The sequence below is a fragment of the Notamacropus eugenii genome, chromosome 1 (assembly GCF_028372415.1).
Source record: "Notamacropus eugenii isolate mMacEug1 chromosome 1, mMacEug1.pri_v2, whole genome shotgun sequence".
Classification (NCBI taxonomy): Eukaryota; Metazoa; Chordata; class Mammalia; order Diprotodontia; family Macropodidae; genus Notamacropus; species Notamacropus eugenii.
The window spans coordinates 684622735-684694823 of record NC_092872.1 but is presented as its reverse complement, the minus strand read 5'-3'; the positions used below and the strand labels follow the sequence as shown (position 1 = coordinate 684694823).

At 35.6% G+C, this 72089-nt stretch overlaps 1 pseudogene; it reads left to right on the top strand.

The window, feature by feature from the left end:
- The first annotated feature begins 20201 nt into the window (after positions 1-20201).
- On the top strand, positions 20202-63491 carry LOC140519816 (thiopurine S-methyltransferase pseudogene; annotated as a pseudogene).
- Positions 63492-72089: the final 8598 nt, after the last annotated feature.

Genomic DNA, 72089 nt, shown 5'->3' with positions numbered 1-72089 from the left:
GAGAGAGAAACATGTATTGTATATATTTTGTCTATATTTTTGTTTTCATAGGATCATTGATTTCCTAGAAGAGGCCTCATAAGCCATCTGGTTCAACCCTTTGTTTATAGAGTTGAGGAAAAAACAAAAACAAAAAACTATACCCAGGGATGTTAAAGGACTTGTTTATCATGGCACGTAGAATTCAAACCCTGACTCCAAGTCCACTAAACCTTTCATAAAGATCAGAGACAAAGGGTTCGTTGGGGCCCTGGACTGTAAACTGAGAGAAGAAATCAGGGAAAGTTTCACAGAAGAGCTTGGTTTTAATTTAGATCTCAAAGACTGGGTAGAAATACAGTTGACAAAGAGAGGAAGGAAAGATGATACGTGTAAAATTAAGCATTATGTAAGTTGTCATCATCATCCTAACAAATTCTTTTCAGAGAAGTAAAACTGATGAATGACATTATACGAATATCTAACATTTGCACGATGCTTTAAGTTTTGAAAGCACATATGAATAACATTTTGTCCTTACATCATCCCTGGGGGAGGGGGTGGTATTATTATCTCCATTTTACAGATGTGGATTGCTCAGGGTCACATAATTATCCATTGCATCACCTACATACCCTTAAAATGTTTTCTAGGAACATTTCTAAGAAAACAAACAAATAAAAAAAAAAAACACCTCACACCATTCTGTACTGAATTACATTGATTTTACATAATGTTTGAACAATAATTGCTCTGCCAAGACCAATTTCATTTTTATCAGGGCATATTTTCACCCTGTAGAGATGATGCAACCAAAGGGAAAAATATCATAGATACCAAGGTCTTTCCTCAAGGCTTCCTTGTTTCCTCAGAGGATACAGAAATATAAATTATAATGTGTTCATGCAACCAATTCAAAGATAATGCCTCTAAAAACAATCGAAATCAAACTGTAAAAAATTTAGTTCATCCTTGTGCTCTTTACTCATGAATAAGTAATGGTGTTACTCACATCTCTTCATTATGATAAATGGGATTGATTATTAAAATGCTCATGTTACCAGATAAATAGAATATGCATTAATTTTTTTAAAAAGCCATTATGAGATACAGTATTAGACTTAACATGTTACTACATTAAGGCCAGGAAACTGAGAATTAAAATTCCCACAAAAGCCCTATCTCTTTTTATTGGTGTGTATCTGCAACTCAGTTTACATGATGATCATACCCCTCTCTCACACCAAATGATAAGATATTATTTTTAGTTAACAATAATATGCTTATCAAACAGAAAGGATACAATTGTACCCTTCCCTACTTTCTGCTTTCCTTACAAAAGGATACTCAGAGTTAAACTTCAAGGAAAAATGTGTCAGTGGTAAAAAAAAAAAAAAGTCTCACCTTCGTGATAGGTTAAACCATAGTACCTGGTGATCATTTTCTAATGTTTTTAATGTATCCTCCAGAAAAGAGAAATGTTTGACTGTGTGTATACATATAAATACTATCTACATACACATGTATTTTCATATACACCTAGATATATAGAAATACACATATATAGTATTCATGTATGTACATGTATATGAATATAATATATAGATGTACACATGGTTATATAATTATGTTTAATATATGTACAGATAGAATATATCTATTATACATTTACATGTAGATATATTTAATCTCTAAACATAGGTATGAAGTAGAGAAAGAATAATGATTGATTTATCATCTAGTGGAAATGGAATGATTTTTGTAGAAGTTATCATTAGGAATGAGATGAATATAGTCATGTCATTTCCCTTTCCTAAGCCTCAATCTCTTCACCAATAAATGGGAGTAATAATATTTGTACCAATATACCTTATAGTTGTAGTAAGCACCCTGAACTCCTCTCCAGAGCTAGGAGGATTATAGTATATTTCTCAGGGCTCTAGGGGTGGCCCTGAGGGGTTAGGAATATTGTTTTCTCTAATGTCATTATCTCAAGTCCTTATTTTGATGTTTTCCACCTATCACTAAAAACCAGTGCCTAGCATTCCTATTTCATGTACCTAATTAGCATCAATCAGCTTTTATAAAGGGATGCTCATTTTGAAGATTTCACAAAAACAGAAGCACAAACATTTTCCATGACTCCCCTTTAACATCTGCAGAGGCAGAGACTTCACTTTTTCACTTCTGTCACTAGCGAAAATGGGCATAAGCTTGTCAGTTTCTCCTTAAGCATGGGTCCAAACAAGTTCATATCCAAATGTGACCTAGTCTTTGGATGAGTTTGTATCCCAGTTATTGATCAGCTAGATCCTGAAGACTATTCCCCATGGCCTTAATGCTGTCCTGGTTGATCTGCATCCCAACATATATGCTATTTCTGTATGTCCTGGTGGTTCATTCTTCTAGTACAACAGGAGGGACAACAGTATGCAAGGAGGGCCTGCTACACAGGTTCTTAGATCTGCTTTTCTAAAAGGAAAGCAACTTTTAAAAACATCAACAATCTTACTTTAATCAAAAACATATGTCATTCACTTAGAAAAAGTCAGCACCCTGAACTTCAGGGAAAATCCAAACAGAAATTTCAAGCAGAAATTACACACAGAAAGATCAACAGACAGGGAGTCCATCTGTCTGACAATAGACAATACATATATCGTTACCAGAGACAGAAGCACCAACACCTGGGTTTTCAAAACTGGGGGACTCCTTAACAGATAGTAGAGTCTCAGATGGCCTAATAACACAAACACTATTCCAGTGATTTGAGCCCCAAAGAAAACCTCACCTCAGAGTACATATACATCTCTCAGAGCTGGAGGGCATGACTCTTTGTGGCCCAGCATCTGCCTTCATACAAAACAAACCTCCCCTAATCAAGCCTCGCTTAATAGCCCCACCTGAGGCCTATTAATGGTCAGGGGAGGTTTTTAACTGAGCTTTTAAAGCTCATGCAGTCACAGCCAACAGCAATCTCCTTAACCTGAAATAGAAAAGAATAAGCACCAAGAAGCAACATAAAGAGGATTGTATACACAGACCTTTTGATGGCATGAGATGGGGAAGGCCTGGAACCTTTCTTACATCATTGTCTCTAATCCATACAGTACCTTGACAGAAAAGACCAATTAAGGACCAGGTCCTGCCTTTTGAATGAACAGGGGTTTCAGTTCCATGGACAATAAAAAAGCTCAACTTTGCTAAGAACTTAGTGGAATGGAAAGCTTTACAGAATGTTTAACTATACTCCCAAGTTCATATGAGAAATGTATCAGCCAAACACTGCATATTCTCATAAAGAATTGGCTCTTTCCTTGGTATGTATGTGTGCTGTGAAAGTCAAAGGAGGTCATATATATATAAAGTATGTGGCAAATTCTAAAGCCTTTTGAAAATTCTAGCTATGATAATTATAAAGAGGATATTATTAATCTTTCTGGTAACACCAATCTCTGTAATCTGGAATAAGCAGAAGAAATTTTGAGAAATAATTAAATTTTTAAGTTATTTACCTGATTGGATTACCTCAATATTTTCCAAAACTCTATAGGAAATTTAATATACTTAGATAGATAATAAAAATCTGCTATTGGTCCCACGGGAACTGAGATTCAGCAACAGCTCCATCTCCATTAAATGACCCATTTGTTCTGCACTCATATACTCAGTATGTCATGGGATCAGTCCTGAGGAAGCCTGACCTCTAATAAGAGAGTTAGGCTCCTCTAACAGACTTTCAGTTTTTATACCTTCCATATTAGTTCTTTAGGGGAAGGTTTTGGTTTATGTTTAGGCAGTCTCTAAAAATGAAGTAAAAATGTTCTCAATATAGTATTTGAAGCAGGTAAGGGAAAGTTATTCATTTCTTATATAAAAAATAAATACTGAACACAACAGTCTCAAGAGTGCATTGAAAAATGGCTCACCTAAAACAGGACTTAACAAATTATATTATAATTATGGCTATACTGTCCTCAGAAGTTAATTACATCCTCATAGAATATAAAGCAGAACATGGACTACCTTAATGGGCACTGTGATATTTCACTTTAGGGCCTCAGTGTTCATGACATCTACCTTCCCAGGCCGATGCTTGGTTTCCTCCTATTGAAAGTTGTTATCTCTTATGGAAGAACTTACCTTACTGATAATAATTTTCTATGGACAGAGCACTCCCAGACCTCTCAAACTGACAAAATAATCTCTAAGCCTAGATATGTCCATCTGTAAATAGGTATTCAAACAGATGGTATTATATAAAGAAATAGAAAGAACAGGTAGCTACAGAATCAGGTTCAAGCTCACCTGGTCAGTCATATTCCCTCCCTTTCCTTCAGGTGAAAATGACCCAATCCTTACACATTCCACAGGATAAATAACAATTACATAATGTCATTTAGAGAGTGCTAGATTGAGGGGATGTAATCACTGCCTTTTGAAAGGTTCATCAAGTTTCTGGTTATTCTGAATCAGTGAGCAAGTCTTTCATGTTCTTCAGCACTGAGATACCATGGCTAGCGCAAGGCAGCCCAGGAATATGTCATCCCCCCCCAAATTGAATTAGAACACAGGGACAATGAGCAACAAGCAGGGAAGCTACATGTTTGCTGAAAATAAACCCATTACAATGATAAGGGATGAAGCATTAAATATTGACTACATGAATTTGTTCATTAAAAACAAAACTGACTAAACACCTAATATAGTCTTGTTATAGAAGTTAATACAATGTTGATAAAATTCATGGTCTTTAATATTTATGGCATTAAGAGTCTAATAGATAAGACACAATTTGATTAAATCTGATATACAATAAATCACAATTAGTGTATTTTAAAGATATCTAAAAAGGGAGATGCAGGAAGATAGATCATTATTTACTAAGAGGGACATCTTCGATAAAGGAATCAGACTTGAATGAGGAAAGTGGGAGAAAATTGGGAAAAAAGTCAAGAAAGTAGGTTTCTTATAGCTACAAAGATGGGGCAAGGATAGTGTAGTCATATTTCACAGACTTCAGAAAAAGTTAGGTTAGTAAGGGAAGGAAGGTGAAAAAACAGTGTCCTGAGCAATGGGTTCAACTCAGGATCTGCTTTTTTGTCATGAGGTTTTCTCACACTTTTAATTTTAATTTTTCCTTGATGGAATCTATCGTAGGTTGCCAGTATTTCCTCATTCATATTGAAAAAAGGTATTGGATAACTTGGACTGTAGAGAGCATCAAACCAAATTCCTTTTCTATAAATCAACCAAGCAAGTAAGCAATAAACATTATGAAGTCTCTAATACAGGTCTATATGAAATGAAAGCACAGCTCCAATCCTTTGACTATTCTACTATTTGCTTAGTGGTAGTGACACAAAGGCAAAAGTGAAACAGAGCTTTTATCCAGGAGCTGACATTCTAATGGGGGGATTAAACATCTACTTGTATAAATCATTGAATAACATAAACCAAATGAATGCAAGGTAGTTTTGGGATGAAGTACATTACAAACTTGAGTTATTTGTATGACAAGGAAGGGGTAGATGTCAATAAAGTTTCTATAAAGAAGATGGTGATTGAGCTGAATCTTGACATGAGAAAAGGAAGAAAAAGAAGGAAGGAAGAAAAAAAGAAAGAAGGAAGGATGGAAGAAGGGAGGGAAAGAAGAAAGGAAGGAAGGAAGGAAGAAAATAAACATTTTTAAGTATCCACTATGTGCCAAGCACTATACCAAGTCCTTCACAAACATAGTACTATGTAATCATGAAAATAACCTTGAGAGGTAAATGATATTATTACCTACATTTTGCAGAAGAAGAAATCAAGGCAGATAGAAGTTATGTAGTTTTCAATCATGTACCAAGTGTCTGAAGCAGATTTGAACTCATTTTCTGACTTTAGGCACAGTGCTCAATCCATTGATCACCTACGTGCCTCCAGAAAGACCCATAGAGGGAGATATAATTAGTTATAGATCACATCGTGAATTTAAATAACCATGAGAGAATATCATGAAAAGGGAAATGATTTTTCTTTTCCTGAGAGGTCTTGGGTTCATAGGATCAGAGACCTACCATTGGAAAGGACTTCAGAGGCCATCTGTCTAATCCCCTTATTTAATAAATGAGAAAATGAGAGGCCTAGGGAGGTAAATTGAATTGTCAGAGCTTCCAAAAGTACTGAGTATAAAAGGTTGAATTTAAATTGAAGGCTTCTTACTTTAGAACTCTTGCTCTTTCCATGGCATCAAATCCTGATTTTGCTACTTACTAACTGCATGACACTGGGGAATTTGATGTAATTCTCCCAATCACGTTTACTTCATTTTTAAAATAGAGATACAGCTAAGAAGATTTTCAAAGTCATCTTCCCCCACCCCCATGTTCCAAAAACTCTGTTAACTGTGTCTTAAAACAATTTGTGGAACCAGTATAAGGCCTCATATCACTCCATTTCTAGGACGGCACTTTCTCAATCTTTTAGCATTGCATTTGAACACAGCTGTCATTTGTTTCAGAACTCACCTTGAAAACCTGTATTTTCAACCAGCTATGGCTTTAGAATTAAATTTGTTTACCTAAAAGGTAGTAATCTGCCTTTTTCTATCTCTGTCTCTCTGTATCTCTCCCTCTCCATCTTTCTCTGTCCCTCCCTCCCTCCCTTTTCCCCTTCCTCCTTGTCTCTGTGTCTTCTGTCTCTATCTCTGTCTCTATCTTTCTCTCTGTGTCTCTCTGACTCTCTGTCTTTGTCTCTGTCTCTGTCTCTCTTTCTCTCTCTAACACACATACACACACACACACACAGACACATTCATCCTATGTCTTATACCTATAAAAATAAATTAGTTTTTCACTAATCCTGACTCTCAATCTTCTACTCTGCTCGGTTGACTTCATTGTCTCTTGAACATGAATATTTCACACATCTTTTAAGGCCCAATTCTAGACTCATTTTCCCCATGTAGCATCCGAATTATACTCAGATCTCATAGATTTAACCCTTCTCTTAACTCCTGCACCCTTTGTCATTTGAAGGACTACATTACACAATAGGCAGATAGTTTAATGTGAGGAAATTCAGAACCCTTAAGGTGTAAATGGATGGGTTAAGATGAACTAAAAAAGGAACAGAAAAAAAAAATCTGCTGAGGCAGGAAAAATCCCCAATAAATTTAGAAAATTGATCTGATTTAGCAGTGATCAAGGCTTTCATTTATCAAGACCTCTAACAGAGCCTTTTTTGGTAAAAAAAAAAACATAATCAGATACTACAATCTGGACTAAATAATATTATCCTTCAGAATTTGGGGGAAGGGACAGAGAAGGTGGGCTACGATTGTTGGCCTGATTGTGACTTAAGGGGAGGATCCTGTTGTTGAACAAGGAATGATGAGAATCTTGAGGCAATGCAGCCCCTGGCCATTATAATGTGTGATGATAGCAGAATAAACAAAAGCTGGGTGTACTCTGACAGGTGCTTTTATTTTAGAACACATTCCAAAGGGTTCAGAGAAAGGACAAGTATCATTCCATGCACTAACCCTCTGCAAGGGAGTCAACCTAGAAGTAATGGAAGCCTTTCAAGAGTGAAATTCTAATGACATGAAGAGAAATTATTCTTATGAGGAGGAAATGGGGGAGTTACATAGAAAGACTGAAGGAAAAAAACAAGAAACTTATTGAAACACTTGCATTCTTAAAAGGCATATCAAAACAATCTAAGGAAGGACAGGAAAAACTCAGGATGGATATTATAGAATAGCACAGTACTGGAAGACTAGCTTTTTAAAGAGCTGATGTTATAAAAGAATGTGAAGGACAGCATCAAAAGAATTTAAATTGTGAGGAAAAATAAATTTCTCATGATGTGAGATGGATGAGGCCATGATTATTGATGTTGAGAAAGTTTAACCAAATGATTCACACATATGTATATGTATATATGTATGCATAACATATGTATACATACACATGCATTTTATATAATGCATGTATGATATATGCTATATATACTGTATATAATAGATGCGTACATATACATATGACATGTATATATTTTGTATAATACATGTATATATGTGTGTATCTAGACACACACGTGTGTATGCACTGTGTTCATTTTATCTTATTTTGCTAAGGAAGATAGTCTTTGGACTGACTTATTTAAAGTTTGTGTAGCAAGAGAGAATGCAACCTACAAGCAATAGAATAGTGAGCTCTGACTATGATTTACGGATGAATTATGTAACATATTATTAAAGGGATGGTTAATGAGCATCTAGAAAAGGAAGCAGTGATTACCAAGAGCTAGGACATGTTCATGGAAGTGATATTATGCCAAACTAAGCATATTTTCTTTTATGATAGGTTAATGACTAATAGACTATGGGGAATCTGTAGATACAGTTTACCTAGATTTTATTAAAACACTAAAAAAGTCTAATATATTGTCCTTTTGAAAAAAAAAAAGATTGATATGAGGGAGACATTAGCATAATTATGCATATTGAGAACAAGCTGTATGGCCATAACTAAAGAGTAATCATTACTGTTTCTAAGTCAACTTCTAAGTTGCTTTCCAGTGAATTGCTTCAGATATATATGACTTAGGTAGAGTAACACATGACATGCAAAATGAATTTGTGAATGACATAAAACTGGGAGGGACAGGTAAAATTTTAGATAGCAATCATGATACCAAAAGATGACAAGCTCAATATTAGTCACAGCATGATATATCAGTCAAACAAGCTAAGTTTATATTAGATTGCTTTCAGAGATATAGTCTATATGATTAGAGAGGAGATTGCCCTATTGTATTCTCCCCGTGTCAAGCCCTATCTGAGATATTTTGTTAGGTTTTGGATGCCATCTTTTAGGAAATATGTTGAAAGGCTGGAGATTATTCTGAGAAATGTGACCAGAATGGCTGTAGGTATAAATATCAAACCATATGATAAAGGGATAAGGAAAATGCATATATGTAGTTTGAGGAAGGGGAATTTTTTGGAGGAAAGGAAAAAAATGATAACTTTATTCAAATATTTGACAGGATATTACATGGAAGAGGGATTAGACTCTCTCTTTTTCAAAAACAATTTCTGATCCTCAGTTGTGGAATTAGAAATAATAATGGTAAGCCTCTGAAAGACAAGTGTTAGCTTGTTAGAGTGAGAGTGGCGGGAGGAAGAGGAGTGTTCCTAACGATTAGAAAAAGACAAAAAGTCTAGAAATTATTCATACATGGTTTATGCATTTGAATGATTGATTCATTGATCTGAAACTCAGAGGCATTTTCAACTAAAAAGAAAATTAGGGCATAGAGCATCTTCTTAGTGAAATTAATTGAATGTGAGGTTATGGGGACTTAAAATATCACTGGGAAATTAAGCTATTACATTGTTCTCTCATTCAACTATTTAATTATTGATTTGGTCTGAGATTATTTTTCCAGACATTTTCTGATATCACTGTTATATTCTGATATTTCTGATAGTCAAAATGAAGTAAGCCCTTAATTCCCTCATAAATGAGATGGAACTAGGGTAGATATTCTTTATATAGACTTGGTTTAATCCTACCATTCTTTACTCACTTTAATGTTTCCTATATACTGTCTGCATGCCATTTCCAGATAGAAGACACTGGAAACCAGCCCTAATTTCTCTTTACGATGCCAATATCCCATCTACAACACCTACCTGACATTTTGAAATGAATGTCAAACAAGCATCTCAAACGTGGATGAAAGAACCTCAAACTCCCAAAATCCTCCCCTCTTTTTGACTTCCCTACTAGTATACTTAAACAGCTAATCTATAAACAGTAAATGCCTACTATGTGCCAGACACTATACTATGCACTATGGATACAAAAAAAAAAGGCAAAATATAGTCTCTGTCCTTAAAGAGTTCACAATCTAGTGGGGGGAGTGAATAACTAAACAAATATGTACCAACAAGTTATATACAGAGTAAACTTGAAATAATTAAGAGAGAGAGGGCACTAAAATTAAGAAGTGTCTGAAAAGACTTCCTATAGATCACGGTATTTTAACTGGAACATAAAAAATGCTAAGGAAACCTGTAGAAATATGTGAGAAGAGAGAGACTTTCAATAATGGGAGACACACAGAGAAAAAGCCTAGAACCAAGAGATAAAGTGTCTTGTTTATGGAACAATGGGGATGCTAGTATCACTGATTGCAAGAGTACTTATCAAGGAACAAAATGTAGGAAGACTAGAAGGTAGGAGGGGACTTAGTTATGAAGGACTTTGATTGCTAAACAGATGATTTTGCATTTGATTCTGGAGGCTGTTGGTAGGCTTTTGAGTTTATTGAATGGGCTGTATATGAGAAAGATCAGACATACGCATAAGAAAATAACTTTGGTGGCTGAATTGGAGGATGGATTGGAGGAATGAGAGAACTGATGCACCAGCAGGTTGTTTCAATAAGTCCAGGTGTGAGGTAGAGGGCCTATACCAATTTTTGAGGAGAGAAGGTATCAAATTTAAGAGATGCTTCAAAGAAGAAACTGACAGGTCTTGACAACAGATTGAATAGAAGGGGTGAGAAATAGTGAGGAATCTACTATGATGGCTAGATTGTAAGACCGAGAGACTGGGAGATGGTGTTGCCTTCAAAAGCAGCGAGGATGAAATTAGAAGGTAGGGAATATGTAAGGGGACAGGTAATTTAATAGACCTACTGGACATCTACTATTCCCTTAGACTCCCAGATTTACAATTTGGGATCATTCCTGATTCATGTCATTCACCATATACATGCAATCCATTGCTATATATTCTCATTTCTGCTTTCACAGCATCTAACTCCCTTCTTCATTTACACAGCCACAACTCTTCTTCTCACCTGGAGTCTTGCAATAGCCTTCTAAGTTATTTCCCTGTCTTAAATCCACCTTGGGCCCTACACACACATTTTTTTTTTTTTTGTCGTTTTTGGGGGGTGATGTCTTTTGATTCCTGCGTAAATTGGATTTCAGTGAGGCAGAGTTGCATGAAGTTGTCAGCCTCATTCTCTCCTCCAGAGTCATCATAGTCCAGTGGCAGGACAGAGTCAAGATGACTGGCAATGGCTCAGGGTGCAGTGCATGACCTTGGCATCTTTGGTGTCTAACAAAGCTCTAAGAGCTCCACAATCTCCTGCTTTGTCTGCCTTCATGGCTGTGGGAACAAATTTTTCTCTTTCACTCATTCCACCAGATGAAGTCTTCACATGTTTGAGGTAGACACCCCCCTAACTCCCCAATGGATCTGACAACCTTTGTTTACCCTCAACTTGGTTTGGCCCATCTGCCAACATGGTTTACCAGGCTTCTTGGAGCCACAGGTGAGAGTTAGATGGAACAGGGGAACATCAGAGGTGGAAAGAGCCTCACAACCATCACATCAAAGTAATCCCCCTCCACACAGATTCCAAAGTGATTCTCCTAAAATATAAGTTTGATCATGTAGCTTGCCTATTAAATATGCTCAGGTGGCCCTTTATCTCCTCCTGGTTGGATAATATAATATCATTTGCTTGGCATTTAACAGTCTTTGCAGCCTGCCCTCTTTTAGCTTTGCAATTCTTATACTTTAAACTTTCTTCCCCCAGTAGCATCTGGTTTTGTGATACTGACTTGTTACTGTTCCTTGAACACAGCACTCCATTGCTGATTTCCCATTCCTACAATGCTCTCTTACCCAACTGTCACCTCTTGGTTTTTCTGGATTCTTTCAATGCTCTGCTCAAATACTACTTCTTTAAGTTATCTGTTCTTAATGCCTCTAGCTACTGCTTCCATCCTCTGTGACTTCTCTCTGCTTCATTAAACAATTTTACTTATAAACTTCTATCTTCCTTCTCCTTAAGAAGGTATTACAAATGAATTTATATTCTGGATCTCTGTTTTATAATATACTCCTGTCTCTTCTTTCTGTCTCTTCTCTGTATGTGTGTCTCACTTCTCTAAATATTTGATGACTAAGGTATCTTTTAAGCACTTATATGTCCTTGCTTTGATGATTTAAAGTGGTTACTCTTACCAATGAAACTGATGCATTCTGCATCTGTCCTTTCTTCTATTCATTACCCATTGTTTTCATTACTGATAATTTGTTTTAGGATTGTGTCATTAAAATTAATCTTTTCCCCTCATTATAGTTCTTACTTCTAAATCTGTGTCAGTTGTCATTTTTGCACTAACAAGGTGGTAGTCTGGTTGCACACAGCTGATACCTGAAAGATTCTTATATTAGTAACAAATAATTTCCCTGTTAAAATATAATAAACTTCATTCTCATAATAATAATAATAGATACCATTTGTATAGTAATCTAAAATTTGCAAAATGCTCAAAATAAATTATTTCATTAGATCTTCCCAACAACACTGCAGTTGATGTTATTATTACTCCCATTTTACAGATGATGAACCATGGTTTATAAGAAATTAGGTAAAATTTGCCAGGGTCACACTGTGAGTATGTATTGGAGGCAGGATTCAAACTTAGAACTTCCTGAATCCAATACTAACACTCAAATCAATGGAGCAACTAACTGTCTAAGTGATGTTATTTCGTCCTTCTTATATCCAATAACTTTCAATTCTTTCCTTGAAGAAAGTATTCGTTACACATTACCATAGAATTTATGAATAATCTAAAAGTATTTTGCTTCTATTTTTCCTTATTCCTGATATGTATTTTCTAATATATTTCTGACTATCATCACATATCCTTGCCTTTCCTTTGAAGTCATTCTGTATCACTATATATATATATATATATATATATATATATATATATATATATATATATATATATATATATATATATAGAGAGAGAGAGAGAGAGAGAGAGAGAGAGAGAGAGAGAGAGAGAGAGAGAGAGATATGTTTATTTGATTAGGAGCATCTCGACTTCATAGAATGTTTCTGCCTCTTCAACCTCTATAGAGAGTGATATTGAATAAACTATAATTAGTTTCATTTTGGCCTTTGTAGCAAATATTCTGAGTACTGTAATATGAAACAATAAAACCTGTGAAATGTTTTCTTGGTTCCTTTGGGCATGGAAAAAGATTCACTCTTATAATTACTTTATTTAGCTCACTATGGTACCTATCAGCCATTATTTCATTTAGTTGCACAATAGTTTTTTCTCCTCTATAGTACAGTTTGAATATTAAGACTGTTATGATTCTGGTCTTCTAATCTTATATCCACTCAGTTATCACTGGACAAGGATCTCCCATTTAGAAGACAATAACCACAAAAATATTTATAGATGTTGTCAACAATCTGTGATTCTTAGCACTCTCTGCCCCCTTTTCCTGATCTTCTACCTCCACATCTGCAGAAGTAGAATGGAGTCCTACATAATGGGTAATAGTTTTGCATTTTCTTCTGTTTGTGAGTGCCAAGGACAGAAATACATATAGTAATAATAATAACCATAAAGAGTATATCACAATAGTAATAAGGCCCTCCATACTTAGGTAGGTGGCCCATTTGGTATTCATCAAATACAATGTTCTATTTTCCATTGCTTGGTCTTTTCACCAGCTGTGTCCTAACCCAGGGATTTTGTCCTTTCTTACCTCCAGCTCTTGAAATCCCTAGGTCCCTTCAAGGCTCAGCTCAATTACCACCTCTAAAAGCATACTTTTTTTATTTCCCTTTGGTGAAGATGAAAGTTAATAATGTGTTCAAATCATTTTTCAGACCTTACAGTGCTATACAAAATGAGAATTATTCATATATATAAAGTGAGGATAATTTTGTGGTAACCTTTATTGGGACCAATGTCATTTATATCATGGTATTCAAAGGATAAAGGGCTTTATAAATATATTTTCTGAGGCTACAAGTACACTTAATTTTACTCACTGGCCATGTGATTGAGATGTCCTTTATAGGTAGCTAGAGTGCAAGGTGTTTTCAAATACAATATTTCTTTGTTTACTACGTCACTTGAATTGGGAATACCTGGGCTCAGGCTTACTTCCTTTCAACATGTAATTCAAATAAGAATACCCCAACCATCATATACTGCTTATAATAAAGTCAGGCAACTTCCCAAGATGATTGATATCATGTTTTCTGGAGTGTCTATCTTCTCTGACTACAACAACTCATTTACATTTCATTCAGCTGTTAGGAATCTAATTTAGACACAAGTCAAAATACAAACACTTTCTGAAACTTTCACAAAAACATATGCCTACCTAGATATTTTCATCCCTCCAATGAGTTTTCCAAAATAGTAACATATGGTAGATTATCACAAAGTCCATAGAATGGAAGGAAGGCTCCTATTAGAAGTGTTTCATTGGCTTCTTGTTATAACAAACAAGGCAATCTGAGAACAAAATGACAAACACTAAAAGCCTGACCAATAATCACTTAATATTAAGAGGTGCTATTTATCTATGAAAGTGAAAGGGGTCTCTAGAAGTTCAAATGAACATATGTAAATTGTCAACCTCAAAAAGTTGTTCTAAGAATCAGAAGAAATGATTGATATCTTTATACTTTTTTCTATACTTTTATAGAAATTGTAAAGTCTAAAAACTGACATAAATATGTTTCTCCTCCTCCTCTTCTCCCTGTTCTCCCTCTCCTAGCTTTTCTTCTTCCTCCTCTTCTATTTTGTCAGTAATAGAACCCCCTCTCTATGCTAGGATGGAAACCCATTGATACAGACAAGCAGTTAGTCCATAGGTTGCAACCCTAGAAAGGCCTCTGATGAGCTAAAAGGTCCACTGACTTGCTAATAAACTTACTGGTAGTGTATATCAAAAACAAATCTCGAATTTATGTCTTCCTGATTACAAGGCCTATTTTACATCCACTATAGCATGCTGCTTTGCACCATCATCCTTATTGACATCTGTATCATCATCACCATCATTACTAATAGTATTAGTACTAACAATAATGGTACTACCTGTGGCAACAATAATTATATCATCATTATTGTCCTGAAGACTGATTTTAAAATATGAGTCATCATATGAATTTTATTATTCTCTTTTGAGTGCACACTTCTATATTATGTTATGCTATACAAAATACTTTCCTCACATCAAACAGACAACAAAGGTCATAAGATCATAAAGCTCATAAAGATCATAAGCTGAAAGGAACTCTGAGTTCATTTAGTCCAATCTCTTCATTTTCACATTTTAATAAAAGGATAATTAGACTTAGATAAGTTAGGTGACCTATGTATAGATCATATTGGCATTCAACTACAGATCACAGAATCAAACTCAGATCTTCTGACTCAAAATGCAAGTAAAACAAATGTAATTATCCTCATTTTACAAATGGCGGTGCTACTAGTCATTTGATATATATTTTTTTGTCTCTAGAAAGTAAACTTATTTGCATGAGGTTTTGATGCAGTAATTTTAGTATCATTTTTAAAAAGTTATAACTATGACTGTGTAAACTTAAAAGCATCCCAATTGTATGAATATTAAAAGTCCTATGGTAAAAGTAATTTTAAAAATAGAAGAAAACCATCTAAGATGCTCTTTCATGCCTATAGCTAAAGACAGAGATCTTACCTAAAACTCTGGCAATCAAAATGACAGAAAAAAATTATTATGTATAAAATTAAAAAGCTTTGGAATAAACAAAATCAAGTATTAGAAAACTATTGATTAAAAACACTTATCCTAATCAAATATCCTATATTTAAATAATATAGGGGAATTAAGTCAAATTTGTAAGACTCAAATCCATTCTCCAATGAATAGCCAGTCAAAGGTTATTGGGAAACAATTCTCAGAAGAATTCTATAAAAGTAATAATGCACATAAAATAGTACCATAGGGATTACACATGTATAACTCGTATCAGATTTCTTCTCATCTTAGGAAGGGAGAAGGAAGTATGGGAGGGAGAAAAGGACAAATAATTAGAACTCAAAATCTTATAAAAAATGAATGTTGAAAACTATTTTTGCATATAATTGGGAAAAAAGTATCATATAGTAGAGAACTGGTTTCAAAATAAGAAGATACGTGTTCGAGTTCCACATCTGACACATACTGACTGTATGAATGTGAAGCATAAGAAAACATTTAATCATCTCAGTTCCATAGAATATTTTCTAAGATGATAATTTGCCCAATAAGTACTAATATTCATTGTTAGGGAAAGTCTTCTCACCCCAAGTTGAATACCATTCCTTTCCCCAATAACCGTGTGCAATGTAATAGCAAAATGCAGATAATTAAAGTAATTCTACATAATAATAGCTATCATTTACATATTAAGGTTTTCAAAGTAAATAATTAGAGTAATACTACTACTACTAATAATAATAATCTGAGTTGCTCAGTGGCTTCAGTATTGATTCATGATGGTCTGTTGAGAATATTATGGAAGCATTCAGTCCATCTCTCCAAAATCATATCTTTATGACTAATCAATGTTCCATCAGCACATAGTAGTTGAGATATATCATATATCTTTTGCCCATAAATAATCTTCAGAACATCATAAAAGCACTTTTTGTATCTCTATAAAACCGGGACAGTATAATACCACCATAGTAGAAAACTATTGCTTCCTTTTGAATTGTTTTCAGATGATTCTGAAGATCACCTGGCAGCATAAAATACCAGACACTAAGGTCATTTCCCAAACTAAACTGTCCAACATTCAAAATCTACTTCAGAGAGCACAACTCTGATGGGCTAACCACATTGTTAGAATGCAAAATGTACGTTTGCCAAAATGACTATTTTGTGGACATCTCACATAGGGCAAGTGCTCACATGGTGGTCAGAATAAGTGATAAAAGGACACTCTCGAGGTCTCTCTTCAGAACTGTGGAACTGATTGTCTGACATGGGAGACACTAGCTCAGGACTGTACAGCATGGAATATCCTCATCAGACAATGTGCAGTGCTCTACGAACCAAGCAGAAGTGAAGTAGGTCAAAAGAAATGTGAGATGCACAAATTTAGAGAGTTCACTCCAAGTGTTCCCATGAACTATTTCTGTCCAACCTGTGGTAGAACATTACAAGCTCTTATTAGTCTGATCAGCCACAGTCAGACACACTGTAACTTGACTCATTGTGATGTCATTTCAGTCCTCTTCAAAAATGAAGGAAAACAATCAGAACCAGAATAATAATAATAACTCAAAATTTACATAACACTTATTATGCATCAGGTACTGTGCTAAGTGTTGTATAAATGTAATCTCGTTTGACCCTGGGAGATAGGTGCTATTGTTATCCTCAATCAAGCAGAAGTTAAGTAACTTGCCCAAGGTCACACAGCTAGTAAATATCTGAGGCTAGATTTGGACTTCGATCTTCCTGACTCCATTTTTAGTACTTGATCTACTGTGCCACCTCTGATTAAAGACAGAAATAGTGTTTTGTGGACAATGAAGCTGCTCCACTAATTCTGGAAAGTAGTTTGACTTCATGCTAAATGATTAAAATTGTAATGCATCTTGTTTACATTAGTAAAAAGATAGTTAGCATATTCATCAAAGTATCTATAGTGGCATTGTTTTTCAAGATCAATCCACCAGCATTTTTAAGAACCCTAATATGTGCCAGCACTGTATTAAGTGCTAGGACTCCAACCAACTGCAACAAATAGTCTTTGCTCTCAAGAACCAAAAGAACTACTTGTAAAAAGATACACACGTGATAAATTGGAAGTAGTCATTGAGGAAAAGCACTGATATTAAGGACGGCTGGGGAAAGATTACTTAGACAATAGTTCAATGGATTATGGTACAAGAATATAATGGAATATTGTTGCATGAAAAGAAATCATTAATATGAAGATACAGAGAATCTTAGGAAGATTTATGAAGTGAAGCAAATTAAAGTGAGTAGAATGAGGAAAACAATTTATACAATGAGCACAACACAAATGAAAAGAACTAGTATAACAAATTAAAATTAATTAGTATGACCAAGCTTCTACTCAAAAACAAAGTGAACAAATTTATTACCACTTCACTGGAAATATAGGGTGTTATGAGTTTGGGACATGATTTATAGGCCAAAACTTGGTGAATTTTTTAAAATTTTGCTGAAAAGTGTTCTTTTTTTAAATTTTCACTCTTGTTTCTCTTTTTTAAGGAATAGCTCTGTGTTATGGGGTATAGAGACAAATAAAAAGATATGTATAAATAAAAGAACAATAAAAGGAAAATAAGGAGATGAAACAATATGTTCTAGAAATAAAAATATATCCCACTGATTAATTAATCTCTGAATAATCACTTATGTATGATAGTTAAAATATTTATTCTTATATACATGCACTGAAATGTAAGAAAAAATGCAAATACAACTTCTGAAACAGGTGGTGGGTGATGAAGAGAGAGATAAATCCCTAAAGACGGGATTTTAAGATGATCAAACATTTCCATTTTATTATATTATGGGCAATAAAATAAAAACAATGCATCTAGAGTTAAGCATCTAATATAGGAGTCTCACAACAACTTACTCCTAAGATTAATTCAAGTTGATTCAGATATGAATGCTGTCAAAGAGACAGAGAACTGGCTACAGGGCTATAAACCAAGGGCCATGATGAATAGCTGTGTCAGGAGCAGAGGGTAGATATCTATTGGGGCACCACAGGATTGGTGTAAGCTGGTTTGTTTTCTTTTCTATTCTTATTAATGATAGGGATGATCTGAGTAAACAGTGTATTAATCAAATTTGCAGATGGTGTGACACCGAGATCAATCTAGAAACACAAAAATCCATAGTCATCTAAAACCAAACAAGAAGTTCAATGGAAATGAGATAATTGGCAAGCAATAATGTTAAGACAGACCTAAGGGTGATAAGTAGGGAGATTAGATTAAGGCAGAGAACCAAAAGCAATACAGTGGGAAAACATGTGGGAGCAACATGCCATCCAGCAGAAGGCAGTGGGCTATTATTCTGAATCTTAAGCTTGATAGAATAATTAACTCTACTCAAAACTTGCCATTGTGTGGACAATTCCTATAATATTAGAACATGGACATTTGCTCAAATGAAACTCCATCATGGAAGCAGGTGATTTATATAAATACCATGAGATACAGCACAGTATTCTGGAAAATACATTGGATTAGGAGACAGACTATCTAGGTTGGAGAGCTAGTTCTGTCAGTAATTTTTCTCTATATCCAGTGAATTACTTTTTCCATTATTAAAAAAAGGGGAGGTAGATGAATTGATGTCTAAATTGTTTCTTCTTATAGTCTGTTTCTTAGTAATATCTTATCTTTGTGCCTTACCTGGGCATGGATACGACCCTGCATTTTGGAAAGCTATGTTCTGATAAGCCCTACAAATCATGAAAGTTTTAGGGTACAAGTCTATCAAAAGATAGTCTGTCATTAGATTACAAAGTTGGTTAAGAAGCAAATTACTAAAAAGTTGACCAATGAGTTATAAAATTGAGAGTTTACAAATATCTACAAAATTTGGATGAGTTGTAATATGCAATGTAATAATCTTCCAGTTTTAACATTCTATGTTATACCTTCTATTATTCTGTGTTCTAAGGTGTTCTGAGAAGTTCTCATTTGAGGTAAGTTTCTAATGAAAAGTCAGAGTTATGCATCCTTGACTTTTGTTTAGGATTTTTTCAATGATTTGAATAAAAAATATAGATTGCATGCTTATGAAATTACAAAAGATATAAAATTAGGAGCAGTAAATCACATATTGAATGTCATGTGCTGGATCCATAGATGCCAATGGGTTAGAACAGAAAGACCAGTCTAGTATAATAATGTGCAGTAGTGCAAAAGATGAAGGAAGTATGGATAAGCAATCATTTGTCTAAAGAAAATCTGGAAGAGTGGCTAATAGACTGCTATTTTAAAATCATTCAACAGTGCAATATAGTGGCTTTTAAAGAAGTTAGTGCAAGCTTAGGTGCAGTGTAGAGTGTGTCTAGAGAAGACTACTACCTCCTATGTGAGGGCTACTGAGTCCTTTTAAGGTTGCTTTCCCATCTACCTGATCTACCCAGCTCTCACCTAAGGCTCCAAGAAGCATCAACGTATAGCTTTCATATCCTGGCACACCATTTCAGTAGATGGGCTAACCTAGGTTTAGAGTATCCACATGGTCTCAAATCCACCAGTGAATAAGGGGAGTGTCTTCTCCAGTCATTTGAAGACTTCCGCTGGTGGAAGGGGTGGATGAGAACAATTTGTTCCAACGGACATGAAGGTGGTTGAAGCAGGGGAGCACTTAGTGTTTCATAAGACATTGAAGACACCAAGGTCATCCCCTGCATTTACAGCCATCACCAGTGATCTTGACTGTGTCATGTCATTGGACTTGGTTAGCTCTATAAGAGAGAGTGAGAGTGACAACTTCATGCAACTCTGTCTCACTTAAATCTGACCTGTACATGAATCAAAAGGCAATACCATACCATTTTGTCATTTTTCCTATCTGAAAGTCCTGTGGTGATAGGTAAGTGATGAAGAAACAGGTATGGATACACCGGAAGCTATAATCAGAACCCTGCACATTTTGGTACAGGTCATAGGACTTTGTTATCAATGGAAGTAACAGTAGGATTTGATAGCCCCCAAGGTATCTGAACAACTTTTAAGGATTACACTGCTCACCTTTTGGTGTGAAGAAAGGGCTAGAAAATGTGCCCTAAAATTTTTCTGCTTTATCCAACCCTGGTGTATTTTCTGAAGCAGATGAGGATCCCATCCTATGGTTGAAACTGACACAAAGACTTCTGCAAAGATGATTCAACTTATCATTGGTATATGGAATGTGTGCACACTTAGAGACAACACAAAATTCAGTAGACCTGAAAGACAAACAGCTCTTGTTACAAAAGAATTCAGAAGGTATTGCATCCGAAAGCAGGCCTAAGTGAAACAAGACTTGCAAGTGAAGACCAGTTTAGTGAAGTCGGAGCTGGATACATGTTTTTGTTTTTCTTTCTTTTCTGGAGTAACCACAGTGAAGGCGAGTGTCATAAAGCTGGTGTAGGTTTTGCAATCAGAATTAATTTGCTGAACAAGTTTGCGTGCTTCCCAAAAGAAGTTAACAATAGACTCATGACAATGCGATTGACACTTTCATGAAAGTAACATGCCACCATCATCAGTGTTTATATTCCTACCATGATGAACTCTGATGGGGTCAAATATAAATTCTGTGACAACCTGGAGACCCTCATCATCACTGTGCTAGAAGAGAAAAAGCTTATCACTCTGAATGACTTTAATGCAATAGTAGGCACAGACTACCAGACATGACAGGGAGTCCTTGGGAGGAATGGAGTTGAAAACAACAACAGCTTTGGTCATTTACTCCTGAAGACTTGTGCATTTCATGAACTCATCATCAACACTGTCTTCAATTTACCTAACATAATAAAACTTTGAAGATGCAAACTTGCAGCAAATATCACCATTTAATATTGTCATTTAAAGGAAGAAAGGCAGGATATGAGAGTGATGAAGACAATGTGTAGTGCAAAGTGCTGGACCAATTATAGACATCCTCTCCAAGGTAAAAATATTCAAACTCAATAAAAGTGAAGGCCCCAAGGCAAAATGACTGCTAGAAGAATTGATGTCAACAAATTAGAGCACTTCTCTGTGGAGGGAACAGTTCATGCTAAGTTGAGGGGAAAGCTGAGGCAATATACAATTGGCAAGAGCAGAGCAGATAAGGAGTGGGAAGCTATCTGAGCCAGAACTCTCTGAAACCTGAAGACTGGTTTGATGAAAATGATGCAGAAATGCAGAAGCTGCTAAATAAAAACTGAGAACTCCACAGTTTTACCAATAGAATAGTTCATCCGTCTCTAAGAAGGCAGCATGTAACTCCATCAAAAGTAAAGTACAAGTGAAGCTTAGAGAGATGTAGGATTTTTCACTCAATAAGAAGACAGATAACATTCACTTTTACGCTGATTGCAATAATCATAGTGCTTTTATGATGCCCTGAAGGTATTTATGGGCCAAAAATCTATGGTGCATCTCAGCTACTCAGTGCTGATGGAGCCACATTGATTAGTGATAAGGACATGATCCTGGAGAGATGAACTGAAGATGGTATTCTCGACACATATCATCAATCATTGCTAAAGCCATTAACCATTTACCTCAGGTTAAAGTCAGTCCCTCTTTAGCCAAATTTCCAACTGAGGAAGATGTTTTCAGTGCATGCCATTAGGCTCCTTTTCTGAGACAAAACACTTGGTGTTAAATCTATTCCAGTTGAGTTTTATGAGGTGAGGAGTTCATTGCTCATACAAAAGTTGACTAAAATTTCTGGATTGTATAGCAAGAGAAAGTTATAACCCAGGAGTTCAGTGATACCTCCATTTTTCATCTCCATAAATTGAAAAGAAATAGATTGTACATTGACAATCTCTCTCTTAATCATTGCTGGTAAGATTTTTGCCAGAGTCCTTTTTAATAGACTGACCTTTCACCTGGAAAACAGTCAAATACTTGAAATCCAATGTGACTTTAGAAAGGGCTAAGGATTGGTCAATATGGTGCTTGCTGTCTGACAATTCAAGGAGAAATACCAGGGGCAGAAGAGAGGTCTCTACACAACTTTTGTAGACCTGACCAGGTCTACAAATACTGTCAGTCACAAGGGTTTAAATTATGTGAAAATTTGGATGCCCAGAGAATTCATCAATATTAAATGTCAATTTAATGATTGCATGCTTACCCAGGTTCTATAAAATGGATAATCCCTTGCACTGGCCCAGTCACCAATGATGTGAAATAAGGTTGCGTGCTTGCTCCCATGCTTTTTAGCATAATATTTTCTACAATGTTGTGAAATGTCTTCAGTGAGGATGAATACAGCATACAGGTTAGCTACCATAATAATGATAAATTATTTAACTTGAAAAGGCTTCAAGCTGAAACTAAAATAGAGGGGGAGTTGGTACATGAGTTTTTTGTTTGCAGATTATTGTGCATTCAATGCTGCCTCTGAAGCTGAGATGTAGCAAAGTATGGGTTGCTTCTCTGCTACTTATGCTAGCTTTGGCCTAATAACACCAAGAAACACAGGTGCTCCATCAGCTACCACTACACCATTGGTTCTATTGGAACTATTGATTATAGCAAATGCAGAAGTTTTGAATGTTATTTGAAAGTTCATTTATCATGGCAGTATACTTTCCAGGGATGGACACATTGATAATGAGGTTGACACATGTATTGCCAGAGCTAGCTCAAGTGTTTGTGAGGCTCTGAAGGAAAATGTAGAAGAGAAGAGGTATTAGAATGCTTGCCAAACTGAAGGTATAGGGAGCTGTTGTGCTGACCTCATCTTTGCATGCCCAAGCATATACCAGTGGCATGCCAGGAAACTGAATCACTTCCATTTGAATTGTCTTAAGAAGATTCTGAAGAACACTTGGCAAGATAAAGTATTGGACAGTGAGGTCCTTTCTGGAGCTAAACTGCCAAGTGTTCAAACTCTACTGCAGAGAGGGCAAGTAAAATGAGTTGGCTACATTGTTCAAATGTTAAACATATTCTTGCCTAAAAGACTATTTTATAGAGAACTTACAGAAGGAAGGCACTTATATGATGGCCAGAAGAAGCAATATTGAAATATTCCTAAGGTCCCTCTGAAGAACTTTGGAATTGGTTGCATGATATAGGAGATGCTGGCACTGTACAACCCATAATGGTCTGCTAACATCAAAGAATGTGAGAGGCACAGAGAATCCACCCCAAATGTTCACATGAGCTATTTATGCCCCACCAGTGTTAGAGCCTTCTAAGCTCATATTAGTCCATTCAGCCGCAGTTCGGGACACTCTAACTTGACTGTAACTTGAATTCATCAAGTCCTCTTAGAGAATGAAGTCTAACAACTAACCATCAATCCTAGGCTGAATGAAGAGAGGCATAATGTCTAGGAAGTTAATGCCAACACTGTATTCTGCCTTAGTCAGACCAAGTCTATAGGACATACATTTGAAAATACATGAATAACCTGGAAAGGGTTAAGGGGGGAGAAAAAAGGATATTGGAAGAATTTGAAATCATATTATATTAATATTGTATGAATGAAGTAGCATTTTGTTTAGTCTGAGATGAGGAGACATTGTCATCATCTATTTCATCATTATCACTATTGTACTTTGTTACCTCTCATCTGGTCCTCAGTACAGCACTGGGAGGTAGGGAAGAAATTCTGATATTGTATATTTTAAAAAGAAATCACCTCAAGTGCTTCAAAGCAAAATTATGAGGAATTAAGTGGGGGTGAGATTATACAACATTATTTTACAGATTTAGGCTCAGAAAAGTAAAGGTGAAGGTAAAGGTGAAGGTGAAGTCCTGGTGAGTCATCAGTAATAAGTGGCAAAGCTAGGATCAGAAACAAGGTTGCAGATCAAATGTAGGCACATTACTGTATTCTTGGTAGAACAATAAGTTGATTCTGGGAAGCAGTTTGACATTATACAAATAAATAGTGAAAATACTCAATCATTTGACCAAGAGATTCCATTGCTAGCCATATATCCCAAGAATGTCATTCACAAAATGGAAGTCTCTATGTAAAGCAAAATATTGATAGCAGTACTTCTCATGGTAATAAAAATCTGGAAATAAAAGAAATGCCTATAGATTAAGGGAGGAGGAGACTAAACTAAATATAGTACATGAATATAATTGAATATTACTGGGCTGTAACAAATGATGAAGATCATTGATATAGTGAAACATGGAAGACTTGTATGAACTGATGCAAAGTGAAGTAAGCAGAGTCAGGAAAACAACAAACACATTTGCTGCAATTTAAATGGAAAGATCAATGATCACAAAACAATCAAAGCTATTACTAAACTAAAATAAAAGCATACTTCATCTCAAGGAATAAATGAGAGTATACACTTCCCTAGGCTCCTTTTTTGAAATAGGGTTCCACAAGTGTAGAAAACTGCATAAAATATAAAAATATTTGATGTGTTGATTGGTTCTGATTCTTTTAAGCTTTTTTTCCTTTTTTATTTCTTTAAAATTTTCATTATAAATCTGTATCTCAAAGAGGGAGAATGGAAAAACTACAGAGGGAATCCAGCCAATGTAAAAATAAAGGTTAATAAAATCTTTAAAAAAGAGAGAGAAATAGGAGAGTTGAAGGAATCATAAAAGTTAGTATGAAGACCATAGTTGGAATATATTGATTTTGATGGGATGATGAGATATAATTCTAGCCATCAAGTAGTTGTAATCATGAGAATGGAACTCAGATTAGTCACTGAGTAAGAATATACTAATTCAGGAATCATAAACATAAGGTATTCTTAACCTCTTTTGTTTGTTTGTTTCATGGATCCATTTTTAAAAAATATTCTAGTGCCAAAAATCAGACCACTTCTCAAAATAATGTCATTAAATGAATAAAATAAAATATGTGAGATTAGAGAGAAGTTAATTAAAATGTATTTATCAAAATAAATACAATTTTAAGTTCACAGCCTTAGGTTTAGAAGAAATAGCACAACTTATTCAGAGCCTGTGAATACTGGCTGTACCATTTCCCATCTCTTACCTTTTCACTGGTTGTCCTCTACTCCTAGAGTGCATTCTTTCCTCATCTTCACTTTTAGGAATCATTGATGCCCTCCAAATCTCCGCTTCAGTGCTCCTTTCTGTGTAAAGGTTTTTTATCAACTCCTATGCAATAGTGACCTCCAAATAATCTTGTGTTCATTTTGTATATATCATACATCCATGTACTTATATGTGCTTGTATGTGTATATGTACACACATACATGCAATGCATATATGTATCTGTGTGCATTATATATGCATGCCTATCTTATGTGTGTACCCACCTATATGTCTTTGTATTCCCTATAATTAGCATGATGTCTGGAACTTAACAGGCATTTAATAAATCCCTGATGAGTTATTAAATGAAATTAAGGAAGCTATAAAGCAAGAAAAGGGCTTAGGTTAGGGCTTGAGGACCAGTGATTTACAAGATTTACGTAATTGGCTAGCAAAAGACTTTCTGCACAAAACCTAGTTATAGATATACTCAGCTTTTGCCAAGCAGTAGGTTGAAAAGTCCCTTCTACCTTTGTTAGTTTTATACAGAGAAAAGTCAATGTTTCCCATTTCTATGTAAATGAAGCATGGTATTTACATCCATATCTATGAGTCCACATTTATCCAATAATACCTCATGGGTGCATACTCAAATTTCTAATCCTCTCTCTATGACAAAAGTTACTTCCTTTGACCCCCTGATATGTGTTCATGTCCTTTTCCTCAGGGCCATATTTCTAGTGCCCCTCTCATCCATATTGTTGCACAGTTGAAAGGATCCCCCTGTAGGGCACAAAAGTGCAGGCTTTGTACTCTCCTACTTTTAGGTGGACTCACTTTATGGATTCCATATCTGATTCTCCACATTTTGATAACCACTTTGAACTTTGTCTTTCTTTAATTTTTGAGGAGACAAGGTACTATCTTTGATCTCTGCTTCCAGTTTTACGCTTTAAAGAGCTTGGGCATGAAAATTAGTTGAAGGAACAAAAGAGAGAACAGAGGAGTTGGGGCGTGACAAAGGAGATATGTGATCGTCCAGGGCTGGTATGGGAAGTTTATCATTTATCATATACACCAATCAACCTTTATGAAGCAACTCTAATGTGCCAGAAACTATGCTAAGTGTTGGGCCTTCAGCTAAGGTACACATGGGGATCCTTCACTGCATATGCACGAAGCAGATGGCTGTTAATCCATATCAATATATCTCAATAGGATAGGAAGCCAGCAACTTACAAAATTCAGGCTTGCAAAATATATGTGTTGATATATATTTATATGTGTACTATTAAACATTTAACAGGAATAAAAATGTCATATTATGAATTTATATGTGTGTATATGCTATCTTATCCAAACAGCTTTGTCTTTTCTTGAAATCTCTTTTACAGGTGTGTACTTTTGTAAATCCATATTTATCACTATTTGTATCTTTGTATCTATCTATCTCTGCTTATTGGACTATAAATAAATGTTACTTCTATTTTGCAATTCTTTTCACTTGTTCCTTAAAAGTTTTCATGTATATTTTTATGCATAAGTATCTATTATATTTGTGGATAATATAAAATTGCTTTGTGTTTATTTTTCATATGCTATAAATATATATATTTCTCTCCCTGATAAATTATAAACTCCAATATCAGGGATTATTTATTTTCTTTTTATTTTCTTATCCTCAATGGCTAAAACATAGTAAATACTTAATACAAGCTTATCGAGTGACTCCTTTGTTTATCTTTGTCTTATCCTATGACCAAGTATCAATTGTACACAGATAAATACATAATTTAGAATGTATGTATAAGATATAGTCATAGGTTCGCACAGAATGTGAGCCTGGATGGGTTAATACACTTTAAGCATGTGTCATTGCTGGACCTGTCTCTTCTCCTCAGGATGTGAAATCATACACTCTGCGTATGCCTATAAACAGAGTTATTCATTTGTACAATACTTTTCACCCCCTGAGAGAGGAAAATGGAAAATAAGCAAGTGGCAAAGATTGAGAGTGGTTAGAAACAGGAGAGCAATTCCACAGAAGCAAGAGAGGAGATATTGTTCAGAAAAAGTTATGATGAAATGATTTAATGTTGCATATAAATCAATGAAGGGGGAAAAAACACTGGACTTAGTAAAGAATTTACTGGTCACTTTGTGAGAAAGAAGTTTTAGGAGATTGTTGGGTTTGGAATATTGATTGCAGAGGGATGAATAGATGAAATGAAAGCACAGTATAGAGAAAATAATCATTTCTCAGTGTGTGATCCTTTGAAGTTCCTTAGATTCCATTTTTAACCTAAGATCCATCATGTAACCTTGGGTAATGACAGTTTTAATTTGCTATAGAAACTTATTAAGTGGTTTGCTGAAGTCTAACACCTTGATCTCCACTGGTTGTATACTCTAATAACTGAGTTATCTCCTATCCTGTCTCTTGGTATAAGACCATCACTATTAAGATGGTCCAAGGTCAGTAGATGGAGTGGTTCCTCTTCGCCTATTCTGCATTTAGAAATAATACCCAAAATGCTAATACTTGGGAGGAACATCACTGAAGAATCCCATGAAAACAGTTAAATCACTAGTCTGGAGAATAATCACTCTCATTTCCTTGATATCATGGTTGTCTCCCATCCTTGGCTGATGCCCAGAGATCAGCTCTATCATTTGATAGAATCTACCTAATTTCCAGAATCCTCCTGAGACTTTCTAGGCATTCCTTCTTTCTTTCCTTTTCTATTGTTTCCTATAAACTTCACTGCTTGTGTCACTGATTTCTGGCCCCTAGTAACATCTACCACCAGCCTCTGGTAGTGGCACATGTCAGTGCAAAGCTTCCTGTAATGACTTTTGGAGCCACTCTTTCCTATCAGAAATAAGCTGAAATTCTTAAATGGGTAATAGGGCCACTCCTGGACAATCAGTATCTCCCTTTAGCTCATAAGTAACTAACCAGGGCTAGGAGTAGAACAGTTGACAATATCACCTTGGGCAAAATTTCCTGCCTTCACTAATAATAAGAGCTGAGGACCTAAGCCCCATGCCTCAGTGATGGGAATTCCTTCCTATTATGTGCCTTAGATCTACAAGGCCCAAGCCAAGGCTAGGAAGAGGACTCTTGGATTCTATGCACATATCTCAATGGATGTATTATAATCAAGGTGAGATTTGTACTGTTAGCAATAAACAATGGTTGTAGAATGCTCTTTTTAGACCTGTTTTTTAGTGTGAGGAAGAAAAGCAATCAATTACAGAACTCTATGAAAAGCAAATCCTAAAAGAAAGGGGAAAAAGTTCTATCTAAAAAAAGAAAAGATTGTTGCAGATGTGTAGGATCAAAGATAGAGTTTTTTTTAACAGGTTCAAAATATGATCACAAAGATGAGTAATGAAGCCTAATTACAAAATAATTATTTGTTCCACAAGAAAAGCATTAGGAACATTAAAACTGAAAATAAATTTAGGCTGCTGATGAAAGAACAGGAGGGACAAAAAGAGTTTCTGTAATGAAGGCTTTGTTCTTGAATTCCCTCCCTTGAATTGCTCCTCGACTAGGAGTATGAAAACTACTCTATTGCTGCCATCTCTTTGGGGAGGTTCCCTGAATTAGAGATGCAAGAATGAAAAGAATCATGTCTCCAAGCTTAGCCAATCACCTTATACCTTAATCTTCCATGAGGAAGATTTTGTATATCTCTTCTCTTTTACAGTATGAATGTGTGTGTGTGTGCGTGTGTATGAATTTCTCCAAAAGTTATAATGACTATCTATGCATCAACTAATAGTCACTGCTATGGTATTAGTAGGTCAATGAGAACCCAGGGTATGGTGAATTTATGTCTTTGTAAGAAGGTTTCATCAATGGTAAAACAAAGTTCTCATTCACTTTAACTTTTCTCATAAGAAGAAATCCTCCATAAAGGAATCATAAAAGGGAGCCTCTTCATTCTTCATAGCAAGTAGAAATAGGATAAGTATAATAGAGGAAAAGAGCAAAATGAAAACTGGCAAAGATTAGAGAGTGAGGATTAAGGAATATTTGAAAAATACTCAGACACAATGATTTGATTAGGCAGAAAATAAGCGTGTAAGACATCAAAAGAAAGGCACAAATGAAGATAAAGAGAGAAAAGTCAAATCATGCACTATCTCAAGCATTTGCATGTCTTCATCTGCTTACTAGCTGTGTCATATTGGGTAAACCACTTCTCTACTCTAAGCCTTATCTTCTACCTCTATAAAATGTGGATGTGGAAAAGGGGCTTAGCCATTTTTAGTAAGTAGGATTCCTTTGACAGTCTGGTAAAACCCATGGACCTTTTCTTGAAATGTCTTTTTAAATAATTAAAGGAAATACTAAATTTTATTTAGAGTTAAGTCAAGTCAAGAAGCATTTATTAAGTTCTTAATATGTGCCCTAAACTGTGCTAAGGATTGGGGATGCTGTGTTGTTAATGTATTTTTCATGGAATTAATACATTTTTAACATAATGGAAAGCTCTTTCCTATCCATTAAGAGACCAATGTGATCTGCTTAAGTCACATGGAAGCCTAAGTCACATGAGTTTGAGTCACACAAAGCCTGTGGTAGGAGGAGCTTGCTGAATGGGTAGAACAGGAAGGGATGGAGCAGGAAGGATGTAACAGGAAGAGGTGGAGCTAGAGCAGAGCTGAGAGGAAGTTGGACAGACTAGTCAGAACTGGGAAAGAGCAGGCAGCACCTAGCATGAGTGGGAGAGCTTGTCTTTGATTTTGTTTAAGGGAGCTCGTTTGTGGGAAGCCTAATAGAGAAAAGGCTGGAAGATGGTGGTGACCCCTGGATTGTTAATGTGTATAGATTTTTGTTACTATGATGGATTTGGCTTCCTGTGTTTGAATAAATGTTTTGGTTCTGTCTTCCATATGGAGAGTCTGTTATATTTTGACATTCAGAATTGTGCTGGGACATTCATAACCACTGAAGGTGCTGTGAATATCGTATTGCATAGAAAGACAAAGCAAACAAAGTAAACAAACTATTCCTGATCTCAAAGAGCTTACAATATAATGGGGAAGATGATATGCAAAGAACTATATGCATATGCCATTACAACTATCTATCTACCTATCTATCATCTATCTATCTGTTTGTCTGTCTATCTATCTTTCTAGCTATTTATTATCTATCTATCTATCCCTCTATCTGTCTGTCTGTCTGTCCTTCTTCAAATCAAAGGGAAGATTTACATTTGATTCTGGAGTTAATAAGAACCTACTACACTTTACTGAATAGAGTAACAGTTGGGAAAATAACATGTGCCAAGAGAGATCACTTTGATAGTCAAGAAGATCATGGTCTCCAGTGGGGAGAAATTTGAGGCAGGAAAACCAACCAGAAGACTGTTGCAATTGTCTAAGTATGAGGTGATAAAAACATGTAGTAGAGGGATGGTACATTTGAGAGAAAGGAAGCCTAAAGGAGATATTATTAAGGTATAAACAATAGGATTTGGCAATAGGTTGCTCGAGGGAGTGGGGAGTGAGAATGAAAAGTGAAAGGATGACTATTTAGGTTGTGATCCTGGTGACTAACAGGATGATGATACCTTTGACAGTAGTAGGGAAGTTAGGAAGAAGGGAGTTATTCTGAAGGAAAGGTCATATTAGTGAATATGAAATTTTTTTTCTTTCCTGTTCAAGTTCACAGATGCCCTCAAATCTATCTGTTATTACCTTGGGGGTCCATGAAATGAGGTCAAGAGTTCCTTAATGAGAGTATCACTAAGGTGTTTTTTGGAGTCTAAATTGTAGGAATCTAGGACCTGTTAATGCTCATGTGTTTCTATTTTTAAGAGAAACTGAAAATCATCTACTAATGTCATCTACTATCCCCCTTCTCAAAATGTGAACAGGACTAATATGTTTGCGTGTGGGGGTGTGAGTGGAGGGGGAACAAAAAGAAATTTGATTTTGAGTATGAAGGTTTCTTTGTGTCTAGTCTGTATATAATGAAGTTTACTGAAAACAGTGTGAGTGAAGGCGAGGAATCTGGAAGGTATTCACACAGCCCTTTAGCTATGAGTTTTCCTTTTCCATTTGTTCTCCTCATGTCAGGTCAGCATGAAGTCCTCTACCCCAATTTTCACTGTAAAAGAAAGTGTGGTACCAAGGACTCATTGAGAGGAGTATAGTAGGAGCCATCATAAAGAAAGAAAAAATAAAAACAAAGGAAGCCAAGGCAGACAGTCAGAGCTCCCATAATAACCTGATTTAGGTTTAAATAATTATAAGCCCTCAGGGATAGATTTTTCTCCTGAACAATGATGATGCAAATGAGCTCTGTGCTCTGTGTTTGTCTTCAGTAAGTGATGTTAGACATTTAAAGCATCTACTGCCCATCACCTGTGATAAGTATGTGCTCAGAAAAGTCCCCTGGGGTGCTGTCTGGTTAAAAGTAACACTCCTTATCCCCCGGCACCCAATACACACACACACACACACACGCACACACACACACACACACACACACATACCCTCATTTTTCACAGCTTGGAGAATGGGCAGATATTTTGATGTTACTTTATAAATTCTGTTTCTATAGATCATGACATGCCTTCCTCAGGGAGTTCCATGATTCATTCAGGTAAACTTCATTCTCTCTCTGTTAATGGATTTGAGCTAAAAACAAAGACTTCTTTTTGATAAGAGCTGACTTGTGAGATACTGTGTGTATGTACATATGTGTGTGTTTGTGTTTATTCATGTGCCTTATTCTATAACAGAATTAGAGTTTAGGGATGTTTTCAAAACCTTTACTCATTTACTTTAGTAACTCTATATAGTAGTTAAATAAGCTATATGTTAAGTGATAAGCCTATATAATAGCCAGTGTGGCAGAGAAAGACAAAGAAGTAAGGACAGAGACAAAGGTGAGATGGCTAACAGTATATTAGCCTTACTACTTACTTAATACCTAATAATTGTATATTAGTATATATGCCCACATAGTCTACATATATGTGTGTATATATATATGTATATGAGTATAAACATACACACATGCTACTGAGGCAACATATGTGTGTATAAAATATGCGCACATAAAATATAAATATATACACTTATGTGTGTATGTACACATACATAATGCAAAGCATACTCATGCGTGCATATGTAGGTATAGATATTTAGGTATGTAAATCCATGTATAGTTGTATATAGTATGTGCATCCAACCACATATATACGTACACCTATCTCTATATATACATATGGTGTGTATATATATATATATATACACACATATATATATATATATACATACACCTATATATATATATATATACATACACCTATATATATAGGTATGTGTGTATACACACACACACACACACACACACACACACACATATACTGTATCTCCAAGGCAGTATTCACAGCACTGGTATTGACTATGAATATGCCGGCATAGTTCTCAATTACAAACTATAATAGACTCTCCACATAGGAGGTAGAAGAAAAACATTTATTCAGACACTAGAAAGCCAAATCCCCAAACTATAAAGCCTAATTAGTCATAGTAGCCAAGAGGTCAATACACATGAGCACTGCAGGGGATAAAGGCATTTCCAAGACTTCCCCCACTGCTGGAACCTTCCTACAAACAAATAAGCATTGATACTACTTTTCCCCTTTTTGTTGTTTTTTTTTTCTTTCTTGTGGTTTTCCCCTTTGGTTTTGATTCTTCTTTACAACATGATATATGTGGATATATTTTTACTATGTTTGTATATGTATGCCCTATTTCAGATAGCAGACCACCTTGGGAAAGGGGAAGGGGGGAGAGGGGGGAAATTTAGAACACAAAATCTTATAGAAGTGAATACTGAAAACTAAAAATACATAATTTTATTGTTTAAAAAAAAAAGGAAGACATTCTATTTTTCTATCTCCAGGTATTTTCACTGATTATCCCTCATGCCTGGAATGATCTAGGTCATTGTATCTGCCAACAGAATTCCTTGGCTGCCCTGAAGTCCCAGCTAAAATCCCTACTTTCGTCAGGAAGTCTTTTCCAACACCCCTTAATTCTAGACCCTTCATTCTGTTGATTATTTCTAATTAATGCTTTATGTAGATCATTTGTCTGTATTTAGCTTGTTTGCATGTTGTAGCCTTCATTAATTGTAAATAATATGACAGCTTTGTTGTATTTTGTTTTTCTTTGTATACTCTCAGCAAGACTGGCATAAAATAAGAATTCTAATGGTTGTTGACTGATTTTATACATTTTCTCATCTATATGTATATGTGTATACCTATATACGTGAATACATCTATATGTATATACTGACATATTCCCATTCTCAATACTTTTCTATTCTTTTAATAGGTTATAGCACATTATCTCTGGTGTCAGAGGATCAGAGTTCCAGTCTCCCCCCGCCGCTTTATACAAATCTTTAGTTCTTGCTACCTGTGTGAAGTGAGACAAATAGCTTTAGCACTCTGAACCTTAGTTTCATCTTATGTAAAATGAAGCAGCTGGACCCAGATTGCCTCTGAAGTTGGCTCTGCTTCTAAATCTAAAATCCATTTTGAAGGAATTGTGACTTTAAGATGAGATTAGTTTGGCTGCTGAAAGGACAGAGAAAGTATTTTCTGATAAGGTAAACAATCAACTTATGAATAATTTTAAATGATGTCTATTTCATAGGTGAGGACTTTGGTGGCTGAAAGAGGCATAAAAAGAGCTTTTGTTTAATAAAAACTGATAAAATTGAGGTACAATGAAATAGTTGCCAGATGGAAACAGCAGTTTGGTTACCACAAGGGGCAAAAAAAGAGGAATTTTCATATATGTATATATTCATATATATATGTATACATACATACACATGTACATATATAAACACATATACACACATATATTACACATAGATGTACATATATATGTACACATACGCACAAAGGCTTAAATCACCTTGTAAAGAATATAAAATAATGTCTCTTTCCTTGGTGAATAGTTTAGAAGCTAAAAGGAGCAGAGAAATGTTTAATTTATTAAAATCATAAAATATAAGCATTAAGAAACACAGTTTTCAGAGACTCACAATGACAAAGACGAGTTTGATGCCTGGGGAACGACTGAGACCGCAGTGTCTTGTGTTCCCTCAGATCATTTGCATATGACAGCTTTTTAGCCTTAGGTTAAAAGTCACAAAATGATAAGTCAAATAACTACTTGAGGACTATAAAATGATTAACCAAGAACTATTGTTTATATAACTAACAGATGCAAGAGGGAGAAGACATTGTTCATTACTTTTTCACAACTCATTGTAGAAACAGCAATCTCTTCCTCCAGGGTGGTACTGCTTTAAGGATATAAAAGTAAAGGTGAAGAACCTGCCTAAGTAGGTCAGGAACTAACAGGAGAGTGAAGACTGAGCAGAAAGTAGAATAGACAGCACTGGGAGAGTTATATACAGAAACCAGCAGCCAGGCAGTCAGGTAACTTAGAAGGTTCATTGCCTTCTTGCTGCTTGAGGCTAATTTGCTTAGGAAAGAATGATTCTCATTGGAAGAAAGCTATTTCTCTTTAGTAACATCTACAGCAGGAGATAGCTGAAATCTGTTAGAGGTGCTTGTAACTCTTCTCTGGTAAGAGATGAAACAGCAGAAAAAGAAAATAGAAGCTTTGCTGCTGATTTACTCCTAGATTGGTGAATGGAATACCTGATTGGAAGAAATAGTCTCCTAGTGAGTAAAGAGTTATCTAGACTGACAACTTGCCTTTGAAGTCCTTGTACCTGAGTTCAATGCCACCTGTTCTACTCACTGCCTGTGTAACTTGGGGTTGTCATGTCAACCCCTTCTTTCTCAGTTTTTCAGACACAAAACAAAAATGCTGGATTCAATGAGTGATTTCTTAGACTGTCTGCGTCTCTAACTCTAATGACCATGGTGAGTTTCTCTATTTGTCTTTTCTGCCTGCAGTATACCTTGGGGTTGTAAGGTACATCAATTTGTTGCTTACTGACTGAAGAAACATTTTCTTTTATTTGTCTTAAACTAAACTCCTTGAAGATTTGAAAGGTGGACTCTAGATTTAATATCCAAGGATTTGGAGAATAAGTTTACATTTACCTTCTCTAGTTCTTCAATGATTTTTAAAGATTATGACCATGCCCTGATCAATTACCTCCTTTTCCCAGAAATCAAAAATCAGTCATTTTGAACTTTCTGATATTTCTTAGGCCAGAAACCAATAAGGAGTTAGATAGGTCAGTGAAGAAAAATGCATGCACATATCATGGTAGAAGTGTTCTTTTTCCATCTTCCTTTTTGGAGCATTCAGGATCTTCTGGTTAGTATGCTTATAGAATCAGCTTAAAAGTAGGATGATGTAATAGTAAGACCACAGGCATTGAAGTCAGAAAGTACAGGTTTGAGTCCCGACTATGGCAGTTATTAAAAATGTCACTTATCTTTTATGACTTCCATTCCCTCATTTATAAATTAGATATAATGACAACTATGTCATGAGAATATTGTACACATACTATTTTATAAAGAAATTAATATGTAAATACTATGATTTCCCAGCAGTAATACTAACCTTTCATGGTTGAAAGCAATGAGAAACAAGAAAGAGAAACTCTAGTAGCCAGAAGATGCTATGGAGAAGGAACTGAGTTCTAAGTGAGCTACAGAAACTTAACAGTAACAAAGCAACAAGAACAGGAGTTAACATTCTGAAGTTCACCAGAAAGGAAAAGGAAAAAAAAGACAAACAAACAAACAAAAAACCTCAGAGATTCCAGGCCAGCTGTAAACCATGTCATGGCTTTTGTACTCTTAACGAATTCCCTTTTCATGCCCCCTTTTCAACTGTAGTTTTCATATCTACTCCATCCTTAGTGTCGTTTAACTTTTGTGACTGTAACATTTACTTAATTTTATTAGTAATCTCACTGTCACTTTCATATTGGCAACCTGCACATTTATAGCTAGGTGCAATAGAGAAAAAAAATGAAAGGTGCTATGTGCAAGTTTTTGGAGCAACTGGTACCCTACTAGGTGCTTCACTGTCTTGCTCACCCTAGTGTTATAAAGAACTCCCTGTGCATTTATTGCATATTTCCATTGTTTGTCTTTAAAATCCAAGTTTTGTGTTATAATTATGCCCTCAAAGTATAGAACAAGTATTCTGGGTTCTAAGCCCAAGTGTGCAAAGTCAGTGATGCAGTTTAGTAAGTAAATAAAGATATTAGATAAAACTTCCCTCCAGAATGTCTATAGCCACTGCCATCCAGGAGACCCTTAAGGATCTCAAATGGTGCAAGAAGCAAATGTCTTTGATGGATTATTTCAAGTGGTTTGTCCCTCATGATGTTTAACACTATCCATCAGCCATGGAGGACAGGGTGTCAGATATAATGTTGAGATGTCTCCAGCCTACCTGTTTTCTGACAGTAGTGACTGAAGTCCCAGGAAACTCTTCCTTGGTTTTCAGAGGGTGGCCAAGGTAGAGAGGTTTATAACATTGTAGTATATGGCACCATGCCTTCTCACTACCATCTGAAACAGTGGAAGGTAGGACACAGGTTAAAAAAAGTTTTTGTTTTAAAATTTTTATTTGCTTTATATTATTTTTAGTACTATAGATTTCGCAGGGGCAGCTATGTGGTGCAGTGGATAGAGCACCAGTGCAGGAGTCAGGAGGACCTGACCTCAAATCTCACCTCAGACATTTGACATTCACTAGCTGTGTGACCTTGGACAAGTCACTTAATCCCAATTGCATCATCCTGGGTTGTCTTCAGTCATCCTAATGAATATCTGGTCACTGGATTCAGATGGCTCTGGAGAAGAAGTGAGGTTGGTGATCTGCACAGCCCTCCCTCACTCAAAACAAAGTCAAGTGCAAGTCATGTCACTATTTCTCTGATGGCATGATCTTCTTTGGCAATGAAGGATGAACACACATATTATAAACACACATGTTATGAAAATTGAATATTATGTGAAATCAATTTTGAGACAGCATTAGTGAGAAAAATGTTTACCATGTTACTAATTTTATTTTGTGTGATGTATTTTATGGGTTCTTTCATGTTTACTGTGTTAGAAAACAGTACATATCAGAATTAATGTTTTGCTATAAATAATTATACAAATAATTATACAAAAAAGTATATTTTCAGCAATTTCTATTGGAAGATTGCAGTTTTAAGTGGTCATGGGAATCTAACCCTCATTTCCCTTAGGTTTAATGTATCAACATTTGCATTTTTATATTTTCCCCATTTTCTAGGAATATTACCCCCATGAAAAGAGAGGGTTGACTATATGTGTCTGTGTAGACTATATATATATATATATATATGTACACAAATGTATGTATGCCTATATTTGTATTATATGTGTATATACGTATTTATAAACACATACAAGTACATATGTGTGTATAGTCTCCCCTCTGTATGTATATGTATGCAGTATTCCCTCATTAAAATGTGAATTCCTAGGGGGTAAGAATTGTCTTGCATGCTTTCATTAGTTTCTCCAGCATTTAACACAGTGCCTACCATAAGATAATTTTTTATTAATTGATTAATTAATTATTTTATAGTTTTCAATATTCACTTTTTAAAATTAATTTATTCATTTTCAGTTTTCAACAATCACTACCACAAATTTTAAACATGTACTTTTATAAGATTTTGAGTTCTGAATTTTCCCCCTTCCATTCCTCCCTCCCTCCCCAAGATGGCATGCAATGTGATAAAGGCTATACATGTAGCATCACATTAAACACATATCCACATTAGTCATGTTGTTAAAGAAGAATCAGGACAAAAGGGAAAAACCTTAAGAAAGAAAGAGAGAGAGAGAGAGAGAGAGAGAGAGAGAGAGAGGGAGAGAGAGAGAGAGAGAGAGAGAGAGAGAGAGAGAGAGAGAGAGAGAGAGAGAGAGAGAGAGAGAGAGAGAGAAAGATAAAATAATATCCTTTCATCTACATTCAGATTCCATGGTCCTTTTTCTGGATGTGGATAGTATTTTCCACCTTTAGTCTTTTGGAATTGTCTTAGATCATCGCATTGTTGAGAAGAGCTAAGTCTATCAAAGTCAATTAACATACAATATTGCTGTTACTGTTTACAATGGTTTCCTGGGTCTGCTCACTCCACTCAATATCAGTTCATGCAAGTCTTCCCAGGTCTTTCTGAAATCCACCTGCTCATCATTTCTTATGGAATAATTGTATTCCATCATATAAGTTAAATTCTTAACAAATAGCTTTTTGACATTTTCTTCTCTCTTCCCCAAACAAATCACTACTTTCTCACTGGTAACAACCACTGGAATGATACTTTCTATATAATCTCCACTTAATAAATGTTATTGAATTGAACATTGAGTTAAGTGAAAGAGAATTCCAAGACAAAAAACAATTGAGATCTCTCAGAACAAACACATAGGTATTATGTTCCCAAGGCAGGAACTATTTTTTCTTTTTGGGTGTGTATCTGGATTTGTTTCCTAGGCCTCTCTAATCTATTTAATACTCTGCCTGAGTTACTTTCTCCACAATAGCTAGGAGTTCCTCTTTCTCACTCATTTGTTCAAAGAGGGGTTGAGTGACTCTATTTCTTTTCTCTTTGTATCTCTCTGTCTCTCTATCTCTCTCTGTCTCTCTCTGACTCTCTGTCTCTCTGTCTCTGTCTGCCTGTCTGCCTGCCTCTCTCTCTCTCTCTCTGTCTCTCTCTCTCTCTCTCTTTCTTTCTCTCTCTCTCTCTGTGTCTCTCTTTTTCTGTCTCTCTCTCTCTCATAGTTTTTGGTGCTAAGTAGGCTTATTTGGAGACATGGTAGATGAGATTGCCAAAGGGAAGGTAAGAAAATGGACTTAAGACAGTGGGATGTAAACTGTTTTCTTTAATCATTTGCTCTGTCTCTTCCACTGAATTCCTGCTCTTGAAGTTTCATTTTATGGTGGAGCATGGAACAGTGGAGATGGTGCCACATTCGGCTTCACAAGAACTGTAGCTCAAAGTTCTGTTCTATCACTTACTGCCTATGTGTCTTTGGAGTCAAAGAATTTTTCTGGGCCTCATTTTCTTCATCTGTAAATTAAGACAGTTACCTAATATGGATTATAAGATACATTCTAGTTCTTAAGCTATGATGCCATGGCCCTGAACACTATGCCTCCTAAAACAAATTCCAGACACCTTATACAGAACGGGAAAAACTGTAAATTTGAACTCAGTGGTAAATTAGTCTTTACTGCCAGGGAAATTTTAATTGAGGAGAATCTCATCTTGTGAAGGTTGACTGCAATGTGATGTATGTTTTCCTCCAAATAATGCATAATACTGTCCAGCATTATATAAAAGTATCCTTATCTCAGTTGGTGGGTATATGCTGATATATCTTTGAAATGGCTTTTAAAAATTACAGAATACATATTCACATACACTATATATATATGCATATATATATACATACATGTGTAAGTATCATATAGAGTGTTGATTTTTTAGAAGTATCATTGTTATCAGTTTCCATTTTGGGTCTTCAAGAAATTACTATTTGGATTCATGTATAACTTTAGGAGATTTGTGTTTAAATATGATTCAGAATAGGTGAAATCTTAAGGTCCATCCCTATTCTGTAATTTTGTAATAGTATACAGCGTGTGTTTCATAAACACCAAGTACTATCTTAAAATAATGTATAAGCATTTCAAAACGTCCCTGTTAAACTATACATTTCATTGTCTAGATATGGGTCAAAATGGATGATCTTCTAAGGCCTTGAAAAGCAAGCTTCTACAATCTCCTGACTCCAGGGGATATTCTATAGCTTTATATTTTTAATAACATTTTTGTTTTTCAGGACTATTTTTTAATTCATCTTTAAAATCAGTCACAGGTTTTTTTTTAATTTTTATTTTATTGTGTCATGTGGTTTATTTAAGGTGATGTGCAATATTATTTTCATTATAATTTGATATTTAACTTAACTTGCCTTAAAAGTTATTCATACAGGTTATTATCATTGAAAAGACTTTTTTACAAAGACAATAATATTGACCTTAAAAGTCTGGGAAGTAACTAATTATTCTTTCTTCAATTATGAGATAGTTCATATAAATTTCTCTTCTACAGTATGAATAACAATTTTTGATGTGACTTGTTTGTGATATAAATGTGTTGGAGAAATAGTCAACTTGGTCTACAAACATCTTAGATTATTAAGTACTGGCAATATAACTGTTCTTGAATCTTCCATTTAAAGATTTTTTATTTTCCAATCAGCAGAAAGCATAATGGTATCAAGAGATGAGAATTGGAAATAAAACCCAAAGTCATGAGTTTTAGTTCCTGATCTTCCACTTCGTATGTGTATGACCTGAGCCAAGACTCTTTCACCTCCCTGTACTTCAGTTACTAAATTTTTAACTGGGAATTATAATATTTATGCTACCTACTTTATGACATTGATTCAAGTTCTCTAAGGCACTAAAATTTTAAAATAATGTAGAAATTGCACAATACATATGTATATATATTATGTTACTTATGCTATATTATTATCATTATTATGGTCAGAGAAATCGTCACAAAGAGTGAAGACAAAGGAGATAAAATGATGTAAATTGATAGGTATAGAAAGTTCTCTGTGTGCAAACTTTCTCCATAACACAGATCAATTATTTATCTGTAACTTATAATCTTAGAGAATTGCAAAGATCACCTAATTAGCCACGGTCATGGAGGTTGTATTGATGAAAAGTTGGAAATGAATCTAGATCTTCTTGACTTTATGTTCTCTATCTCATAGGAAATAATCCTTCTTGGGAAATAAACAAATGAACAAAGGAAAGAATGAATGGACAAATGAGTGAATGAATGAACAGATACTATTTTACTATTCAGAGAACATTTGATAAGAAAAAATAATTGCATTAGTTCTATATAGAGAGTGAAGTGTAATGAATGAACTGCTCACCTACTTCTCTGGCACTTCTAAAGTATTAAGAGCCCTAAAGGAAGGGTAAGACCTTTGGAAAATTTCTAGAACATGGAAAGAAATCTCAGAAGACAGAAATCTCATATTCTACATCAAAATAAGAAGTAACTTCATTGTTACGATCAAGTATCCTCTAATACATGTATGTTACATAATTATTATACTGCATACATTCTATATATTCTATTATTTCTTATGTACACAGAGAAATAAGCATAATTTCCTTCATATTAGGATCAGTTCCCATTTGGGCTGGTAGAAAAATCAGGTGTACAGTAGCACTAAGTTCACTCACTAACAGTTGCTTTATTATAATATGTATTTATTAGATTTGGGATTTTTTATGTTTTATTACTAATTAAAGAGGGATAGGTACTTGATTCCCTTTAAAGTAATTAAGAAAATGATTAAATTATTTAAATTTTAAGTGAAGTCATAGAATCACGGAATATTAAACCTGGAAGTAACCTGAGACATCATTTAGTACAAGGTTTTACTCTGTTGACTTTTTTGCTTTGTTGAAGAAGCTAAGTTGACTAGACAGACTCAGACAACACAGTTAGCAGAGGAGAGCTGGCCCACTAATGCCTAGCCAATTGTAATTTTTAAATTTTTGTTAAAAATTAGATTGTAGTGTTGTCATGCCACTGGACGTAATATCATAATTCAATGTAAATATCTTGGGGATAGCGTAATATGCTAAACCTTGTATTCATCCATCAGAGAAGCAAAATCTAACACTACCCCCCCCCCCCCCAAATAGTACAGTGTCAAGGTGTGGAATAAATGGCTTCCTTCTAAGCCAGGTTACATTTTCCCCTTCCTGGGGAGGAAAACCAGTGGTTGGATGCAGAGATTAAAAATTAGATGCTTCTCCTATAATTCAATTCATGTAAGCAATTCAACATTTTAAACTAACCTATTATTTCATAAATAAGGATATGTATCCAACAATTCAGATAGCAACCCATCCATGCCTTTTCAGTCTATAAAACACAGCAGGCTTATCTGCAACCAGTTGAGTGGACTCATTACACTTCCTTCATATCTCTGGGATACTAGCGGGACATACTGTTTATCATTTGTATCTCATTCCTTTCATATCACCAACTGAAGTAATTCTTCACTTCTGCATTCCTTATTCTTATATTTTATAATTCCTAGTTTAGAATGTGTTGCAGCCTTCTCACCCCTCAGAGTCATTTCTATTGTCTCTGGTTGAACTAATGTGCAAATCTTCAGAGACTAAAGTGCCCCACCTCTTGTAGCCATACAGTAATGATGGAATTATATTAATATTAAAAAATATGAGTCCTTATTTCAGTGAAACATCTGGAGTCATTGAATTGAATTAATTGGCAACCCAATTAAACTAAGCAATATTTATTGCCAATACACTGCAAGTTCTGTCTTTGCTTCTGGGGAAAATTATACTAATGATAATTAAAGTATACAAAGGTCAATAAGACATGGTCTGTATCCTTATAAAACTCAGAGTCTGATAATGGACAAGAAGCAGAGAGGAGAGACAAGCACACGTATCTATAGTTCAAAGTGGAATATGATAAGGAAGAAATAATACCAATAATAATACTGAACCAAGGGTTCAGTACCAGTAAATTAATGAAATTCTGATGATGTAATTACTGTATTATTCTCACTTTGAAGGTGAAGAAATTGAGACTCAGAGGCAACAAATGACTTGCCCATAAAGAGAATCCATCCTTTCTTTATGTTTACATAAATAGCATTTTATTTTTCTAATTATATATAAAGATAGTTTTCAACATTCATTTGTGTGAGATTTTGAGTTCCAGTGTTTTCTCTCTTTTGCCACACTCCTTAAGAGAGCAAACAATCCAATAAAGGTTAAACATGTGCAATTATGTTAAACATATTTTCATATTAGTCATGCTATAAAAGAAGAAATAGAACAAAAAATGAAAAAAAAAAGTAAAAATAGTAAGATTTGATCTGCATTCAGACTCCATCAGTTCTTTCTCTGGATGTGGAGAGTATTTTCCATTATGAATCTTTTGGAACTATCTTGGAGCATTTTGTTGCTGGGAAGAGCTAAATCTTTCATAGTTGATCATCAAACAATATCGCTGTTGCTGTGTCCATATTCTGGTTCTGTTCACTTCATACAGCATAGTTTATGTAAGTCTTTCCATGTTTTTGTTTTTTGTCTTTCTAAAATCTACCTGCTTATCATTTCTTATGGCACAATAGTATTCCATTACATTCATATACCACAATTCGTTCAGTCACAATCCAATTGGTGAAGTCCATGTTTTTTTGACAATAAAATTCTTGTCCGCCTTGCCAACCATAGAATATGAAGTCACACTATACCACTGTGTTTAGCTGTTTGTATTACTCCAATCGACAGTGAGTTGTAGTATTTTTTTTAATATGATTATAGATAGCTTTCATTATTTCATCTGAAAACTGATCATATCATTTGATCATTTCTCAATTGGGGAACTGTTTTTATTTTTATAAATTTGACTCAATTATCTATATAGTTAAGAAATGAGGCTTTTATCAGACAAATTTCATTTTTTTCACAGTTCCTTTTGCTGAATTTATTTCCCTCTAGCCTAGACCCCCATTTATTCAATTCTCTCTCTCCTTTCACCTTGTTCCTCTTAAAATATGTTTTACTTCTGAATACCCCTTCCCCCAATCTGCCCTCCGAATGGAGGCACCACCACTCCCTTCTCTTATCTCCTTCCTTTCTCACTTTGCTCTAAGGTAAGAAAGATTTCTATACTCAGTTGAGTGTGTATTTTATTCCTTCTTAGATAAAATTCTGATGAGAGTAAGGTTTCCTTACTCCCCTTTCCATCCCCATCTTCACTTCCACTAAAAGATTTTTCTTGCCTCTTTTATGTGAGATAATTTACCCTTTTCTACCTCTCCTTTTCTCTTTCTCCCAGTACATTCATCTCTCACCCCTTAATTTTACTTTTTATATATCATCCATACATATTCAACTCACAACTGTATCCTCTGTCTATATGTACTCACTATACTATATATACTACCCTAATAATGACAAAGGTCTTATAAGTTTCAAATATCACCTTCCAAGGTAGGAATGTAAACAGTTTAACCCACAAGTTTCCAAAGAAGTTGATCATATCCCCTGGAGGAGCACTAGAATGATTCAGGGGGTTAGTAGTAGCGTCAGGTACTAAGGGGAGGCATTGTATGAAAATAAAGGGTTGTTGGAAGCACACAGAAAAAAAAAGAAGAGAATTTTTGAAAAACCATTCATGCATGGTTTATCTGTTGTGTAGCAGAGTTAAAGTAGCAGTGATTGCATTTTCCAAATAAATATAGAAAATGCAAATTATGACCAATCAATAGCAAGTCTACCAACTGGTCTTAACAAGCAAGTATTGGCAGGCGAGCATGTTGTGCATTGTTAGAAAGTCCAGCATGCATCAGTAAGAATATTTGCATGTAATGACTTATTTACATTACAATATTATATAGTTGCATGATGCAATATTGCATCCTCAAATTTCAAAGCAGGGAACAAAACAGAAATGTACAATAAATTATTAAATTTAAGATGCATCATTTAAAAATATTACATATATTTGAAATGGCATAAATTTAAAAAAAAAAAAAAACCTTAAAGGATCAAAGAAAGTAGATTTCCAGGGGGGCTCTATATAAGTTTTTTTGTCTGTTTTTGTTTTTTAATGAGGCAGTAGGACAAAGAATTTTGGGAGCCCTTGCTTTAGCCTTATTAAATCCCTTATGATTTCCCTTTTCTGTTTATCTTTTTATGCTTCTCTTGAGTCTTCTATTTGAAAGTCAAATTTTCTGTTCAGCTCTGATATTTCATCAAGAATGTTTGAAAGTCTTCTATCACATTGAGTATCCATTTTTCCCCTGAAGAATTACACTCAGTTTTTTTGGGTAGGTGATTCTTGGTTGTTCTCCTAGCTCCTTTGCCCTCTGGGAATATCATATTTCAAGACTTCTGATCCTTTAATGTAGAAGCTGCTTAATCTTGTGTTATCCTGATTGTCTCCAGCATACTTGTCTGCCTGTAATATTTTCACCTTGAATTGGGAACTTTGAAATTTGGATATTATATCCCCAACAGTTTTCATTTTGGGATCTCTTCTAGGAGGTGATCAGTGGATTCTTTTAATTTCTGTTTTATCTTCTGCTTCTAGAATATCAGGAAGTTTTCTTTGATAATTTCTTGAAAGCTGATGTCTAGGCTCTTTTTTTTTTTTTTCATCATGGCATTCAGGTAGTTTAGTTATTTAAAAATGATCCCTCCTGGATCTATTTTCCAGTTTAGGTAATTTTTCAATGATATGTTTGACATTGTCTTCAATTTTTTTTTATTATTTTGGTTTTGTTTCATCGTTTCTTGATTTCTTATAAAGTCATTAGCCTCCATTTCCTCCAATATAGTTTTTAAGGAATTATTTTCTTTAGTGAGCCTTTGTATCTCATTTTTCCACTCAGCCAGTTTTGCTTCTTAAGGAATTCTTTTTATGGGTTTTTTGGACCTTGTGTTTTTAAATCATTTGTCCTAGTCTGTTTTTAAGGTGTTATTTTCTTCAGTATTTTATGTTTCTCCATTATCAAGCTTTGGACTTTTTTCTCATGATTTTCTTGTATCACTCTGATTTCTCTTCCCAATTTTATCTCTACATTTCTTACTTGATTTTCAAAATCCTTTTTGATCTCTTCCATTACCTGAGACCTATTTATATTTTTCTCAGAGGCTTTTAATGTAGAAGCTTTGACTTTGCTGCCTTCTTCAAAGTGTGTGTTTTGATCTTCCTTGTCACCACAGTAACATTCTTTAGTCAGAGTTTATTTTTTCCCATTGTTTTCTCATTTTCTCTGCCAACTACCTCACTTTTTAAACTCCCTGTTAAAGTAGGGCTCAGCTTGCAGAATGGAGGGTGGACTGTTCCAAGTTTCAGGGCTTTTGTGCAGGTATTTTCAGAGGTACTTCTGGAGATCTGTAAGTTTTTAGTCCTTCCAAAGTGGTATGATACAAAGAGAAGTGTTTACTCCTCTCTTGGCCTGTATTCTGGACTGTGAGTGGCCACAAGCACTCTTTTCTGTCCTATTATGTGAGAAGATTCCCTGGGGCTTCAAGCTCTGCTATGTTAGTGCTCCTCCTTGCCCTGGGAGTTATACCCAGGACTATGACCCAGATTTGAGAATAGGCTAAGCACCAGAGTCCTGCTTCTGAGAAACTGTTCAAACCCCTTCAGATCTGTGAACTGGTTGGATTTATTGAGTTATTAAAGGGGATATTTGAGGTCCCCCACTGTATCACTCAGGCAATAGTCACAGCACCAAGGGTGACTATGGATGCTGGTTTAGTTCTCAGTCACAAAGTATAACAGACTCTCCATATAGAAGGCAGAAGAAAACATTTATTCAGACATCAGAAAGCCAAATTCCCAAACCAGAAAGCCAAATCCATCATAGTAGCCAAGAAGTTGATACATATTATCACTAAAGGGGACAAAGCCATTTCCAAGACTCCTCCTCCCCCTCTCCCCCTGTGACTTCCCACAGACAACCAAGCACTCACATGCCCAGTTGTGCCTGCTTGCCTGTGTCCTCTCTTTCCTTCTGCCCTAACTACTCTCAATAACTTCCTCTCAGTTCTGCTCCACCCTCCCTGTTCCACTCATTCAGCAAGCTCCTCCCACCACATATGACTTTAGCTTCTATATGATTTAAACAAGTCACATGAGTCTATTAATGAATGGGAAAGATCTTCCTATTTAAATTACAATTACATCCTCTAGTATAGATTTTCTATTCATTTCTTCCTGTAACTCATTTAACTTCTCCTGTAAGAATTTGGATGCTATACCACTTGGTGCACATATGATTACTGTTGATATTGCTTCATTGTCTATGCTACCTTTTAGCAAACTGTAGTTTCCTTCCTCTTCTTCCTAAATTAACTGTATTTTTGCTTTTACTTCATCTAAGATCAAGATTGCTACCCCTGCTTTTTTTTTTTAACTTTAGATGAAGCATAATAGATTCTGCCCCAGCCCTTTACCTATACTCTGTGTGTGTCTCTTTGCTTCAAGTGCTTTCCTTGTAGACAGCATATTGTAGGATTCTGAGTTTTCTTCTATTCAGCTATCCATTTCTGTTTTATAGATGAGTTCATCTCATTCATATCCACAGCTTTGATTCCTTACTGTGTATTTCCTTCCACCCTATTCTTCTGGCCATTTGTCCTCTGTCTCCTTTCACCCTTTCCCTCTTCACCAGTGTTTTGCTTCTGTCTACCACTTACTCTGATCTTTTCTCCCTTCCATCAGTCTGCACCACCCCCACCCCTTTTACTTGATCTCCTCCCTTCCTACTTCCCTATTGGGTAAGATAGATTTCTATATTTAACTGATTGTGTATATGATTCCCTCATTGAGCCAATAAAGATGACAGTAAGGCTCAAGTCATGCTCATCACTCACCTTCCCATCTTCCCCTCCACTGTAATCGGTCTTTTATGCCTCTTCATGTGAAATAATTTATCCCATTCTACCTCTTCCTTCTTTCTGCAACCTTTGTATTCCTCTTTCTCATCCCTCATTGTTTTTATGTCATTCCCTCAAATTCACCTTATGCCCATGTCCTCTCTCTGTGTATATTCCTTCTAGGTCTAGTAACACATTTTCAAGAAGTACAAGTATGATCTTCCCACGTAGAAATGTAAACAGCTAAGTTCTATAAAATCTTTTTCATTTTCTTTCCCCTTTTTGCCTATTTGTGCTTCTTTTGGGTCTTGATAATAGAAATCAATTTTTTGGTTTATTTCTGGTCTCCTTATGAAAGCTTGGAATCCTTCTATTGCGTTGAATCATCATTTTTTTATTTGATCATGCTTACTTTCATGAGACAAGTTATTCATGGTTTTAATCCTACCTCCTTTGCCTTTCAGAACATCATTTTCCATGACCAATGATCTTTTAATGTTACAACCTCCAAAATCCCATGTAATCCTGACTGGGGCTTCCTAAGATTTGAAGTGTTTCTTTCAGGCCATTTGTATTTTTTCCATAACCTGATAGTTTTAAAATTTGACTATAACGTTCCTCAGAATTTGTATTTTGGGATGTTTTTCCTGAGGTGATTAATGGATTCTTTCAGTGCATGTTTTTGACCTCTGGCTCCAGGACATCAGGACAGGTTTCCTTCACAAGTTCTTTAAAGATGCTGTCTAGGTTTTCCTTCTGATTTTGGTTTCCAGGTATTCCAATTATTCTGATATTGTATCTCCTGGATCTACTTTCCAGGCCAGCCTTTTTCTCATGAGGTATTTTATATTTTCTTCCAGTTTTTTCATTCTTATGAATTTGTTGAATTGATTCTTGATGTCTCAAATATCTCAAAGCTTCCTCTTGCCCAATTATAGATTTTAAAGTATTCCTTTGTAAAATAGCTCTTTAAGGTGTTACATCTTCAATTAGCTTGTGTACATTCTTTTCCATTTGGCCAATTGTACTCTTTAAGTATTATTTTCTTCACTGAATTTTTGTTTCTCCTTTTCCATTTGGTCAATTCTACCTTTTAAGCAATTTTTCAAGTTGTTCTCTCTTTTTTTTCAAAATTTTCTTGCACTACTCTCATTTCTTTTCCCAATTTCTCCTCTACTCTCTTATATGATTTTTAAACTCCATTTTGAATTTTCCATAATTTTTGGGGGGGCTTGAAAAGACTTCCCATTTTACTTTGTAGTTTTGCCCACAGATGCTTTAACATTTCCCTTCTCTTCTGAATTTGTGTCTTGTTCTTCTCTGTCACATAACAACTTTCTATGGTCAGATTCTTCTTTTGTTGTTTTGTGCTCATCTTTTCTTTTGGACTTTTCATTTCCATTACATTTCAGCTCTGTACTTGAAGTGGAAGGGACACTGTCTTGGGCTTCTTGTGTTAGTGGCTGTAGGCCCTGGCTCTTTACCTGGCACCGTACTAAAGATGCTCTGAGGCTTCTGGTGTACCTTTGTGTCTGGTGCTGCACTGAGGGGCTACAGAGGTCAGACAGCTTACCTGGTGCTGAGCTGGGGTCCGAATGGTGGTGTCTGGCATGTGCTGAGGCCCAGTGAAGTGCTTCTCTGTTTCTCTGGACTACAATGAAGCCCATGGAGGTTTTGCAGCCAGGGGATGCCTGTCTGTCTGGAACTGTGCTGAAGCACGTGGAGATCCGGCCTACTTTCTCCTTAACCTAGAAGATGTTGATTTGCCCTGGGCTGTGCTGAAGCAATATGCAAATATTTAAGTTTTGCAGAATTGCATAGCTTCCCTTATTTCATATATTTGACACTATTGACCACCCTTTCCCTATGGCCTCAACCTATTTTTCCAGACCCATTATACATTGTTCCCCCGTCACATTCTGCAGTCCAAACAGATCAGTTTTCTCTCTCTTCTTTTTGCAATATACTCCATCTCTCATCTACTTTCAATCTGTTGTTCCCTGGGCCTAAAATGTGCTCTTTCCTCACCTATTTCTAGATCATATTACCTCTTCCTTCAAAATATAACTCAGGTACTTCTTCCACATGAAGCCTTTCTTATTCCCAAATTGCTAATAACTTTTCAAGATATATATGTATTATTTTTGTATATATATATATATATATACATATATATGAACATACATACACACATACACATGTGTGGACATACACATGTAGGGACATACATATATAAAACTATTGCTATTTATCTTTATATTATTCTGTATATGTAAACACCTTTATCTATTACTAATTATATATTAGTGAAAACAATATGTTAAAAAAAATTTCACCATATCAACAGCAGTAATAAATACACACTAATAGCCTGAGCTCTAACATATGTGGATATATATTCATCGATAGAATGAATATCAAAAGAATATAAAATATAAGGAAGATAAGTTCAAAGTTATATACATTATCTCTCTCTATATATTTTCATTAGAATGCAAGTTTCTTGTCAGTAGAGTGTTGTTTTCCATGTATTTAAACACTAAGTGCCTAAAATAGAGTGTGAACTAATAAATACTTGATAGATTATATTCCAATATAGAAATGAGATTCAGAGAACCTAAGTGATTTTCTCATGATCACCTACATAGTGTTAGGTGTTGAAATCACATGGGGTGTACTTGACATCATGCCTATAGCAACTTCTAGTTTCAAATTTTAGTATTATGATTATTACCAAAAGACACAGGTTATTTTTCTTGTTAGAGAATTTTTTTTAACAATTGAAGGACTGAATTTCTACCTACTTTCAATTACAAACACATATATACAAGAACCATATATTTAGGGTAAATATCCCATTTATCTTCTCATTATTATATTTGAGAAATTCCCTTTTTACATATATGTAGAGAATTCAACCCAGTTCAGCCAAACCTCTAACTCAGCCTCCTTTGTTGAGAAATAGGTTTAAATAATCTTAGTAATCTATTTCTTTGCATTGATGGAATTCAAATTTGATTTAATTTCAATTAGTGCTTAGAGTACATATGAGGGTATAGATGCATAGATTTGATATTCAACTTATGAAGGTAATGACCTAACTTAGAGGCTTTATATTTTTCTACTATTTTCTTTGTTCTACAAAATGATTCAAAATTATTTCAATGAAATTCATGCCTACATGCATCCCTTTCCATTTTTCTCTTGCTCTTTTCACCTCAAAAATTTCTAATAAATAATAACATGTTGCTGAAAATGAATATGTTTTCTAAAGTCACTGCAACATGTTTGTTACTGCTCTTGAGATGAAACTCTCGAGACAAGTGATCTTTTCACTCTGGCAGAAAACCTTGTGAAGCTTTTTTTTAACTTTCTTCTGGCCTTGATTTATGTAGCTTACTTACCCCAGAATACTTCAACACCTCAAATCTCAATCCTATTCCTCTCATAAGAACTAGGTCATTATGAATCTTCTGAAAGACTTCACCAAATGCCTAAAATCTACCCCCATCTACTGAAACCTATTAAAGTTTGAGGCTAGGCTACTTTAGTGTTTTTAGGGAAAAAACCCTACAGAATTTTAGATCTAGGTGGACTGTACAAAGTGAGTCTGCAATGTGATATGGTATGGCTCCCCTCCAAAAAAAAATACTAATGTTATATTTGAATACTTAAATTGTAGACAGTATTTCTTCTGAATTTTTCTTTCTTAGACAACGACATCTCAATGACTGTGTTGATTATTGGACATCACAACTTAGGGAGGACAATGACAACTTAGAATATATTCATACCAGGGAAACCACAATTATAACTGGACCATTTCATTAGAGTCAGTTAAAGGAACAAATCAGGTTATTTAGAGAAGAGAACAAGTTACAAGGGGGCAGGTTCTTGTTATTGTTGTCATTTGTCTTTTGTTTTCAAAAGTAATGCTATGACTTGCAAGTGAATTGGATTTAAGTGAGAGAGGGCTGTGCAAAGTTACCAGCCTCGCTTTCTTCTTCAGAGCCATCTGGATTCAGTGAAAAGATATAAAGCAGGATGACTGGATACAGCCACCAAGGGGCTTACAATTATGCTTTTCTCTATAGACAAGAAAGTGATGGGTAGATGTTGCATAGATGTATATTTCAGTTACATATTACATTTCTCATTTTAGGTACTCAAAATGGTATGGCCTGTCTCAGGAGGGAGTGAGTTCCCCCATCCTGGTAGTATTCTTGTGGTGGTTAAAGTTGTTGAGAGTGATGTTGAAGAGGATATTCCTTTACAGGTATACGTTGGACTAGATAGAGAGCCTGCCAGATCAAGTCTAACTCTGAAGTCATTTGATTCAATGACCCATGCAATTAACCATTTACTATTTCACATTGTGTTGGGATTTTAATGCTGTGAATGACTTTAGGATAAAGTCTGGGCAAGAGCAATTTCTCAGCTCCTTTCATATTGCTCTGTTTAAAATAGATGGTACATGAATGTATATTGATGATATAAATTATATTAGCAATAGTAATAAATTCACATTGGTATAATATTAGATCCTTTAGAGCTTCTATATTTGGATCCCTAGTTCCTAGTTAATTGCCCCATCACTAAACTGGGACTCAATAAATGTTTCCATATTGATTGATATTTAGTTGTTTCTCCAACTACACTGTAAGCTCATGGAGGGCAGGGATGGTGAATTATACATTTTATTTTCACCAAAGTGACTAACACAAAGTTGGCACTACACTTGACAGATGGGAAATAGTTTTTGACTGGATAAAATCTACTGAAAAGCAATTTTTGAAAAAAGCAAAGGAAGTTCATTTTTGAAGCCAGTGTTAGATGGTGCCATGGGAGATGAAGTTTTTGCAAATAATCCACTTCACTTTTTCAGTGTAAAATTTTGATGCCAAGTATGAAAGAAACTCAAAAAATAGTTTGAATTTTTCTTCCCTAGCTCAGTTAACATGGCACTGAAGAAAACAAAAATTTGGAAATCAGTGGGCATAGACCCAAGGCTACCCATAGAAAATCTGTACTAAAAGTTACATAGTCTAGAAGTCAATGAGTAATTGATTTCTCGAAGTATCTGATCTAAACGAGGGGAATATATCAAAGTTATTGCTCCCCCATAGGAACAAAAGTGAATATCAATGACTAGTAAAACACACTTCATCTCTACAGATGTTTTTTTCCCTATCAGAATGTCCTAGATAAACATTGAAGACATACTTAATGCATGAATAAGAAGGGACCAGAGGGTCTTTATTATACATTATTCTGAAGAGAGAAATAATAGAACCTCATATTCTAGGGACCCAGTGAAGTAGAGTTGGGAGAATGAGTTGTCAATGAAGTAGAGATGAGAAAGTGAGCCCATAACTTGTGCTGCCATTTAACTATTGCCTTGGCAACAGTCTTTTGTTGAAAGAGTGGTCTGGCTAAGTTTAGAGACTCACCATCATCTTTCCCGTAGGGTGATACATTTTCAGTCATAGTAGCTTTTGAAGGATGTGGCAAGTCACAGGTGAGATTCAGCATCAATGAAGGCAGCCTTTCTTTCATTTTAGTCACAGAATCTTAAAGTGTTTAGAGGATAATCACAACACAAAAAGAATATCTACAACATCAACAGGCACAGCAACCAACATAGCAGTAATAACCATGACTAAAAATTTTCTTGTGCTTTAAGGTATGCATTGCCTTTTGCAAGTATTATCTGTTTTTTTCTTATTAAAATCTTGTGAGGTAGATGTATTGTTACCCCCATTTTAATGATGATAGAACAAACTGAAGGAACATTCCTAAGGTCACATGCCATTAGTGTGTAAAGCAGAATTTTATTCAGGTCTTCCTAGCTCCATGTCCAACACTCTACAACTCTAAAATCTAGCCTGGAAAATAAATATAGGATATGGGAGCTGAGTGTTACAAACCCTTTTGAAGTCCAAGCTATGACTTTGAACATCCTGCTTGCTCTCCTTGGGTCACCTTTTCTTCATTGGCAAAATGGCAATCATAATACTTGTGCCACCTGGATCACAAATTTATTGGGAGGATCTTTGGAGATAGTGATTGTAAATTGTAGGCATAAAGTGTTATATAAATGAGCTGTTATTATCTTTATTACTCACATGGCCCAGGACCAAAAATAAAAAGGTTAATGAGAATTCTCTTTCATGGCTAAAAAATACAGTCAGAGGAGTTTCTATTAGAAAGGATTTTGTGGATTAAGATGTTTTAGATGCCTGATTTGGTGAATCAATTTCACTTATTGAACTATACAGAGTTGCCTATCTTTTCCCTCTGTGCTCTGTGCCTCCCCAAAATACTTTAATCATCATCGTTGTTGGCAACATAGCTTAATTTCTATTTGAAGGAACATAAAGCCGCATTTCTTCCAGCTTTTGTCAGTGGTCGCTGAAAATAGCTTTCCAGAAAACAGGAGGCACTTAATCCCCCACAACGTCCCCCAAACAAACCCGTTTGAAATACACACTGTTGTGCCGACTTCATCAGTTCCACTTTGTACTGAATTGTTTCCAAGTTGAGCTTGTGACTAATTTAGCATTTTTCAGAACATTCATTAAGTTTACAGCTGGCTGAACTTGTGAAGTTTGCTTTCCATGAGTCGGAGTGGGGGATGGGAGAGGGAGAAAATTCTTATGACAATATTTATCAAATTCATGAAATTTTCATGAAAGTAAATCAGGCCCCTCTGTTGACTTGGGAAAATTCTCTCTCCTCAGCATTATTCTTCTTTGACCTGAGATTCATGGATCAAATTATTAAGAGAAAACTTTCTCTTCATGATGCTGCAAATTATTAGGTGATACAAGCAATGATGAGCTGGATATGTGTGTGTGTGTGTGTGTGTGTGTGTGTGTGTGTGTGTATGGAGAGAGAGTATACACACATATAAACATAAATATATGTGTGTGTGTATATGTGTATATATATATATATATACAAATGTGTTTAGTAATGGGCAGTTATTAATCATCTAAATAGGAATATCAACCAACCAAGACGTGTCTAGAAGTGTGCTACAACAATGAAAAGGGAACAGGAAACCATCTCATACTAGAAGTGATTGACAAAACCAGGAATGTTTAACTTTGAGAAAATTAGGGCAGAAGGGCTAGAGAAGGGGCAAGATAAATATTTTCAGTTATTTGAAGAATTGTCAAGGCTTAGAGGAATTGTACTTTTCTTCTTTTTTACAATAATTGTTATTTATTTGAATGAGGGATTATGTTAGTGAAACAATATATCCAATAAGGAAACTCCCCCTGCCAATGCACATTGACAAATTTTGTACTATATACAGCAATCCAAAAGCTATAGCTAGTTGTATCACCAAGGCAATATTCACAGCATTGATGGTGACTATGAATATGCCAGTGTAGCTCTCAATCTCCAAGTACAAAAGACTTTCTATACAGAAGACAGAGAGACAGACACCAGAAAGCAAAAATCCCAAAACCAGAAAACTAAGTCTGTCGTGGTGACCAAGAAGTTAATAAACATGATCACTGCAGGGGGCAAAGCCATTCCCACACCTTCCCCTCCTCTCCCTGCACCTTCTCACTATCAACTGTCACAAACCTGAGCCTTGCTGTGTCACTTGGCTCCTCCTACCACATGCGACTTAGGCTTCCAGGTGATTTAATCAGATCATGTAAGTCTATTAATTAAGGAGAAAGATCTTTCCATTTAAATTACTTTTACAGTAGTCAGAAGTGACTTGTCCAGAATCGCAAAGAATATGCATTATAAGTGGGCCTTAAAATTGTCATGGAATGTCCCAGTTCACTATTCTATCCAATAGGCTACACTGTCTTCAACCATCAGGATCATCATAATCTCATATAAATAATAATTATAAATAGCTGACATTAATATGGTGTTATAAGACTTGTGAAGCCCTTTACATATATGGTCTCACTTTATGCCCACAACTACCCTGATGAGCAAATTCTAGTATTGCCTCATCTTACAGATGAGGATACTGAGCTGTTGAACTACTTACCCCGAGTCACACTACTAGGAAGTGACTTCTGAGGTCACATTTGAGGTGAGGTCTTCCTGACTCTAAGGCCGTTATTTATCTCTATTTACCAATAATCCTAAGCTAGGTAATTCAAATATCACTTTCTACATTTTAGAGACAGAAAAATACAGTTCACATGCTTTGAATGATGCATGTTACAAGGAGATTAGCATTGGGTCAATGAGAGGAAGCATTTCAATAATTAGGGTTATTGATAATTAATTGGGCTTTGCATTTTAAGGTATTTAACTTTTTGTTCCCTGAGGTATTTAAAGGGAGGCTAGATGACCACTTGTGGTACATATCATAGAGGGAATGTTTACTTCATATAAGGGTTAGACAAAATTCATTTTAATATGCCTTCCAACTCAAAGATTCTAAATTGCCTTAATCATGTAATCACACAGTTGCAGAATTTTAGAGGTAGGCAGGTGCCGTGTGAGTTTCGGAGTGAGGGAGACCTTAGCTGGAATTCTGCCTCAGATACATACTAGCTATGTGATCCTTAACAAGTCATTCAGTCTCACTCAAGCTCAGTGTCCTCATTAATAAAATGGAAATAATAATAGTACCTTCATTACTAGAATGCCGTAAGGATCAAATGTGAGATAACACATTAAAGTGTTTTGTAAACTCTAAAATGTTATACAAAAGACAGCTATTATTATTCCTTTCAGACTTGGCAGAGACCTCCAAGGCCATCTCATCAAACACTTTCTTGAATGAAAATGCCTTTTGCACTCTACCTAACAAGAAAGTGATCATACAGCCTTTGTTTGAAAGACCTTCTTGGAGGGCCAAGACACTATTCTCTCTATGTCATTCTAATCTGAAATAACTCAAGTTGCCTGAAAGTTCTATCTTACATCAAGTCCAGAGCTCTTAGTTTTTCCGTCTTTTATTTTTCTTACAATACTTTTTTCCCATCTCCTAGAGTTTATTTTTCTTCAATTTATGAATATGATTATAGTATTGCTATCTCTGATAATGAGAGATTAAACTACATCTTTAAATTTACTGAGTGAATCAATATTAAATTCATAGCACAGCTTAAATGTCTAATTTACTTCTAACACACCAGCAACACTGTCTCAGTGGCTAGGGTCAGCCTATCTGAAGTTCACTTAAATTATTCATTGTGTCTCAAAGATGAAATGATTTTTTTAAAAGGGAATGATAGAAATCCTTTCCTAAATTTTCTCCATATCAAACTCCCAAATACTCAATCTGAGAACCTTTATTTTATTTTGATTGTCTTGTAACACCCTATCAATCTGGAACTCACCTATCTCATAACCTTACTTATAGAAAGGGAATAACTTCACATCAGGAAAGTGACAAAAAATGAATGGTGAGTAGGTGAAGTCAACATTGCAAGCTCAACACTGTAAAGCTCATGTACCTCTCTCATAAGAGAGCAATTCAAACCCTCAATCAGGGACTATTACTCATTCCTGATATAGAATTTTATTTTATATCTTATCCTCTGTATTTTGGGACTAATACACAAGGTCTGTCCTTATTTGAGCAGCTACACTCCTGGACTTTGTCTCTCTCTTTGTCTGTCTTTCTGTCTATCCATCTGTCTCTTTATACTTTCCTACCGTCTCCCCCACCACAACCTAGACATTCTTACCTTATTTTCTCTCATCCGATTTTCTGTCTGGGAATGAATTAATAAACATATATTAATCTCCTACTATATTTCTGACAAGGTGCTAGACTATGGGGATACAAATATGAAAATGACATAAGCCCTGCCCTCAAGTACCTTACAATTTTATGAAAGGGCAGATATTCTTAACTTTTTGTTCTTGTTGTTCTGTCTTGAACAATTTTGTTCTCTGGTTATCACTATGGAGCCTAATAGATTGTTGCCTAAATTCATAATAGAGAGAAATGATAAGTTTTTATTCAGAGGTTAGTGAAAATACTGAAGCATTATTGTCTTTCCTGAAATTTTCCCATGAATACAGTGCTTTGTGAACAGAAGATTAAGAACTTCTGTACCAAGGGAATCCAATTTGTTCACAAACAAATAATTATAGATTATTTGCAAGATATGAAAAATATGCCTAGAAGTTGAGTTCTTAAAGGAAGTAGTTCAAGACCTGCAGGGTTTGAAGTGACTTAGGACTTCTAAGGGACAGAGGTAAGAAAAGAAACCCTGGAGGCAAGAAATTTTAAGCCCTATGGGAGGGATAGCAAATTGAGGAGTTTGGCTGGTGGGTCTGGAGTATCTGCAGGATAGTAATACTAGTCAGAAATTGTAGGCTAAAGCAAGATTATAAGGGGCTATATTTGCCAAGTGAATGAATTTGGATTTTGTTCTAAGAACAGTGGTCAAGAACTAAAAAAGAATGGGCAGAAGAGTGATATCAGCAGAGCTATGCTTTAAAAATTTCAATTCAAATACTGTTTAAGAGGGTTAAGGGGAGCAGAGGGGTAAAAGAATAAAAATTTATTTTCCAGCTACTAATATCAGGCACCTTATTGCACATTTTACAGATATTATCTCCTTGATCATCCATATAATCCTGGGAAATATGTGTTCCTTTTATCTCTATTTTATAATTGAGAAAACTGAGGCAGAGAGAGGTTAAGTGATTTGCTTAGGATTACACAGGTAGTAAGTGTCTAAGGGCATATTTGCATGATATACAATAAAGTAATGTCACACCTCTTTCACTACCACCTCGCTCCCCCAAAATCAGGAGTCATTCATTATCAAAGGCAAAGATTCTCCAGGGATGGAAGACAAAGATAAAAGTAAAGGAAAAGTGCATTTTCCTTTGTAAATTATTTATAATGATAAATACCTTACAATACTTTTCAACAGGATGCTTCATTATGTTCTGAAAGTATAGAAATGATTCTGGATTCTCTAAGGCTAGGTCAGTATAATGCAAGTTTCTGCTAGGTGTTTCAAGTTATAGAAGCTTCAAATACAGTCTCAGATCTCCCATTTATTAGTATGCAATCATGGGCAAGTTATTTAGATTCTCTGGGCCTCAACTTCACTGGTAAAATAGTGATAATAATATTAGCAGTACCTGATTCAGTAGGTTACTATGAGTAGATTAAACTCTAAATATGAGTTGCTATTGGTAACACTTTATTATTGTTGTGGATAGTGAGAAGGAGGAGGAAGACAGTCCCATAACCAACATGTTGTCCAGAAAGTGATGGTTTTTTCTTTTATCCTAAGCAGCAAAATTATCTACTAAGTTGAGAATGGATTGAAATCTGTGTTAGTGGAGTAAATGACCACAATAACTTAAAATCAGTCCCATCACAGCACAAGAATATAAATCATTAAATGACATACAAGTGGATATTTGAAGGAATTTATTGTATGCAGACATCAGAAGGGGCTATCTGACTTTAATCCCACATGAGTGGATCAGGTCCAGAAAGGTTTCCCCTATTTCTCTTGTTCTGATCCTATGTCACCCCTCCCTCCTTGCCCTGTCTCCCATAGCTTTCCCTAAGGACTTTCTGTTGTTTTGCAAACCAATTTATGTAGCCCTTTCCTCAGGCTGTGCTTTCTCTTTTGCTATCCCCAAATGTGCTACAAGCCACAAACTACACTATGATTTGCCTCCCCCAAAATAGATAAACAGATAATATGTACATACATACATACATACATACATTCATGTATGTAGGTAAATATACACACATCTGTATACAGAATATACATATATGTGTATATCTATTAGAATGAACTTTTAAAATATGCCAATTGCATGTTTATAGAATTTAGAACTAGAAGTGACTTTAGACGTCATCTAGTACAAACCTCATTCACTTTTTTGCATGAGAAAACTTAAGTATAAATTGGTAAAAATGATTTGCCTAAGATCATAAGAGTAGTGAGTGACATGCTCAGAATTCAAACTAAGTTTTATGACTCTAAAGGTAGGGTTTATTCTATTATACCTTGGTTCCTCATTATACTCTTATTACCCAACTGCAGTGGATAAATTTTGCAGACAATAGATAATACAGACCTAACTGCAGTGGATAAATTTTGTAGACAATAGATAACATAGAAGGTCACGTAACGTAATGTTGTAGAAAGAATGCTAGGGCCCAATGGCTTTTTGATTACTAATTCATGTGTATTTATAATGCCATCTGGTGACAGTACTACAAATAGATAAGAATGTAAATACCTTCAGAGCAAAAACTGTTTGTATTTTTGTTTTTGTATCCCCAACATCTAGCATAATATCGAGGACATAGTAAGTGTTTAACAAGTGGTTGTTGACTTAAATTAAATTGAGCTAAATTGAATTGAATGTAAACTTTTTTTGGAGGGAGAGGGAGTTATAGGAAAACTACAAATGATACCATTCCAAATTATGTTAGAAGAGACTAGGGTATTTATTCACAGAGACAAACAATTCAAAACAAGACATAACAAGCAAGCAAAACTATTTGCTTTCCATTGACTGAAAAGTCCACCCAACTTTCATTGAGATACTCTGGACAAAGGGAAGAGAAAATAGTCCAAATAAGATGACATGGACTTTAAGTCTCAACTGTATCAGTTAACAGTTATGTGACCTTGGTTAAGTAAATAGTCAGGGAAACGATGAGTTTACAATCAGAAGATCAGGGTTTAAGCCATACCTCTAACACTTAATATCTGTGTGACTTTGGACATATCTCTTTGCCAGCGTGGGCAAAGAAACTGAAGTTTCTCCATCTGTAAGATGGAGGGGATGACAGGGTAAGGCTAGATGATTTCTAAAGTCATTTGATCTTTGCCTATGAGCTTCAGTTTCTTCATTGTCCAGTGGGATAATTACCCCTTTTCTTTCTCTCACACAAGGTTAGTGTGATCATATAATGAAATAATAGAGAAGAAAAAGGTTTTGAAAACTAGAAAGCACTATATAAATGTGACGGTTTAACGGTGGTAGCATTAGCTCAGCTTTCCACTTTTTAGAAAAGGTCCACGTGACTCTGCACCTTACATCCATTTTGATTTGAATCTGCCCAATCTCCTAACTCCTAAGGGCCCTTTGCTTGGTTGCTAAGTCAACAGAAATCATATATAATCATACAAGTTTGTCCTTTATGTCTCCTTATTACCCAGTGTCCTTTGGCAAGAACTAAAAGCTTTTTATCTTGGCAACTAAGGCAGCTCTTGGTCTTATACCTGATATTAAAGTCCAGGCTAATCACAATGATGCACAGAGCTAAGGTCATTCCAGCTTTTAAATGCTAATTGTTCTGCCAACAATATTCATTCACAAAGCTTTTAAAGGCCACACATCCCTTCCATTTGATACAATTGGCAGACATATTTGGGGATCCAATTAACAAATAGAACTAGTCATTTAAGGAAAGTCTAACAGTCCAAAGGTAAAAATTGTCCTTGATTATTTTTTTCAAGAGGAAACACCAAAGACCCTGTACAAGCAAATTGAATAAGATTGTAAAGCTGTTGTAATTCTGCTACCTCTCCCTCTGCCACCTCTTTTTCTCTTTTCATTCCTTGAATTAATAAGAGGTTTTTTTTGAACATAGAGCTACATGTAGGTTAAATTTTCAGCATTCATTATTTCAGAGATGACACACAATCATGTGTTCTGTGAGATTACTAAAGAGTATTAGTTTTAATTTAGTGTTTTCAAGAAATGTTGCAGCCAATCTTTTATTCATGTCTTTAAAAAATGAATTTTCTCTGTTAGCTTATCAGAAAACTAAGTCCTTCCCAAGAAATCAGAAGCATAATCTGCCTTTCCACATTCCCTTCCATTCTCTCAGACCATCACCATCAAAATGGCTGATTGTTTGCATCAGCTTTACCCAGCAAAGCATAATGGAATGATTTAGTTACTCCATCAGAAGTTCATTTTCTGATTTTCACCTTATTGTAAGTTCTTCAGGTGAGAGTATTTCTCTTCCACCGTATACATTACACAAAGGGCCATTCGTTAAAGCCAAGGAGTGTGTAAAGGTAAAAAGACACAATTTGATCATAGACAGCCAGATCCAATACAGCAGCTTCCAGCCCAAAGAGCTCACTTAACATTCAACAAAAGCTTCAAGGAGTTATGGGAGTAAAAAAACAGCCCTGCAGCAAACTCATAAGATGCTTTTCTTAAATGTGCATTTGTATAATGCTTTAGCAACCTTCCTGTGCCTATGGCTACAAGACTTTGTACCATGCACAGAGGCCACATGGAGGTAAAACGAGGTTGGTAGTAATTGTCAGGCCTCTTGGTGAGTTAGGGGGATTTCACTTCCAAGCATGTGAAGATACCCCCCCACACACTCCCACCCAGAGGAATGCACAGATGAAAACAATTTATTCTAAAAGCTATGAAGGTGGTTGAAGCAGTTGCTGTAGAGCCCTTAGAGACCAGTCAGACATTGAAGACACAAACTTCATCTACTACATTCCAGGCCATTGACAATTGTCTTGACTTTTATCTTGCCACTGGACTTCAATAATTCGGGAAAAGGCTGACACCTTTGTACGATTCTACCTCACTTAAATTCAATTAAACTACCCATCAAGATATCACCTGTGATATCAGTGGTCCTCTTTGAAAATGTAGGATGAGGAGCCAAGCCTGGACGGAGACCTGGAAGGTGTGCATATGTCCAGTAGGCATGAAGAAATGGTGAAACCACATGAGAAATTCCTGATTTGTAAAAAGTACCTGCCCAGAAATCATGGATGGTTTGACAGCTGTAGCAGGAGTCAAAGATCACTTTACTCTTGGAGAACAGCAAGACAATGCCCTAACCCTTGAATATTGGCATCCAAAATAGGAGACACACAATATTGGATTTCATCAAGAACAAGGAAATCAGTTATTAAGGAAACATATGGATATATTTTTTAATGGCAGAAGTGGATTTATTTTTCCCTCTTTGTGGAAAAGTAGTTGAAATGAAATGATTTGTTGACCTAGGTCATGGTATAGTTGGAGCTGAAATCAGTGAATTGGCCATACGGGAATTTTTTACTGAACAGAATCTGTCTTACCCAGAAGAACCAGTGGCAGAAATTTCAGGAGCCCAAGTATCACTTTATGCTGTTGCAGCACTTTTGACCTTCCCAGGATGAATGTTGGCAAATTTGACAGTATTTGGGACAGAGGAACCTTAGTTGCTGTTAATCCAGGTGACCAAGAACGTCATGCCAATTTACTGTTGTCTCTATTGGAAAAGGTTTTCACTATCTCTTGTCTACTTTTCCATATGATTCAACTAAATTTTCAGGTCCACCATTTTATGTTCCTGACAGTGAAGTTAAAAGTTTGTTTGACTCAACATGTAATATTCAGTGTCTTGAGATGGTTGATTCTTTAAAAGAAAAACATAATAAATGCACACTTTATTGAGATTTTATATCTCTTTACCGAAAAATAAGTGGAAATTAAATGAATTAAATGAAAATTAAAGCTGCATAAGATTTGGTAACATATCTAAAATCTTATATGTATCTTTATGGCCTTCAGTGAGTAAAAGTGACTTTAAGACATGAAAATGTAATGAACATCTTTGAAAATTGTTTTTTTTTAAACTATCATCACATATAACTTGTGATATTTATTGGAATATGCGTGTAACTTCAGAAATTTGTAAGAGGCTATCATTTTATTACGTTCATGATGATTCCAATGCTGAAACTAAATATTTTAATTTGAGCAAAATTTGGGAATAAAAAATTACTCATGCCACTTTTCTGCATCCTCATTTTATGACCCCACAAAATCTAGTTCAAGCAGTTTTATATTTTAACACATTCAATGCCTTTATTGTTTGTAAAATTTCTTCCTCATCCGAAAGGATGGGAGGAGATATCTGTTCACCAAGAAAGTAACCTTCTATGGTCTTATTTTGTTTTTCCCTTTTCTGAGCATTTTCCCAGCCAGTTACTTGACTTCTGAGTGTCCTCTCCACACCTACCTGGCCTCCAGATCCACCCAGCCAGCCCTTAGGGGCTGAGATTCAAATGCTGCTTCCCAGCCTCAGGGCTTTAGGCAGGGGTGGGGCTGCTATTCAGTGTGAGATTAAGTTCAAGTACTCAGGTGGGGGCAGGGGCTCAGTTTCCTCAGGGCATTTATGCAGAGACCTCCAACAATGGATCCCAGCTCCTGGCTGCTTTGTGAGCCCTTGTCTGCTGCTGCCTCTGCTGCCTCCTGAGGGGGCCTGAGTTATGGGGACATGCCACTTCCCTCTCAGCAAGCCGAAAAGACTCTCTCACCAATCCTTGGCACCCGTGGGTGGAGGGACCTGCTCGGCCACTGGAGATACTGTCCCTGAAGTCTGCGCAGATCTGCTCCCTTTGGTGGCACAGACAAAGCAGGGCTGGGCTCTGCTCCGGGTCCAGTACCCGTCAGACCTTTGGCATCGGGTTTTCAGGTCTCTCTGGAACAGAAATCTCCTCCACTCTTTTGTTCTATGGCTTCTGCTGCTCCCGAATTTGTTGGGAGTTCTTCTTTACAGGTATTTTATGGGCTGTGGGTTTGGAGCTAGCATATGTGTATCTTTCTACTCTGCCATCTTGCCTCCTCCCCCAGTTTTTTCGTTTGTAAAATTTCAAATAAAATATTAATGCTTTAAAAAATATGTAGGATGAACATGTAGCACCAATGTAATATTCGCAGTGCCTCTAGTGGCCATAAATATCCCGGTGTAATTCTGAATCATGAAACACAACAGACTTTCCACATGGGAGATAGAATCCAAACATTTATTTAGACACCAGAAAGCCAAATCCATCATAATAATAAAAATCTATACACAGCAATAATGTAGAAAACAAAACCATCCCCAAGTCTTTCCCCTGCAAGGTTTCCCACAAACCAGCTTCATTAAACAAATCACAAGCAGGCCCCTTTAAGCAAAATCACAAACAAATCATTTCACTCATGCTGGCCAGCAGTCTGCTTGTCTGCAGCTTTCCTAACTCTGACTAAACTTTGTCCAGTATCTTCTCAACTCTACTCTAGATCCACCTTTTCCTGTTCTACCCTTCCTCTTCCACCTGTTCAGCAAACCCTTTCCACCACAGGTTCCATGTAACTCAGACTCATTTGACTCAGGCTTCCATGTGACCCAAGCAGGTCACATAGGACTCTCAATGAATGGGAAAAATCTCCACATTTAAAATACCATTACAGAATAACAGAGGGCTATCTTCAGAACCAGAAAGATATAGATTCAAGCCTTAAATTTAACTCATGGCTGAGTGACCTTGGTCTAGTCACTTAACTAGTCAGTGCTTTAGGGAACTCTATGAAAGTATAATTTGCAAAGATAGTGTCAACATACTGGTATATTGGTAATTTCTTAGTCTGGGAGATATCATACCAATAAGGATGTTACTTCAATTCCTATTCCATTATGTATATATAGTGTACACACATATACATATATTGTGCATACAATATATGTATATGTGGTATGTGTATATATACCTGTGTACATATGCATGGTATATTAGTGTGTTTTATGTATCATATCCATTTCTTTGATGTTACAGATTTCAAAATGGAGAATTCTTTGTTCTTCCAGTTTCTCTAACTCTAAGCTATGTCAATGTTTGTGATCATTACGAGGTCATGTGAGAGCTAGAAATGCATGTATTCAAAGAAGAACTATGAACCTTCCTTTCTACCCATCAATTTGGTCATTGCTCTGCTATTCAAACAAGATGCTGTGGTTTAAAAACATCATTACAGCTAAATGAATACTGCAGAGAGAGTCCAGATACTTGAGATGATGAGTGCACAATGTTCTCACTGTCCCTGGGCTAGAGGAGAAGTGGGCCCTTGGAACTTTTGGTCAACAGATATAATCATATTTATCGTAAAAGAAAAATAAAATATAAGTTATGATCAATATGCCAGGAAGACAGAGTTGAAATATGTAAGGCCCAAATGGGTGAAAACCAAAATATTAGCTGAAAGATTATATATATGTTTACGTACATGTATATATGTACATTTATGTATATGTATAAAACATAAAATTAGAACGATTTAAATTATGCATGTATTCAATCAATAGGCACTTGTTAAGCATCTATGGCTTTTTAGCTTAATTGTTTAGTTCTTAAGTAATGTGTAATTGCGAAGGAATGATCATGATATCCATATACACTTACTGAACTAAAGAAACTACTAGACTCAGGGGATTGATATGAATATGAAGGTAGACATAACCTGATTATAATCACAGAATCATTGATCTGGAGCTAGAAGGGAACTTTGAGGGCACTCATTCTAACTTCCTTTTTTTTTTTTTTTTTTTAGAAATGAGGAATTAAGGTCCATTAGGTTAAGCAACTAACTCATGGTTGAACAGACTCCAAAAGGGGAAATGGAATTGGGGAACAAATGGGCTGACCTTGAATCATCAGTCCTTTCCTAAGTAGAGAGGGAGGAAGAGGAGGAAGAAAAAGAGAAGGAAGGGAAGAGAGAGGAGGAGGAAAAGGAAGAGAAGGAGAATAGCAGTTTACACTTACATTGATTTGAAGATCTGCAGATTGCTTTACAAACATTATCTCATTTGAGCATAGTAACAATCCCAAAGAGTTAAATGATCCATCTGCGCTTAGTAAAACTTGAACTCAATTCTGTCTGACTTCAAGTCTAGCATCCAATTCACTGAACCCCAATAATCTTCTAATGGAAGAATTATACACACATACACACACACACACACACACACACACACACACACACAGACATGCACACAAATATAACCCTCCACATTAACTGCAAGACCAAGAGAGACTGACAAAACAAAGTCTCTACAGGCAGAATTTGTTAAAAATTACGTAATCATGGAAGGTTTCCTAGCAATTTCTATCTGGAATTTGAATTGGTCTTTAAAGGTTTACTCAAAATTCAACAAACAAGGAGAAGTAGAAAGAGTTTCCTTTGGGAACTGTTGGAACATAAATATAGATTTGTGGTAAAGCTGATGTTTGAGGGACAGAAAGTGACCCCATTTTGCTAGAGCAGAATGGATGTAAGGAAGATTGAAATGATATAAATGTAGAAGATCATTTTCTAATCTGTGCTTGTAAAACTACATATACATATACATGTTCATGTGCTTGTACCTACTTTTACTTTGTAATATCTATAATTTTAGGTGTGAATGCTATTTAAACCTATAGTTAATAGAAAATTTCCCACACCATAGCTCTTAGATGGTTCTTCATAAATTGTTTTAGCAGAAAATATTCAACCATCGGTGGCCAACACATTGGTAAGTCATTTTTTACCTAGCTAAATTAGTTGATGGTTCAGACATTCTAGCTTAGTGGAATCTGCCAGACCTTGGACACTGCTGGCATAACCTTTAGAACTCTGTTCGCTTCCATGCCATTATATGGTAGAAAAGGAAGAACAATGTAGAAAATACCCTTCCTATTATACTAACTTCATGGTTTAATTTGCTGGTTCTCAATATACATTCATCCACAAACACACAGACAAATATTTCCAGTAGATAATATAGAGACTAGATGCATACACACATATATATACATGCATATATATACATATATTGTGTGTATATATACATATATTGTGTGTATATGTAAAAGATTGAGAAGTCTCTTGCATCATTTTGTCATACAGTATCACATACACACATATAATATATATAATACATACATACATATACATATGCCTATACATAGGTATATGTATTATGTTGTGGATTGTTTTAAGTGCTTGCATATATATGTTTGTGTAATGTAGACCTTTGAAGTTTATTCTATTGCTTTATTTAAAATCTTAGAGTTGGGAGGGAGGGAGGAAGAGAGAGAGAGAGAGAGAGAGAGAGAGAGAGAGAGAATTTGTTCAGGTTATTGACATAGTTCTAGAAGAGACTTTAGTATATGAATAAGGAATCTGAGAATCAACAAGTTTAAGTGGCTTAACCATGGCCAGGAAGGTAGCAAGTATCAGATGTGGGACTGGAATTTATTGTCTTCTGATTTCAGTGTCATTTCCATTAGACCATTTTATTCATTTGGAAACTCAAGTGCCAGAGACTGAAGTGACATGCTCATGTCCAATTGGGTAAAAAGTGGCCCTGACTCCAAATCCATCATTTTTTTTTTCAAGTGCATCAAATTGCCTCTTTATACAGAGATATGAGTAGAGATCTAGCTATGAATGATCATTTTACTGTTCCTATTAATAGAATGCAAAGTTTTGCTTGTTTTCTTTGAACTTCATTAGGAAACATAACGATCTGCTACTTTGCTGATTTTAGTATACCATGTAGATTTTTGGAGAACTGATAATTTCTAAGTAGCACCACTAATTAGCAAAGCCTGGTGTTTGTATACAAATCACGTTTATTGTAGCTCTGTTCATCCTTATCTAAGAGATACTGCAAATGCTAGTGACCCGTTCTCTTGTATTTTGACAAATTGGGTTTCCAAGATTCTTTGGTTAGACTATATTAAATGAGACACTTAGAATTATTTTTTTTTTTAAATAAGCATTTGAGAATCAGCTAGGAAATTAAGATCAGGATATTGAATAATGGGAGTACTTGACTCAGTAGTGATTAAGGTGTGAATTGCACATTTTTTCCCTTTCTAAATTTTTGTTGTTGGAGGTTTTGAGGAGGGAATTGTGTCATAGACCAGTCCTAGTGGACACTCCTAGATGTTATCAAAAAGTATCTGGTGTTAATAGGCACCGCTTTCACTTCCATAGATTCGGTGGATCTCATCTGCATAAGAAAAAGAGGCTTTAAAAAAATACTAACTTCAACTCCTGACTTCGAATTTAATGAAACCATTCAAGTTCAGCACTTTAATCTCACAAATTGATTTATCACATTCTGGTGGCCATTTCTTGTTCTATAATAAGCATAACAAAAAATATCTATGAACACTTACAAAATTAAACCAAGGGAAGTATGTGCAATTTTGAGCTCATTAGTAGCAATTCATATTTTCATCTGTCTCATTAGGGATGTTTTTATGAACTGAAAAAGTACTTTTGTATCTGTGATTTTTAATTTTCATGACAACTAGTAGAATACACTTTTCCCATTATTTCAAAATGATTTTTTAAAAGGAGACTTATGAAATGAATATGAAGAAAAGCATAGCAGCACACAATGCCTGAACTGCAAGGAGATGATAAGCTGTACTATTGCTTTTCAGGATTGACAAACTGAAGAAAGAAAGATGTACCGGAAATTAACCCAAGAAGATGCAATGTGGAATTTAAACACAACTCCCCAGAGCCTGAAGAGGAATTGGCATTCCATGCAAAAATAACAAATAATGTCTCTAAGTAGAAAAATTCACAAACTGACGTAGAAACCAGTTAATCCTATCATAATTTCAGTCTAACATAACATTTTTGCCACATGGAATGTGGCTATTTGACCTTCAATAGTTGATATAGGACACTTTTTTTTTCTTATATCCTTGTCAAAGCTGAATCAGAAGGGGTAACATTTGAGTTTTAGTTCAAGCAGATTGAAAGTAAGTACTCATGGATTTCTTTCTATGACCTTGGAAAGTATATATGACGTAAAAATGACTGTATATGCTTATATTTTGAATAGACAATATTATACACCCTTAAAGCAGTGTTGGGCAAACAGAATTTTAAGTATATTGACAGAACCCACATCCAGAAGGCAGAGTTTATCTATTGGACATGTGGCAGTGGGTTCTGCCTCACTAAAGCCAGGTTGAATAACTGCCTCTTGGGTATGATGTAAATGGAATTCTTTTTCACACATAAATTGCACTAAGATGACAGTTGAGATCCCTTCTAACTCTGAGATTATGTCCTATGGGACTAAAAACAACACCGACAACCACAATTGACATCTTTGGAGGATTTTCACATTGTCAGAACAATGAATATAAATTATATCACTTGTTTCTTATGTCAATACCATCAAGTACATTCGGCAGGCATCATTACTCCCATTTTTTTACACAGGGAAAGCGAGATGATGGTGAAGTAGCATACATAATTGGACAACTAGTAAGTCTTTTAGATGAGATTTGACATTCAGATCTTAATTGACTCCAAATCCAATATAATCATTATTATGTAAACATAGATAAAATTAAGCCTATAGCTAAACTGAAAAAAATGCCAAAGGGAATATGTGTTTACATGTATATGATTTTACACGTACTCTATGTTGCTCCTCTGATAAATTTGAGCATGCCCCTGCACAGCCCACTCTCCATACAATGTGGCTGTGCTTATATTCTTTTCTCTGAGAGAAAAAAAGATATTATTTAATTGTTAATCAATGACTAGGACTGTCCCCAAGATGACTGTTGATTGGGATATAAGAAGATACACACTTGTCTTGATATAAATAGAGTTCTACATCAATGGGAAAAGGACCCTGAGATATATATATATATATATATATATATATATATATATATATATATATATATATATGCCAAGCCTAGAGGCCTGTATTGGGCTACCCGAGTCTTTCTTACCTGTCCAGGTCTTTGGCTGGCCACGCCGGATGCACGTATGAGAGAAAGGACGTTCCAGAGTCAAACAGGGGTTGAGCTTTATTACAGGGTTTCGGTTACAAGTGCAGGGAGTCTTCTTTCTTAGGACGAAGAGGGGGAGATTTCCTAAGAAGGCTAAGCTTAAGGGAATGGAAGTAGAAGTACAAGCGGGGGAGAGAGGGGGAGGGGAGAGAGGAAAGAAAAGAAGCGGAGCCCTACTTTTCTCTTTGGCTCCACACGTGCTAAGAGCTTTCTGGCTTCCTCAATCCTACTTAATCTTCAGCCACACAGTTTGCATCTCAATACCGTGCTGTTAGGTAACTAGGTGTGCTCCAATCCGGGACGACCTCGAGGGCAGGGAGACTCCACCCATCAGGTATCTCCGGGGGAGAGGCGGAAATACCCGAGCTAGCCGAGCTAGCTCGGTCTGACCTTCTCGAACCCCCACTGTTCATGGAGGGCCTCGTAAGACTCTAAGATTTAGAAGTCCCTCTTTTACCTGCCCGAGACTGTCCACACGGAATTGAGCTTCCAGTCCCAACATATATATATACATATCTATATCTATATCTATCTATCTATCTATCTATCTATCTATCTATCTATCTATCTATCTATATACTTTCTTCAGTTATTCTAAAATACAGGGTAGTACTGTATACCCTTACCCATGATCTATAAAAACAAACTTGTTACTGACAGACTAATTAGATCCTTTGTCTTTTTCACCTTTTTCTTGTTCAAAAGACAAAGTAAAATATAGCAGATTGATCTTTGTCTTGGGAGACTGGAAGTGTACACTCTATGTGTCATCTTTTGCCTAAAAACTAGTAATGGTTGCTAAGTGGAAGTTAGATTTGTTCTTCCATGGTATTCTGAGCACAAACTAGACACTAGAGGACCTAAGAGTTGACTTTTCAGCCCCAGAGATAGACTATTGATAGAGAGCATGAAGAAGCACTAGGCTGACCACATGGTCTGGGAAGGTCACTGTTCTTGATTTACTAACTCATTAACAAAGAGAAAAGGGTTTTAACTTGATAGGAGATAGGGTCCTGAAACTTCTTCTTGTCTGAGAAGGGAGTTGTCCTAGGCCATACCAGCCTTGAGTGTTGCCTCAAAGGTGAAACTAAATTTCAGTATTGAGATTTTAGTCATCGGAAATTCCAATGGGAGAAGAGTACTTCCTGAGTAGTGTTATCTGATGTAGAAAGATTATCTACTTATTTTCTGGGTTGAGTCATTTGGTTTGGGCTAGAGCAAAGTTGTGACAATGAAATCTGGAGATCTGTACCATGCCACTCCCTATCCCTCTCTATTTTAGTGGTTTATTTAGACTGTACAGGTTCACTAGAAAGAGGATTACTTGCTCAGCAGATTTCAAAGCATGTTCATAATGGGGAAAATTAATTTTAATGTGTTTCCATTGATTATTAATATTAATTTATAATAC